This window comes from Lactuca serriola, chromosome 5, assembly GCF_051521515.1.
Source record: "Lactuca serriola cultivar US96UC23 chromosome 5, Lser_US96UC23_V15, whole genome shotgun sequence".
Classification (NCBI taxonomy): Eukaryota; Viridiplantae; Streptophyta; class Magnoliopsida; order Asterales; family Asteraceae; genus Lactuca; species Lactuca serriola.
In genome coordinates this window covers 42,620,126-42,692,214 of record NC_136412.1, presented here as the reverse complement: position 1 = coordinate 42,692,214, position 72,089 = coordinate 42,620,126, and the positions used below count along the sequence as shown (strand labels likewise).

At 37.6% G+C, this 72,089-nt stretch overlaps 3 protein-coding genes across 4 annotated transcripts; 1 reads left to right on the top strand and 2 right to left on the bottom strand.

The window, feature by feature from the left end:
• Positions 1 to 24,934: 24,934 nt before the first annotated feature.
• On the top strand, positions 24,935 to 26,040 carry LOC145049474 (uncharacterized). The gene is made up of 2 exons (XM_078997873.1): positions 24,935 to 25,094; positions 25,604 to 26,040. Exons 1-2 carry the CDS (start codon positions 24,935 to 24,937, stop codon positions 26,038 to 26,040), a joined length of 597 nt encoding a protein of 198 aa, XP_078853999.1.
• A 20,298-nt stretch (positions 26,041 to 46,338) lies between these two features.
• LOC145052375 (hypersensitive-induced response protein-like protein 1) lies at positions 46,339 to 48,372 on the bottom strand. 2 transcript variants are annotated; one of them, XM_079000188.1, is made up of 6 exons: positions 48,238 to 48,372; positions 47,501 to 47,698; positions 47,284 to 47,404; positions 47,108 to 47,199; positions 46,920 to 47,016; positions 46,339 to 46,843 (listed from the first exon to the last, which is right to left on the bottom strand). In XM_079000188.1, exons 2-6 carry the CDS (start codon positions 47,687 to 47,689, stop codon positions 46,485 to 46,487), a joined length of 858 nt encoding a protein of 285 aa, XP_078856314.1. In that variant the 5' UTR covers positions 47,690 to 47,698; positions 48,238 to 48,372; the 3' UTR covers positions 46,339 to 46,484. The 2 variants fall into 2 exon arrangements, with proteins under 2 accessions (XP_078856314.1, XP_078856315.1); XM_079000189.1 differs by lacking the exon at positions 48,238 to 48,372 and adding an exon at positions 48,045 to 48,069.
• An 11,225-nt stretch (positions 48,373 to 59,597) lies between these two features.
• On the bottom strand, positions 59,598 to 61,335 carry LOC145052374 (hypersensitive-induced response protein-like protein 1). Its single transcript, XM_079000186.1, has 6 exons — positions 61,228 to 61,335; positions 60,826 to 61,027; positions 60,600 to 60,720; positions 60,417 to 60,508; positions 60,238 to 60,334; positions 59,598 to 60,160 (listed from the first exon to the last, which is right to left on the bottom strand). The coding sequence occupies exons 2-6, from the start codon at positions 61,012 to 61,014 to the stop codon at positions 59,802 to 59,804; spliced, it is 858 nt and encodes a 285-aa protein (XP_078856312.1). The 5' UTR covers positions 61,015 to 61,027; positions 61,228 to 61,335; the 3' UTR covers positions 59,598 to 59,801.
• Positions 61,336 to 72,089: the final 10,754 nt, after the last annotated feature.

The following is a 72,089-nucleotide window of genomic DNA, read 5'->3' as shown; positions in this document are numbered from 1 at the left end:
CCTCACCATCATTTTCATGAATCGGATAGAAAACTTATGACACTTAGATTTAATGGTGTATGTGTTCTTATCCATGTGAATTGTCAAAACCATACTCACAGGACAAGGATAATGACAAATCCAAACTCATATGGACTGAACTCAATCTAATTTCTTGCCATCTGGCAGCTCAAGGGCCTGCCATTGCTTCCAAGTTGTTATGCGCCCAATTGAGAACTCTAAGAACTCATATGCAAAGCCAACTTTAACTGGAATGGACATAGAATATCTCAACACGATAGGTTATAAACCTCAAGTTGTGTGCTAGTGAAGAACTTTAGGTTTTATTCTTGATTAGTTCTTGAGACTTTCAAGCCTTTTAAGAGTCCCACTGTCCTCTTGACATATAAGACTTTCTTGTCAGTTATTGAAGAGATAGTGTGGATTCTAATCAAGACAAAAACTTCACACAATTGGCCTAAGTTGGTCTTTGTTTTATCCAAAACATCACAACTTACCAATTTCAAATGTACAAGAGTAGAAAACTTTTACTCTTACATTTGACAAGTGTTTTAAAACTTATTTAAGACATGTCACTCAAGTTACAATCTTAGAGTATAATTCTAAGAATTGTTTTTGGAACGAAGTATGAATCATCTTCTTGATTTAACCACTTCAACAATTCAAGTTCCTCTTCTTAGCTATAAGAAAGCTCTTAGAGGATGGATTGTGATAAGGTCTCTAAATCATTAAGATGATCACAAAACTGATACTAAAGTACTCTCCCATCTTTTCAAATTTGAGAAACTTTTATCCTTCTGCCTAAGTTGATTCTTCTTATTCGCTCTACCTTACATTGAAACTTTTCCAATGTTTCAGAATTATACTTTAGCCTATAAGTATAACCATATTTACTAAGCTTTAGTAAATTATGACAAATAATCTTATCGATCTTTTGTGGTGGACTTGACCAGTGCACAAGAATGTGTACTCGATCCCTTAGTCCTTTACATGACTCACACATCCATGTGAACAAGTAGTTAGTCTTAATTTTTCCAATGCTCGAAAGTTCTCATTCATCATGCTATACAACTTGCATGATTCCAAGTTTCGGTCCAATTGAACCTTGGGTGATGAGAATCTTTCCTTATTTGGTAAATTTAGACATTACCACAAATGAAAGAATCAATTTCATATTTCCACTCTTGCTATTAATGGAATCTTATAAGCAACAAAAAATTTTCACAGATGCCATTGTAAGGATATTTTAAAATAAATAAAATCTGAAATTTTTCCTCTTATTTTAAAAACTTTGTGGAAAAACTTGTCCTTACAATCCATATGAAAACTTGTTGTTATCTATTCCTAAGCAATATCTCATAACTCCTAAGAAGTAGCTCAAGAATCCGATCTTCAAACTACGCGATAGAAATCCATCTACGCGATCAGATTCATCATATTCTTTCTTTAAGTTTCTTCACTTTTCATTGATTCTTAAAACATCACCATGTGACCCAGTCACATCATGTATCAAGAATCTCAGAGTAGAAACTTTGCAGAGTTAGATAGTGGACTTTACCTGAAGTAGAGTCAAACTTATTGACTTTAACATCCTTAGGTAAATCTGGCAGCTTCGCAACTAATGACCCTTCCTTTGGCAATATAAACATACGGAACCTTTGATAATGGTACACGGGACTATCACAGACTTAGCTCTTCTCTTTACCATTTGGTCAACCGAGTTGACTATGGTCGATCCATTTCCATTGGGAAGAGAGAGCTTTACTGGTTATCCAATGTCATCATTGTCAATGTCCATAAAGTTTTAGGAAGTTGATCTTAGCAAATGGATAAGATCATTAAGGCTCTTGTCTTAGTCTGTTTCATTGGAGTCCCAAAGGAGCTCACTATGTAACTTAGAAAGTGATTGAACCACCAACTTTCTCAATACTTTGACACCCAACTCTCCCGGCTTGTCAATATGTGACTACATCTCCAAGATGTGACCACACATAGACCTTTGGTTGCCAATGGGGCTTGAGTGACCTTAAAATTTTCAAGGACTTGTGGGTTAGGGAGAATAATTGGAGGAGGTGAAAGAAGTATGATTTCCAAGGGACATCATCTTCATTTAGGAAAGCTTGTTTCAAGAGATTTGGGAAGACAATAAATGTCTAAACCAGACATGTTTTGGGAGATATTCAAGATAGTTGATCTGAAGTCCTTAATATGACACCCAATATGAAATATTAAGGCTAGGACCCAACAAACTATTTTATAACTTAGAAGAGGGATGCCGTAATCCAAGCTATAAAATATTTGAAGGTAGGTGAATGACGATTCATCAATTTCCACCATGAAAAACGAAATAATAATTAGGTTTTTAATTGGATTTCAAACTCCTAGATCTTTGAGATTCATTGAACTGTTCAATGGCATGTTTAAATCTCGAGTGTGCCCTTCAGGTTTTGTGACCGGGATGCCGAGGATCACAAAACAAGGTGTGAAGTAACCATGCAAATTACTTGTTACCCTTAAGTGTTTACCCCTCAATCGATGTGCCGGTTAACCACACACGCTCCATCGATACTATGATAAACATTATGTTACCCTTTGCCTACCTTGTTAAATACGAGTTAGTGTGTCGGTTAACCACACACGCTCCACTAACCGACTTAAACAAAGTGCAAAGTGTAATTTCATGGATTAGCACCTTATTCACATTTTCCTAAGTAACTAAGATTGGGTATTATTAAGAGTTTAGTTACTTACTATTTATCATTAATACTTTTAATGAAGGGAGAATTATAGTCCTGTCAAACCCGTTCAGCTAACGACCCTCCACCGGTCAAGGAAGCGGTGGGTGAGAGTGGACACCCATTAAACTGCCATTTTATAGGCAGTAACCTTATACCCCCCTTATAGACCGGCTTCGTGAATGAGGTCTACTAACGGTAAGACTGACTTCACTCTTATACACACATATATATAAATATATATATATATATATATATATATATATATATATAGAGAGAGAGAGAGAGAGAGAGATATTAACTTATAATATTATAAAGTATAAGGGTTGAATTTTAACTTTTAAAATTCTAAGGGCTAACTTGGAATTAAAGTATTCATAAGTGAAAACTTTTCAAATTCCAAAACTTGAGGGCAAGTTTTGAAACTATTCAAAACTAATTAATTCCATAACTTATGTGCTTAAAGTAGTTTTAATCCAAAAACTCTTCAAGTTCCATAACTTGAGGACAAGTTATGGAAGACTTTAAACTAATAAAGGAATTAACTTTTCTTTATTTTATAACTTATGGAATTAATTAAGGTTATATTTTTTTTATTATTATTTAATGAAGAGACTCTTGGTCCTCCATAACTTGAGGACAAGTTATGGAGTCATAAACCATTTAATTAGAACTAGACTCTTCATTTTGTAACCTTTGCCAACTTTTATGAGTTTTATGAAACTTAAATGTGACTTTTCATATAACTTGAGGACAAGTTACAAAAACACATTTTAGAATCAACTCTTAGATTAATTTGGATTGAAAACAACTATTTCACTCAATTTTTCTATTAATCTAAGCAACTCATAAGAACAAGATATTTCAAATCAAACTTTTCATGTAATTAGTCTAAACCTTAAACTAATACAAAACATGAATCTATTAACAATTATCTTTGAAATTGGATTAGCATGAATGTTACCACATCAAAAACAAGTTTATAAGTTCCAAAACAACTTAGGGTAATGTTCCTAGTCCATTTCTAGCCAAAAACCTCGAAAATATGCTGTCTGGGGCTCCTACTCGTCGAGTGCATGAACCTACTCGACGAGTAGGATGATTTTACTCATGGATTTGGTGATTTCATCAGTGGACTCGGCGAGTTCAGTGCCCAGAAATCCAGAAAATCGAGTTTTTCAGCATTTTTCAGCAATTTGCATCAAGTATAATTGAAAACAAGCCTAGGCTCTGATACCACTATTGGGTTTTGAGCATTCTAACACTCCTAAATGTACATGCAACCCCAAATACCTTGGATCTATGTTTTCTCTATTATACATGCAAATATGAACTTCCAAGGTATTATCCTAATCTAGCATACAAAACAATGAATATAACAAGATAGAATACATACCTCTTTGATGTAGAAAGTCTTCATGAAGCTTGAGTGCCTAGTGCCTCAAGTGTGACACCTCAAATGGTTCACACAACACCAAATACACTTGGAATAACTTGAGAGAATTCTACACTTCATGAAATCGGCTAGCCCTTCTATTACACACACTAGTGGCCGATTTTGATCAAGAATAAGATGCATATATAGTTAGGGTTACACCATGTAAACCCTAATTGACATGGCCTTTCATTTCCATGATCCATGGGTACAAAAACACCATGGAGCATCCATGGAGCATCATATGGGTTTTAGCCCAACTAGATAATCCATGGAGCATTAGCCCACTATATAAGTATGGATGATTTGCACAATCAACCCATATATTTAATTAGTCTTCTTTTGATCACTTAATTAATCCTAGATTAATTCTTGATCAATACTAATTAAATAATCTTATTATTAATATACTAGAACTTATAATATATTAATAACCATAAGTGTCTTATTTCTCTCATTATAGTCTATCCAAGTGCATGATGCCATGCAAACCAAATGGACCATGCCGGGTCGGGTCAAGTCTTACCAATTATAGTTATGGACCTAGACATTAATCCAACAAATATCTCATAAAAGGTTGTATTTTTACGGACAAGGGGTCTTAAATGAGTTAAGATCTAACATCCATGGCTTCTGGAGTAGACCATAATCTCAATTATGGCTTAAAAGACCCAAAAATGCATAAATAACACCCTATGTTGGATCTAGCATAAAGAACCATCAAGATGAGAGCATTTTACCTTAAATAACTTGCTAAGATAAAGATGACTTTGGATCTACAAGCTCAAGCCACTCCCAAGCAACCTCCAAGCGTTTTTCTTCTACTTCACCAAAAACACGGCAAAAACTCACTTTCAAGCTTAAATCTCACTAATGACACTTAGGATTTCGATATTAGGGTATAGAGTGATGGAGGATGATCAATAGAAGTTCCAAGGGTGTTATAAGCTGCTTAAGTAGGGCACAAACCCTAAAAGTTAGGGTTTTCCCCTGCATACGTGGGTGAACCTGCGATCCTGAAATGAGCTAGTACGCTAACCATACTCATAGATTCGGCCTACGTAATAGCTAGAGACTAAATTGAGAGGATTTTTTCATTAAGGGTTAAAAAGGAAACATACCAAATCTTGAATGTTACAAGTCTCCCCCATTTGAATCAAACTTCATCCTTGAATTCCGCTGCCCTAAATAACTCTGGTAGTGCTCCCTCATCTCGTCCTCCGAGTCCCATATTCATTCTGACCCCTTGCGGCGTTGCCATTGAACTTTCAGCAACTCAACAATGTTGTTCCTCAAGGTTTTTTTCTTTCTGTCAAGAATCACCACCGGTCTCTCGATATAATTTAGGCAATAATCCACCTGAGTATCCTCCAATGGAACCACCACAGAATCATCCACTAAACATTTCCGAAACTGAGAGAGGTGGAACGTGCTATGCATCTAACTAAGCTCCTTGGGAAGATCAAAGCGATAAGCAACCCGACCCACCCGGGCATAAACCCTGAAAGGACCGATGTACATAGGGCCCAACCGGCCCCTCTTCCTGAATTGGATGACACCTTTCCAAGTTGACACATTCATGAGAACCACATCCCCAACCTTGAATTCTAGGTCTAATCGACGCTTGTCGGCATAGTTCTTCTGTCAACTCTGAGTTGTCTGGAGTCTACCTGAACTTGCTGGATCAACTCGGTAGTCTTGAGTACCACTTCGGTACTCCCCATAACTCACTGAATGACCTCATACCAACATATCGGGGTCCTACACTTCCACCCGTAATTTATGCTAACAGGAGATACATATCCCAAGTACCACTGAAATCCAATACATACGCCCGAAGAATATCCACCAAGGTCCAGATAGACTGCTCACTCTATCCGTATGTCTATAGGTAGAAGGTCGTGCTGAAATGAAAACAAGTAGCCAACTCCTCATGGAACCTCTTCCAAATCTGGAAGTAAACCGGACGTCCCTGTCTGAAATCATAGAAACTGGCACCCCATGTCATGCCACAACCTCCCTAATGTATATGTTAGCCAATTTCTCCATAGAGATACTCTCCTGAATCGAAATAAAATGTGCCCTCTTTGTCAATCGATCCACAATGACCCAAATCGAATCCACTCTTTGCGCAGTCCAAGGCAACTTCATAATGAAATCCATGGTGATCTCCTCCCATTTCCAAAGGGTAATGTCTAACAGCTACATCTTGCATTGAGGCTGCTGATGCTTGGCCTTGAGTTTCTTGCAAGTCAAGCACCTCTCCACATACAAAGCTACATACCGCTTCATACAGGGTCACCAATAATCAGGACGAAGATCTCTATACATCTTCGTTGCCCCGGGTTGAACAGAGAATCTCGATATATGCACCTCCTCAAAACAGCACCACCCCAATAAGGAACCCATAGCCTCTGATGGAGAGTCAATAATCAGCGGCTATCATAATCGAAGGAAGCCACATGACCCACTATGCGCTCACTCTTTCGGTGCTCTTCCTTCATGGACTTAACCTAAGCCTCTCAAATTTGCTCCAAGAGTAGAGTAATCACTGTTATCCTCATACAAATATCCCTGATCGGAGCCACGACCGCCTTGTGGCTAAGAGTATAGGCCATCACATTGACCTTCCTCGGACAGTAAAGGATCTTACAATCATAATCCTTCACCACATCCAACCACCGGCACTGCCTCATGTTTAGATTTGGATGATCCATCAAATACCTCAGGCTCATGTAATCCGTGTAAATAGTACAGCAGACCCCATAGAGGTAATGTCGCCAAATCTTGAGGGTGAAAATCACTGCCCCCAACTTTAAATCATGCGTCGGATAATTCTCCTCATGAGGCTCCAACTGCCTCAAAGCGTAAGCAATCACGTGACCCCTTTGCATCAGAACCACACCCAAACCTATGATAAACACATCACAATGAACCACGAAATCCTCAACACCCTCCGACAGGGTCAAAATTAGTGCCTCGCACAATCTCTGCCTTAGGGTTTCAAAAGTTTGCTCAGTCCCCGGCGAAAAGTGACAGTCTTTTTCATCAACCGAGTAAGAGGAACCGCTATCTTGGAGAAATCTTGAATGAAAGTCCGGTAATAGCCTACCAACCAAAGGAAACTTTGAATCTCAAATGGAGACCTCGGAACCTCTCACCTCATCACGGCCTCGACCTTGGCCGAATTGACCAGAATCCCGTTCTAGTTGACAAAGTGCCCCAGAAACTACACCTCACGCAACTAGAACTCACACTTGGAGAACTTCACATACAATCTCTCCCTCCTCATAGTCTCCAATACCTCCCTCAAGTGCTCCTCATGCAGCTCCTGGGTCATGGAGTAGACCAGGATCTCATCAATGAATACAATCACAGACCAATCCAGCATCGACCTGCATATGCGGTTCATGAGGTCCATGAACACGGATGGAGCATTGGTGAGCCCAAATGGCATCACCACGAAATCGTATTGACCATAACGAGTCTGGAAGGATGTCTTCTGCACATCCTCCTCTCTTACCCTCAACTGATGATAACCCAAACGCATATCAATCTTGGGAAACCAAGATGCACCCTGAAGCTGGTCAAATAAATCATCAATCCTAGGGAGTGGATAATGCTTCTTCATCGTTAGCTTGTTTGGCTCCCGGTAGTCAATACACATCTGATATGACCTATCCTTCTTCTTCACAAATAGAATCGGTGCTCCCCATGGTGAACTGCTTGGTCAAATGAACCCCTTGTTTAACAGCTCTTACAGTTGTGTAGACAACTCCTGCATCTCTGGAGGAGCTAACTAATATGGTGCTTTGGCTATCAGAGCCACACCCGGAACCAAGTCAATCCTAAACTCCACTTGCCTCTATGGAGGCACCCCAGGCAAGTCCTCCTGAAACTCATCCAGGTACTCCCGTACAATCAAAACATCATCTATAGTTGCCTTACCCTTATCTCGGGTATCCATAACATAGGCAACATATCCGAAACAACCCTACTGAAGATATCACATGGCCCTAGCTATTGAACATAGAATCAGCCCACACTGAGCACTCTCCCCATGAACCACTAACTCTCCCTCACTTGGGTTCTGAATGTGTACCAATTGATGCTCGCAATCAATCACCGACCCATTGTGTAACGACCCAATTTTCAAGGCCAAAAATTTCGTTTTTGAATTAACGCGTTTAGAAAATGTTTTACCAAAACATTGTCAATAAACATTCATTACAAAATCATAATGTTGTATTTCAAACCATAACATCAAAAGTATAGAAAATCATAGTACAATCCCAAAAACTTCTTGCGGAAACATGTGTGTGTGTGATGAGCTGCTACGCTGCCGGCTCTTTCCCCTTCAACGAAGAGGTACCTGAAACCAAAACCAAAACTGTAAGCACAAAGCTTAGTGAGTTCCCCCATCATACCACATACCACAAAATATCGTCGGTATCTTTCAACCGGTAACCTTCATCGGTATCTTTCAACCGGTAACCAGCATCGATATCTTTCAACCGGTAATCATCATCGGTATCTTTCAACTGGTAACTGGGGACTATTTCACCCCCTGCTACTAACATACAATCAACAGATATAAGCATACAGTCAGGCATATCCGGGTACCGACCTAACCTTGGGTCCTAAGGACCACTGTCAGGGAAACTAATCCCTACCATACACATAGCATACTACCAACACATAACCAGACCAAGATAATTATCACAAAGACCATTATCTTCTGAATAACCCATTTTGGTAGGTCGGCATTGTGGCCTTAGACCCACCCCTACTGGAAGGTAACTCACCTCAATGTCGTGCAGTGTCTGAACTATCCCGGCGCACAAGTCGACTCCCTATGACTCCTCGATCCCTACACGACAACCTTCAAGTCAACACATATCACATACAACCCTAAACAGGGTCGGTCCAAATTCAGTCAAAGTCAACATAGGTCAATGTCAACATTCAGTTGACCTGACTCACCGAGTTGGCCTACCAACTCGTCGAGTCCATGCTCCTCTAATCCTACACAAACTCCGTCTCTACTCGTTGAGTCTAGCAAAACTCGACGGGTTCTCCTTCAATCATAACATCGGGACCATCTTCATCTGACTCGTCGAGTTCCTCCTTGAACTCGTCGAGTTCATCTCCAACTTAAAAACTTGTCCAGTCTATGACTCGTCGAGTTGTATGAACAACTCGTTGAGTCCATCTTCAAAGATTGGGAGATTGCTACGGACTCGCCAAGTTGCTCATACCACTCGCCGAGTCCCATGACTTCCAGGTCCCTTTTCGTGTCTAAACCCACAAGGGACTTCCCTCCTAACATTTACCCATTCACGGGAAGGGTTTGGTGCACAATGGTCACCGACTCGTCGAGTGCCAAGAACAACTCGCCGAGTCCACCATTGACCAATTCCATACAGTCGATTTAAATGAGGTCCAACACACCAAAACCATATATCTGGCCTCCTAATGTCCATTTTATATGTAAAGTTCCAAACTTGATGTACATGCATGGGGTTTTTAGCTCAAAAACCCATATAAATGGTCATACAATGTGCATAGGGCTCTCATGGCCCTAAAGTTGGCACCTTTATGCCATGAGACCCCTCTTAAGGCCCAGATCTAAAGCTAGAGTCCATATAACACTCCTTAAATCCAAAAATGGCTTGAAAAGCCCTAAATGCACCCAAGATCTACAATCTAAAGATGAACCACTAAAAGAAAGACCAAAGCAGGGGAATTTTACCTTGATTAAGCTGAAGATGGAATGAGATTTCTGGATCTACAAGCCCCAAGTCGAATACTCAAGCTCTTCTTCTTCCTTCCAAGCTTCACAAGTCCACAAAACACCAAAATGACCTTAACACACACAAACGGCTAGGGTTTCGATATGCAGCTCTAGGAGAGTGTTTAGGGATGACGGAGGCCGAGTTAAGGTGTTTATATAGGGTGTAAACCCTCATTTTAGGGTTTTTGTCCAGATAGCACAGACTCATCGATTCCGGTCACTGACTCGCCGAGTCAATCACTTAACTCTCGGGTCCAAATCGCTTCTACTCGACGAGTTGGGCCACCAACTCGCCGAGTCTCAGGTCAAAATGCCAAGATGCTTAATTTAAAAATACGTACCTGGAACCAGGTGTTACGAATCTCCCCTACTTATTTTAGACTTCGTCCTCGAAGTCTGCTGCTTGTTCCTGGAAAAGCTCTGGGTAAAGCTCCATCATCCCCTCCATTGGCTCCCAAGTCCACTCCGAGCCCTTTCGGTGCTGCCACTGAACATTTACTTGCTCAACTCTCTTGTTCCTCAGATCCTTTGACTTCCGGTCAAGGATCGCCACTGGCCGCTCGATGTAGTTCAGGCTGTCATCAACCTAAATGTCTTCTAAAGGCACTACCGCCGAATCGTCCACCAAACATTTCCGCAACTAGGAAACGTGAAAGGTGCTATGAATCTGACTGGGTTCGGCTGGCAGATCCAACCTATATGCCACCTTGCTCACCCGGGCTACAACCCTAAAAGGTCCAATATACCTAGGGCCCAACTTGCCCCGCTTCCTGAATCGAATGACACCCTTCCAAGGTGACACCTTCAGGAGGACCATATCCCCGACCTGGAATTCCAAGTCGGATCGACGCCTGTCGGCATAACTTGTCTGCCGACTCTGAGCAGTCTGAAGCCTGCTCCGGACCTGTTGGATCCTCTCCGTAGTCTGGAGTACTACTTCGGTACTCCCCATAACCCTCTGACCAACCTCACCCCAACATATCGGGGTCCTGCACTTCCTCCCATACAACACCTCGAAGGGAGGATGGTCAATACTCGGTTGATAGTTGTTATTGTATGAGAACTTAGCCAAAGGAAGGTAAGTATCCCAACAACCTCCGAAGTCTAATACACACGCCCACAACATATCCTCCAAAGTTTGGATGGTCCGCTCACTCTGTCCATCTGTCTACAGGTGAAAGCAGGTGCTAAAATGAAGACGAGTACCCAAATCGTCATGAAACTTCCTCCAAAACCTGGAAGTGAACCGCACATCCCTGTCTGAAATCACAGAAACCGGCACACCGTGTCGCGCCACCACCTCCCGGATATAGATGTCGTCCAACTTCTCGGCCGATATGCTCTCTTAAATCGGGATGAAATGGGAGCTCTTGGTCAATTGATAGACGATGACCCAGATTGAATCCACTCCCCGCATTGTCCTGGGAAGCTTAGTGATAAAATCCATCGTGATGTCTTCCCATTTCCACAGCGGAATATCCAACGGCTGCATCTTGTCGTGAGGTCTCTGATGCTTGGCCTTGACCTTCTTGCAGGTCAAGCACCGCTCTACGTACCATGCCACATCCCGCTTCATGCAGGGCCACCAATAGTCTAGAAGAAGATCCCTATACATCTTCGTCGCCCCAGGGTGAATGGAGAATCGATATTTGTGCGCCTCTTCCATCAATACCTGGCACACACCCCCATGATATGGGACCCACACCCTACGATGCAGAGTCAACAACCCCCGATTGTCATAGTCAAAGGAGGAAACCTGACCCACAATCCTCTCGCTCTTCCGATGTTCCTCCTTCATGGACTCCTGTTGAGCCTCCCGAATCCGCTCCAACAGCGGAGTCACCACCGTCATCCTCAGGCAGATATCCCTGATCGGCGCTGCCTTGCGGCTAAGCACGTCGGCCACCACATTGTCCTTACCCGGGTGATAAAGGATCTCGTAATCATAATTCTTTACCACGTCCATCCACCGACGCTGCCTCATGTTTAGATTCGGCCGATCCATGAGGTATCTCAAACTCTTATGATCCGTGTAGATAATACAGCGAACCCCATAGACGTAATGACGCCAAATCTTGAGGGTGAAAACAACAGCCCCCAACTCCAAATCATGCGTCGGGTAATTCGCCTCGTGAGGCTTCAGCTGCCTCAACGCGTAGGCAATGACATGCCCTCTCTGCATCAGAACTGCGCCCAAACCTGAGACGGATGCATCGTAATACACAACAAAATCCTCAATGCCCTCTGGCAGGGCTAAGATTGGCGCCTCGCACAATCTCTATCTCAGAGTCTCGAATGCGGCCAGCTGCTCAGGCCCCCAATGAAAGACCACGACTTTCCTTGTTAGCCTGGTCAGGGGTACAGGTATCTTGGAGAAATCTTGGGTGAACCTCCGATAGTAGCCGGCTAATCCTAGGAAACTCCGAATCTCGAATGGAGACTTCGGAACCTCCCATCTCATCACGGCCTCCACTTTGGCCGGATCCACTGAGATCCCGTTCTGGTTGACGAGATGCCCAAGGAACTACACCTCGCACAACCAGAACTCACACTTGGAGAACTTAGCATACAAGTTCTCTTTCCTCAAAGTCTCCAAAACCTCTCACAGGTGCTCCTCCTGCGTCTTAGAGTAAACCAAGATATCATCAATAAACACTATCACAGACCGGTCTAACATCGGTCTACACATGCGGTTCATGTGGTCCATGAATGTGGCAGGAGCATTGGTAAGCCCGAAGGGCATCACCACAAACTCGAAGTGGCCATACCGCGTCCGAAACACAGTCTTCTGCACATACTCCTCTCTGACCCTCATCTGATGGTATCCGAAACGCAGATCAATCTTGGAGAACCAAGATGCTCCCTGTAGCTGGTCAAAGAGGTCATCAATCCTCGGGAGTGGGTAATGGTTCTTCACCGTTACCTTGTTCAGCTCCCGATAATCTATACACATCCGATACGACCCGTCCTTCTTCTTCACAAATAGAATCGGGGCTCCCCAGGGAGAACTACTCGGTCTAATGAATCCCTTGTCTAACAGCTCCTGCATCTCAGGAGGAGCCAACTGATACGGTACCTTGGCTATCAGAGTCGCACCAGGGACTAGGTTGATCCTGAATTCCACCTGCCTCTCCAGAGGTATCCTAGGAAACTCCTCGGGGAATACGTCCGTAAACTCACACACCACGGGCACATCGCCCACCGTCACCTTACCCGCCTCCCGGGTGTCCATAACATATGCGACATATCCTGTGCAACCCTGCTGAAGGTAACGCCTAGCTCTCATTGTTGAACATACCGTTGTTCCTCGTTGCAGCCTCTCGCCCTGAACTACCAACTCTCCCCCACTTGGGGTTCTGATCCGAACCAGCTGATGCGCGCAATCTATCACTGCCCCATTGGGGCTCAACCAATCCATGCCTATGATCACTTTGTTTGTAACGACCATGGAAATTCAACCAATTTCAACTTTTCAAAAACAACCCATTTTCTTAATGTTATTACAAAAAGGTTTTCAATACAATTATTATCAGAGGCTCCCCAGAATCACATCATAAAACATAATCATGAGGAGCGGTACGATCACGCCTTTGCCTTGCCACGGTCTCCTGAAGAACCTGAAAAACATTAAACCACAACTGTAAGCCCGAAAGCTTAGTGAGATACCCCCAAAATACCAACCACATATACCATACTCGCGTAACATGCCATATCATATCAGAACACAGAACAACCATGCACTTCGGGTCTACTATGTGACTGGTCCGCTGTACCTGCCAACAGTCCACCTAGTCCACCCTCCGAGTCTAGTCATATACCTCGAGTCTGCAGTGTGATTGGTCCGCCCGCTCCGGGCCTTCAATCCACCTGGTCCACTCTCTGAGTCTACAATATGACTGGTCCGCCCGCACCGGGCCTTCAGTCGGCGTGGTCCACTCTCCGAGCCTCGGCACGTCTGGTCCGCCCTCTTGGGGGCCTGCAGCCTATCCGGACCGCTCGATGGGCCTTCGGGACAACCGTTCTGCCCTGGGTATCTTGGCCTACAGCACAAAGCAGGACCCGCCTCAACCCAACCCCATTCCAAACAACCATGTGCTCATAAACATACAATCACATAACAAATCACAGTCAACAAGCCGATCTAGCAGATCACATAACATATCATCATCCTAACCAGGATACCGACCTAACCGGTCACTAGCATAGCATCATCCTACATAACAGGATACCGACCTTAACCAGGTCTCTAACATATACCATCCTAGCTACTAGGATGCAAACATATCAAAGCAATAACATAACAACAAATACCCGGATCTCAATCCGATAAAGGGCCGGCCTTCGTGCCTTAGACCCTATTGATATAGTGAGGATAACTCACCTTGCCACTGCCGAAACTCTGAACTGAAGAAGTAGATTCTCGAATCACCGACTCACCGAAAATCCCGAACTAACCAACATAGCAAAATAATCATTAGGCTAAGCACAATACCCTTCCAAGGGTAAATTGACCAATTTAACCTTAACTCAATCCGGCCCAACACTGGATAAGCTCTCAAGCCCACTGATGGCCCAAAGACCAAAAGTCCGAAGCAAAGCCCACTATTGGCCCAATTTACTAAATTGGGCCCACCTCACCAAATGGGCCTAGACCCATGGTCCATAATAATTAATGGGTCCACAATACTCCATCCCTAATGTCTAGTCACGGCCCAAAGTCCAGCAGCCCAATAACAGCCCAATCCCTAAGGCCCAAAATGAAAACCCAATAGAGGGAGTATGTTGGGCGTACCCTCCTTGGTACGCTGGGCGTACACGCTGATTCGCAATTGGGGATCGGGCACTGACCCGCTACGCGAGGCGTACTCCTCTGTTATGCGGGGCGTAACTTCGCTGCTCCTTAAGTCCACATAACTTCTTAATGGCTTAAGCTCTTAAGCCCAAACTTCAGATCCTTAGGCCAAATATGCCTAAGATTCATAAAGTCTCAAACGTTATCACTTGGGACGTCCATAAAGCTCTTAATCCAAGGTCTTAATCCATTAAGACCTACTTATCTCACCCATGGAACAACCACAACCCTTGGGACCTCATTTTTCTCACTCAAGACCTCTCCTAAGGTCTGAAAGGACAGATAATCTCGACCAACTCAAAACATGCATCAAGATGAGGACTTTTGGGACAAGAATGATGTCAAAACTTCACAACACTTAGATCTATGCAATATAAATGTCAAGCAAGAAGCTTTATACCTCAGATAGGCTCCAAAGGATGATATCTTTCCAGATCTATAAGCTCCAGCCACTAAACTCCTTCTTTGACAACTTCCTCTTTCTTTTTCTAGCCTCTCCTTGCCAAAATAAGCTTTCCAAGGCCAAACACACCCAACAATGGAGGTGGAACGGCTATCAAGGGTTTCTGAGGTTAAGAGAGAGCTTATGGAGGCTAGGGTATGAACCAACATGTTCCTGATATAGTGGCTGACCCTAATTTTAGGGTTTTAGAACTCTGAGAGTACGTTGGGCGTACTCAACCTTGCACCCGCGTCCACTTACTCACTTACGCTGGGCGTAACCCAGCCTACGCTGGGCGTACTCGGCATGTCCCAAATTTTCATATTTGGCCTTCTTTTCCCACTTTCCCATAAAAGGACCAAAATACTCTTCCTATTAAATCTCGGGGACTCATAAATAAGTACTTTTAGGAATGGGGCGTTACATTGTTCCGCCTCAGCAGAATAGGAACCAAGTCTACCAGGTAACGCTCCTTGAACAGCCTTAAAACACAATCCCAATAGACCTCCGACGCTCGCACCGACCGGTCGTCTGCAATCTCGACCTCTAGAGGGCAATCCAACGTGCCCGAAGACTCCGGAAACTTCTTGCTAAGCGCAAGAGACACAAATGATCGGGTGGCACCCGAATCAAACAACACCTGAACTGGGATTCCGTTCACATGGAACGATCCTAAACAAGGCACATGATATATATCAAAATCACAGCGACATAATATAAAAGCATAAGGATAAGAAATCATACCCGTCACCACATCGGGTGCAACACGTGCCTCCTCGGCTGTCAGCTGAAATGCTCAGCTCCGAACCACTGGAGCCTCCATCTTGACCTTTCGGCCATCCACAACCCGACCTGTCGCTGGAGACGGCGCCACTACCGGCGCCGCTGCTGCTGCCAATCTAGGGCAATTGGCCTTTTTATGGCCCTTCTGATTGCAATGAAAGCAAATCAGGTCAGATATATGAATCGCAGGGGTAGGGGCAGTACAATCCCTGCCAAAATGCCCAACCTTGCCGCACTTATTGTAGCCTGAACCCGGCCCAGTGCGACAAGCTCCCTTATGTGACTGACCGCATTTTCCACAGCGGTCCCGCCCTGACTGGCCCTTCGGCCTACCATAGGATCCCTTGGGCTTCTTCCCCGAAGCCCCCTCGTCTTCCCCTCCTCTTCCTTCCTCTTCCGGATGTGCTCCAGATCAATCTCCCTCTCCCTAGCCCTGGAAATCATGGAATCCAGGGTAGGGCAAGCTGAAAAACTAACATGCTCTCGGATGTCAACTCGTAGCATGTCATGGTAGCGGGTCCTCTTCGTGTCCTCATCACCCGCATCTTGGGGCACCAACAAAGCCCTCTCCCAGAACTTGGCGGTGATCTCCGCCACAGTATTCGTAGTCTGTCTCATATCCAAGAACTCCCTGGCTAGCAGCTGAATCTCTACAGCTGGCACAAACTCTACTTTGAACCGGGTCACAAAATCCGACCGCGTCATAGCCTCAATATCCGAGGCTCCCAAAGAGTCACCAACCGACTCCCACCAGTCCCTAGCCCGGTCCCTCAAACACCCTGCTGCAAATCGTACCTTCAACCCCTCAGGGCAGAACTTGGTCAGCTGTGCAGACTCAATGTCTGCAATCCATCGTCTGGCAGCAATAGGGTCCTTCGCCCCGTGGAAATCTGGCGCACCACTCCCTCTGAAGTCCTTAAAGGACAGTGTGCGCGGCCCGGACTGGCTAGCCGCCATGTCACTCCGGAATGCCTTGAGGCGATCCTCCATCAGCTCAATGATCCCCTCCTTGATCGACCCGAAGATAACCGGCATCGCATCAAGGATACCCCTCGTGATCTCAGACGCAATGAACTCGCGTAACCCATCATCCACATGCTCAGATCCTGCCCCCGAGCCCGATCCTGAACCTCCTGCTCCATGTCGTGTGACCACCATTCTGAAAATAAACATATGAATTTCAGGGCCACATATACTTTCCATGTTTCCTGGTTCCATCTAGGCCCTCCTTGGTTCGAGTACGGATCCTCTGCTTCCAGTAGTAAGGGCCCATACTACCTTCCACATCTATCCGTACTTTCCTCAAGAATTGCTTCGACTTCACCAGGTCCCTTTTACCGATACCCTTTTCACTGACCTCATCCTAGGTTTCCCTAAGGCACTCTCCGACCTACTCTCAGCCATCATCTGCACTAGGATTCCCCATCCCCTCCCCCTAACTAGCTTGCAGATACTGTTACATATCCACTCCTTGATTAGTTGGAGCTAGTCAGAACCCCCATAGCACAAAGCAAGCGGCATTCGTGCTTTGAGTAACCAAACAAGGCATAACCTACACAGGTCATCCTACTACTAACTAAACAGTCCTAGCATACAGCTCATACAATAGGCACATAAGGCATCCTTCCTAGATCCTTAGCCCTATCTAGCATGCAATTCTCAGAATCATATATCAGGCACACAAGGCATCCTCCTAGATCCTTAGTCTTATTCTAGCATGCAATTCCCTGAATCAAAACCATATAACATAACATAACTGGTATGGGTATCTTGGGGAAAACTTACTTCAGCCCGGCCGGTCGCACGCATCACACACTTCGTCTTGCTTAAAAATTTCTCAGTTTAAACTTTAGAAAATCATTTTTCCTTGAAGGACCTTTTAGTCCCTCAGTTTGAGTCCAGGCACCGTCGAGGGTGTGTCCGAATCCCTCAAACCAGGGCTCTGATACCAACTTGTAACGACCCAATTTTCAAGGCCAAAAATTTCGTTTTTGAATTAACGCGTTTAGCAAACGTTTTACCAAAACATTGTCAATAAACATTCATTACAAAATCATAATGTTGTATTTCAAACCATAACATCAAAAGTATAGAAAATCAGAGAACAGTCCCAAAAACTTCTTGCGGAAACATGTGTGTGTGATGCGCTGCTACGCCGACGGCTCTTTCCCCTTCGACGAAGAGGTACCTGTAACCAAAACCAAAATTGTAAGCACAAAGCTTAGTGAGTTCCCCCATCATACCACATACCACACAATATTGTCGGTATCTTTCAACTGGTAACCTTCATCGGTATCTTTCAACCAGTAACCTTCATCGGTATCTTTCAACCGGTAACAAGCATCGGAATCTTTCAACTGGTAAGCATCAGCGGTATCTTTCAACTGGTAACTGGGGACTATTTCACCCCCTGCTACTAACATACAATCAACAGATATAAGCATACAGTCAGGCATATACGGGTACTGACCTACCCTTGGGTCCTAAGGACCACTGTCAGGGAAACTAATCCCTACCATACACATAGCATACTACCAACACATAACCAGACCAAGATAATTATCACAAAGACCATTATCTTCTGAATACCCCTTTTTTGTGGGCTGGCATTGTGGCCTTAGACCCACCCCTACTGGAAGGTAACTCACCTCAATGTCGTGTAGTGTCTGAACTATCCTGGCGCACAAGTCGACTCCCTACGACTCCTCGATCCCTACACGACAACCTTCAAGTCAACACATATCACATACAACCCTAAACAGGGTGAGTCCCGATTCAGTCAAAGTCAACATTCAGTTGACCTGACTCGCCGAGTTGGCCTACCAACTCGTCGAGTCCATGCTCCTCTAATCCCACACAAACCCCGTCTCCACTCGTCGAGTCTAGCAAAACTCGACGGGTTCTCCTTTAATCATAACATCAGGACCATCTTCATCCAACTCGCCGAGTTCCTCCTTGAACTCGTCGAGTTCATATCCAACTTAAAAACTTGTTCAGTCTATGACTCACCGAGGTGTATGAAAAACTCGTCAAGTCCATCTTCAAAGATTTGGAGATTGTTATGGACTCACTGAGTTGCTCATACCACTCGCCGAGTCCCATGACTTCCAGGTCCCTTTTCGCGTCTAAACCTACAAGGGACTTCCCTCCTAACATTTACCCATTCACAGGAAGGGTTTGGTGCATAATGGTCACCGACTCGTCGAGTGCCAAGAACAACTCACCGAGTCCACCCTTGAACAATTCCATACAGTCGATTTAAATGAGGTCCAACACACCAAAACCATAGATCTGGCCTCATAATGTCCATTTTATACGTAAAGTTCCAAATTGGTTTTTAGCTCAAAAACCCCATATAAATGGTCCTACAACGTGCATGGGGCTCTCATGGCCCTAAAGTTGGCACCTTTATGCCATGAGACCCCTCTTAAGGCCCAGATCTGAAGCTAGCGTCCATATAACACTCCTTAAATCCGAAAATGGCTTGAAATGCCCTAAATGCACCCAAGATCTACAATCTAAAGATGAACTGCCAAAAGAAAGACCAAAGCAGGGGCATTTTACCTTGATTAAGCTGAAGATTGAATGAGATTTCTAGATCTACAAGCCCCAAGTCAAATACTCAAGCTCTTCTTCTTCCTTCCAAGCTTAATAAGTCCACAAAACACCAAAATGACCTTAACACACACACAAACGGCTAGGGTTTCGATATGCAGCTCTAGGAGAGTGTTTACGGACGAGGGAGGCCGAGTTAAGGTGTTTATATAGGTTGCAAACCCTCATTTTCGGGTTTTTGTCCAGACAGCATGGACTCGTCGAGTCCGGTCACAGACTCACCGTGTGAGTCACTTAACTCCCAGGTCCAAATCGCTTCTACTCGACGAGTTGGGCCACCAACTTACCGAGTCTCAGGTCAAAATGCCAAGATGCTTAATTTAAAAATACGTACCAGGAACCAGGTGTTACACATTAGGGCTCAACCAGTCCATTCCTACAATAACCTTGTTCCCGCGCAAAGGGATGGGAACCATATCAATCAGATACTGCTTACTGGCCATCTCAACAATACAACCCCGATGAACCCTCGATATCTAGACAAATCAATCATCCGCAATCTCAACATGTAAGGGACAATCCAGTCCCTGGAGCTCCAACAAACCTCTTTCTAAGCGCAAGCGAGGAATGATCCAAAAATAAAGCACACAAATATAAGCAGACAAATCAATATAAATAAAGAGATAAGGAGAAGATACATACATTTCACCACATTAGGTGTTATGCGAGCCTCCTTGGCCATCAGTTGAAAAGGCCTGCTCCTAGAAACAGGTGCATCCCCATGCTCTAGCGGGCATCAGTAATCCGTAGAGTCGTTGGAAAGGGTGCTACCACTGGTCCTGCTACTACCAAACTCGGACAATTGGCCTTCTTATGGCCCCTCTGATTTCAATGGAAGTAAATCATATCAGATACCAGGGTGGTGTTGGTACTAGTTGTATAGTCCCTGCTAATATGACCCGTCCAGCCTCATTTGAAGAAGCTAGAACCACCCACCCGGCACGTCCTGTCATCCGTCCTGCCGCACTTGCCACAGCGGCTCCGAACCTGCTGGCCTCTTGATCTCGAATCAAAAACCTTGGGCCTCTTGCCCGAACCCTCTGAGTTCTGAACTTGATCCAGATTCCTCTTCTTTTCCATCTCGAAATCTCTCTCTCTCTCTCTCTCTCTCTCTCTTTCTCTCTCTGGCCCTCGTTGTCATATCATCCAGTGTCTTGCAACTGGATCGGCATATAAAGTGTCGAATATTACTCCACAACATCTCATTGCATCTCGCCTTCTTCATCTCCTCATCTGCCACATACTATGAAACCAGCAACACCCTCTCGTGAAACATAGCGGTGATCTCAGCCACCGTCTCAATAGTCTGGTGGAGATCCTAAAACTCTCGTGTCAACTGTTGGACCTCAATCACAGGATCAAACTAGGCCCGAAATCTCGTCACAATAGACTCCCAATTCATGGACTCAATCGCCTCACATCTCAAGGCATGTCCTACCTCCTCCCACCAGTCTCGGGCTCTATCTTTCAGAAGACAGGAAGCAAGTCTGACATTTTCCTCATCGAGACATCTGCTAGGGCGTAAGGCATTAGCGACATCCGCTAACCAACATATGCTCGTGATTCGTTCCTTCTTCCCGAAGAACTATGGGGCTCCACATTCCCGAAACTCAGGAAAAGTCAAATTGCGAGCTCCCACCAATTCCACCATCTCAAACTGAAAAACGCACAAGTTGTAACACCCCTGTTTTTGGCTAACATTATTATGATGATTTAATAGTTAGGGTCAACAATTGTAACCTATGTTGATGTAATGAAGAAGAATTATTTGAGTATTATGTGATTTACATGTAAATTATGTGCAATAGATGTGCTTATAACGATATAATAAAATAGGGATAAAATACGCGTCTAAAATAAAATAACAAATACACCCAATATCTTTGAAGAAAGTTTAAGTAGTTGTAACAATTATTCTGGAGATATACGGAACGCAGAAATCCTACTTATAACGAAGAAGTTATGACTCGACCAAGTTTCACGATTAAACCGGCACAACTCTGCAAATCGTAAAATGTACATTTTTGACCAAATACTTTTTAGCCTGAGCGATCAAAATGAAAGTCGTAGTAGATGTTAAACCGAGAGTTTGCATGTAGTGAACATCCAAATCTGAATTCATTATAGAAAGTTACGATTTTTCTAAGATTCAGCATAGCAGTATACAACTCGAAAATAGAAGTTTAGATCGGTCGATTTTTAGCCGAGATGATCTAAGCGAGAATTGAAGATATCATTAATAGGAGCTCAACAATATAAAGACAGTCGAAAACGGACGACGGATGACAAAGTTATAAATTTTTAACGGACTTTAACTGTCTAAACTTGTTAAAATATAACTTTAAAAATAAATTCAAAATTAGCCAACGGAGTCTAAACAAAAGTTGTTGATCGTGTCGATAGCTATGCCTGGATATAAAGAACTTCAAAAATGGAGCTTGTATGCGAACGTTATGAATTTTACAAGATAATTAATTTTCAGATTACTCATAAGGAGACATGTGGCGCGATCTAGCAACACACCTTCTTCCCCATGGCTTGCCATCATATGGTGACACATGGCCCCATTATTCCCAGCGTAATGTTGGAGTACGCCCAGCATACGACCCATTTCCAGCCTCTAAATAGATGGCGAAAATCTCTCCATTCTTCACACCTCTTCATTCCAATATCTCTCAAACCACCTCACCCCCCCCCCCCTCCAAGGCCTCAATTCCTTTCTCTAGCACTTCCTAGGTGTTAGTAGTAAATATCCATAATGTCAAAAATCCCTGAGAAGTAGAGCTTTCAGCTTAGAAGTTATGCCCGCGTAGAGTCCGGTTTCTCACTAAACCACCTATAAGTTGAGTTATGTTTACCGTACTTTAAGTATAACTTATGTTTAAGTTCGTTATCTTACTGCGTACCTGTAAACAAGATTTATCAGTGATTCCAAGTCATTATACTGATTGATCTACTTATGGGGATGATGTCTAGGCTGGATTTACTGAGGTTTTTAAAGTGGGATTTCCAAACAATATACTTTGTATACCAAACGGACCCTACCTCCGATACGATCCTACCTGGTTGTTCCTGACTTCATAGATCTTGAAGTAGACTTTGAATTAATGATGAATCTAGACTAAAGAATTAGTTGCAATAAATATTATACTAAGACTTAGTGATAATGACACTAGGTTATGTCAAAGGAAAAGATAGTTGCTAAAAGCGAAGCGCTGCCCGAATTTTGAGTCGTCGCTTTAACAAGTGTGTGCATAGTTACTTTCAACTTACACATAGATATGAAGTATTTAATAAAAATTACATGCTATATGTGCCAATTATATGTGTTCCTGATATATATGTTGGATGAACGATTTATACATGTTTTACTTAATTTAAAATGTATATGTGTTTTATACCTATAAATATGTTGGGTAAAGATGGGTAAATGAAAGATGATATAGATGCAGAAAGATGAAAGATGTGATAAATTATGAGAGGCCTTGATTTTAAAGATGATCTAGTTGTCTAGTGAAGTATAGATGACGACCACATACTATTCTAGATAGTCCAGTGGAACACTGGCAGGCTCGCAACCTATAAGAGTTTTTGAACTACGTGTTCACCAGGTTTAGTCTATCACCTCATGGTTGCCTTACTGACATAGATTGTTAAGGAATCCCCTACGCATTACTGTTAACCCCGAAGATAATCTTTACGATATGTGCCTTTAGTTAGATAATTTAGGGACATAAAGTGAGCATAACGGGAATGGGTAATCGGGTTGAATGATTTGATGAGAATAAAGAATTTAACTATTGTGGATTGAAAACCCTATGTGCTCACCAGACTCCCAAGCCTGACCCACACAGATTCTTGGATTACAGGTAGTGGCACAAGAGCATAGGTGTGATGAGCAGATGAGAGAATTCTGGATTATAGGCCAGTAAAATAATAGATGTTTGTAAGGCCTCTTTCCGTTTATGCTTATGTGTTGTATTGATGATGACATGCCAATGTTTTTTATATAATTAAAATACATTTCTTTAGAAATGCTTTGCTAATATATTTATCATATTTTTGGGAACAAATTTCGCAATATTGTTCTTCAAAAGGATACTCAGATTTTTAAATAAAACATAAACAAATCGGTCTTTTCTATCCATGAAATTGGGGATGTTATAGTTCGTATTAGAGCATTAGCTTAAGCGAACTACGAATTTGTAGGATTTCTAGACTTAAACTTAGAATGCTAAGCGATGATTGTGAGAAGAGTGTCTGCTATATTTAGGAAATATACCTAAATAGACACGAGCACTAGCTTATTTATGGAAGATGTCTAAATTGTTTTTATGTGCTAATTGGTTTATGAATAGATATAAAATGCCTTATATGCATTATGATGCTATTATTTGATCGGATCTATGGTCTATTGCCGACTGGATCTGGAAACTTTATGTGTTCAGATTTCTAAACATTTAACTATGATATTAGAACTGACATCTAACCTTTCGTACTAATTAGGAGATTTATACGCCTATCGTAAATAAAGTTTTCCCTATTCTTGTCACTTTACACTAAACATCTGCTACGGTGTATAGATCGACATGGTGACAACTCTCAGTGGATTAGGAAAAGCTAATGGAAACCAACAGCATGAGCCACAAGTGATTGAGCGTGCACCAGAGGTAGCAACTAAACCCGATCCTATTACAATGACAGGAGTCCAAGCAATGATTCAGGCTATGATTACCGAACAAAGGGAGGAGATGAGACAAATGTTGCTTAATAGGGATGAACATATTGTACCCATTGTACAAACTAAACTAGACATTGAACAATCAGAGGAAGGAAACTATAGCCAGACTGTCAGTCAAGCTGAGCCATGTGTGTTTAGAAGAAACCAACCCAATTGAGGAAATGATGGACGTGGGTGAAAGTACAAGGATTTAATGACATACAAGCCACCAAGTCTTTCTGGAAGCCCAACACCAGTCGAAGTTATGGATTAGATCTCCGAGATGGAGATGATGTTTGAAAGTTGTGACTGCAGCAACAAGTAGAAGACCAGTTTCACGGTTACACCGTTGAAGACTGGGGTATTATGCTGGTGGAAACTACTAGCTGATACCATTCCCAAAAGAGAAGCTAGTAAGATGTCTTGGGAAGAGTTTTTGGTGCAACTAAAAATGCAGTACTGCTCTGAGAGGATCTTCTAGAGATCAATAATGAGTTTTAAAATCTAAAGAAGGGAAAGATGAGTGTCAGCGAGTACGCTACAAGTTTTACGGAAAAAATGAAGCTTATTCCTTATTTAGTTCCAAATGAACTATCCAAGGTCAACAAGTTTGCTAATGGATTGCCAGCAGACTTTGGTCTAATGGTCAAACAAGCAATCTCCTTGAAAGCCACCATCTGGGAAGCTAAGAATGTGGAGACGCATTTAAGGGAGAAGGGTCTGGAGAGAACTGAGATAGGAAAAAAAAGGAAATTTGAGGGACATTCAAGGTCCAACAAGAAAAGAAAGTTCTCAAAGTCCAATTCTAAGAAGTTTTGGAGGAGGAGGAGGTGAAGCAAAATGGTGTGAGAAGAGCAAAAAAACACTATGGAAAATGTGGCGAGGAGGTTACTTGTTTTAAGCGTGGGAAGACTGGGCATTACGCTAATGAGTGTACATCCAAAAAGAGGGTGTGTTACGGATGTAATGAAGAAGGGCATATTTCTAGGGACTGCCCGAAAAAGAAAGAGGCGGTAAGGCCTAATGGGCCGGCAAGAACAAAGGCAAGACCATTCTAGATGACCCTTGAAGCAACAAGGGATGAAGAAGATGTCACTTCGGGTACCTTTCTTGTAAATGGATTGTTTTCCAATATATTGTTTGATTCTGGAGCTAACTACTCGTTTATATCACATAAATTTGGTGGAAGACTAGCACTGCCTGTAAATAAACTTGATAATGCTCTAGCTATAGAAGTTGCAAGTGGCAAATTCATACATGTTAGCGATTGCATTAAAAACATCGCCATCAACTTCAACGGAAATAAATTCCACGAGGAGTTGTTACCCATTGATTTGAACGGTTTCGACATAGTAATACGAATTGATTGGCTTAGTGTGAATGATGTAGAGATACTATGTAAGAAGAAGATAGTGAGAGTAAACCCACCTGGAAAAGAGTCATTGATGGTGTACGGGGACAAACGTAGAGTAAATGCTGCAATCATTTCCCTCATGAAAGCCAGAAAGTGTTTGTCTAAAGGATGTACATCATACATAGGATTTGTGATCGACGCAAAGGAGGAGAAGAGAGAAATGAAAAGAATACCAGTGGTGTGTGACTATCCGGAAGTCTTTCCCGAAGATGTTCCTGGATGGCCCCCTGATAGAAAAGTAGAGTTTTGAATAGACTTATTGCCAGGACTGACGCCAATAGCGAAAGCACCGTACCGATTAGCACCGATGGAGATGAAAGATCTTATGATACAACTTCAGGAGTTTTTGGACAACGGTTTCATTACACCTAGTTCTTAACCCTGGGAAGCTCTGATGTTATTCGTGAAAAAGAAGAATGGGAGCATGAGGATGTGCATAGACTATAGAGAACTGAACAAGGCAGTGAAGAACAAGTATCCATTGCCAAGGATTGACAACCTGTTCGATCTACTGCAAGGTTCGAGCTATTTCTCAAAGATCGATCTTAGGTCAGGATATAATAAGTTGAAGGTAAGAGAGCAAGATATCGAGAAGACCGCATTCAGAACGAGATACGGACACTATGAGTTCTTGGTTATGTCATTTGGACTAACCAATGCTCCAACAACATTTATGGATTTGATGAACATGGATTGTAAACCATTCCTCGATAAATCTGTCATAGTGTTCATAAATGACATTATGACTTACTCAAAGAGCCAGCACGAGCATGGCAAGAACTTGCTAGAAGTATTAGAAGTTTTGACGAAAGAGAAGTTATACGCAAAGTTCTCTAAATGTGATTTTTGGATTCGAGAAATCCGATTCTTGGTTCATGTGGTTAACCATGAAGGAATAATGGTTGATCCAACAAAGATTGAAGTTGTGATGAAATGGGAACGACCAAAACGTCCCACTCAGATACATAGTTTTCTAGGATTAGTTGGATATTACCGAAGATTTATCCAAGGCTTTTCTTCGATGGCTGCTCCACTGACAGCTTTTACCCATAAAGGAACAAAATATACATGGAGTGAGAAACATGAAAAAGCAATTGAGAAATTAAAGAAGAAGTTGTGTGAAGAAGAGAATCTTTCTTTAGCTGACGGAGTTGAAGACTTCGTAGTCAATATAAATACATCTGGAGTTGGGTTAGGTTGTGTTCTGACCCAGAGAGATAAAGTGATTGCATATGCATCTCGAAAATTGAAAGAGCACGAGAATAAATACCCCACTCATGATCTGGAGTTGACAGCAGTAGTATTCACATTAAAGATATGGAGGCATTATCTTTATGGCACAAAGTGCAAAGTCTTCACTGATCATAAAAGTATCTAATATCTCTTTGAACAAAAGGAATTGAATATCAAAAAACGACGCTAGCTAGAGTTATGAAAAGATTGCGACTGTGAGATACTTTATCACCCTGGTAAAGCAAAGGTCGGAGTTGATGCTCTAAGTCGAAAAGTAAACCTGGAAAGAAAAAGGCCAATATCGTTAAGAATAGAACTTTTCTTAACGATTGTGGAAAGCATTAAGAAAGCTTAGGAAGAAGCTTTGGAAAAAAAAATGTCTGAAAGGAAGAACTTTTAGGCAAAATGTTGGTATTCGGTACAAATAGTCAAGGATTGAAGGCATTCCAAAATAGGATTTAGGTGCCTAAGATGGGAGGAATAAGAGATCTTCTGATGGAAGAAGCTCACAAGACCATGTACTTGATTCATCCCGGTAGAACTAAGATGTATAGGGATCTAAAACCTTACTATTGGTGGCCGACGAAGAAGCTCAACGTTGCAAAGTATGTAGCAGAGTCTGTAACATGTACAAGAGTTAAAGTGAAACATCAGAAACCATATGGGAGTTTAGAACCTTTTCATGTAACCATGGGTAAGTGGGTCATGGTAAGTGGGAAGACATCACCATGGATTTATTGACTAAACTACCCAGGACGAAGAACGGTGACGACATGATTTGGGTAGTCGTGGATCGGTTCACAAGAGTGCACACTTCATAGCGGTCAAAAAGAAATGGTCCATGGATAAGCATGTAAATACCTACGTGAAGGAGATAATAAGACTTCATGGTGTTCCCTTAACTATTGTATCAGATCTTGACAGTCATTTCACATCAAGATTTTGGAAGAGTCTACAAGAGGAAATGGGTACGAAGTTGTGTTTAAGTACAGCCTACCATCCGCAGACTGATGGTCAGAAAAAAAAGGACAATTCAAACACTGGAAGATATGTTAAGAGCATCTAACCTAGAATTTCAAGGTAACTGGGATGAACATTTACCCCTGGTAGAGTTTTCCTAGAACAACAGTTACCATTCGAGCATTAAGATGGCACCTTATAAAGCCTTGTACGGACAGAAGTGTCATATGCCATCTGGTTGGCTTGAGGTTGGAGAAAAGTAGTTTATGGGTCCCGAAATAGTCCATCAGACTGCTAAAAAGCTAAAGGTGATTAGAGAAAGGATGTTTGAAGCTTAGGATCGCCAAAAGAGCTATGTTGACAAGAAGCGACGATCAATGAAATTCGAAATTGTAGATTCGGTGTTGCTCAAAGTCTAACCGTGGAAGGGACTTATAAGATTTGGAAAGAGAGGAAAGTTGAGTTCAAGATTTATTGAGCCATTCAAGGTTCATCATAGGATTAGGAACCAAGCTTACAAGCTGGAATTGCTAGAAGAACTGGATGGTAACACTTTCCATGTGTTATTTGAGGAAGTTCACGGGGGAAGTTCCCGATATAATTCCACTTTTGGAGTTAAGGATTGACGAAGATAAGAGGTTAATCGAAGAGCCTGAAGAGATTGTGGACCGTAAGAAGAAGAAATTACGACGCAAGATGGTCCAATTAGTGTTAGTACGATGGAAACATTCGAATGGGCCGAACCTCACCTGGGAGACAGAGAGTGACATACTATGTCGCTATCCACATCTATTTGCTGATGCATGATTCTGTGACAAAATCATCCTAAAGGGGAGTGAATTGTAACGCCCGCATTTCTGGCTAACCATTATTATGATGATGTAATAGTTAGGGTCAACAATTGTAACCTATGTTGATGTAATCAAGAAGAATTATTTGAGTAATATGTGATTTACGTGTAAATTATGTGTAATATACGTGCTTATAACGATATAATAAAATAGGAATAAAATACATGTCTAAAATAACATAATAAATAGACCCAATATCTTTCAAGAAAGTTAAAATATTCTTAACAAGGATTCCCAAGATATAAGGAAGTTTGAAATCCAACTTATAATGAAGAAGTTATAACTAGTCGAACTTTCGTGATTAAACCAGCACGACTCTGCATATCGTAAAAAGTAAATTTTTGACAAAACACTTTTTAGCCTTAGCGGTTTAAACGAAAGTCGTAGTAGACACTAAACCGAGAGCGTTCATGTAGACAACTTCAAAATATGACTTCATTAAAGAAGTTATGATTTTTCTAAGATTCAGCATAGCAGTATATGGCTCGTAAATCGAATTTTAGATCGTTCTATTTTTAGCCGAGATGATCTAAACGATAATTGAATATCTCATTAATAGGAGCTCAACGATATAAAATCAGTCGAAAATGGACGTCAGATGACAAAGTTATAAAATTTTAACGTACTTTATATGTCTAAGCCAGTTAAAATATAACTTTAAAAATAAATTTAAAACTAACCGACGGAGTCTAAACGAAAGTTGTAGATCACGTCGATAGGTACGCGTGGATATAAAGAACGTCAATAACAAAGCTCGTATGCGAAAGTTATGAATTTTACAAGATAATTAATTTTTGTATTAACCAGAAGGCGACACGTGGCGCGCTCTAGCACAACACCTTCTTCCCCATGGCTTGCCACCAAATGGTGACACATGGCCCCATTATGCCCATCGTAATGTTGTAATACGCGTAGCGTACGACCCATTTCCAGCCTATAAATAGATGGCGAAAATCACTCCATTCTTCACACCTCTTCCTTCCAATCTCTCTCAAACCCCCCTAAGGCCTCAGTGCCTTTTTCTAACACTTCCTAGGTGTTAGTAGCGAAGCTATGGGGTGTCAGAAAGCCCCAAGAAGTAGATCTTTCGACTTAGAAGTTCTACCCGCCCAGAGTCCGGTTTCTCGCTAAACCACCTGTAAGTTGAGTTATGACTACTGTACTTTAAGTATAAATTATGTTTAAGTTCATTATCGTTATTATGAACCTATAAACAAGATTTATCAGTGATTCCAAGTCGTTATACTCATTGATTTACTTATGGGGATGATGTCTAGGCTATATTTACGGAGGTGTTTAACGTGAGATTTCCAAACAGTATACTTTGTATACCAAACGGACCCTACCTCCAAAATGATCCTACCTGGTTATTCTTACTTGATAGATCTTGAATTAATGATGAATCTAGACTAAATAAATAGTCGCAATAAATATTAGACTAAGACTTAGTGATAATAACACTAGGTTACGTTAAAGGAAAAGACAATTGCTAAAAGCGAAGCGCTGCCCGAATTCCGAGTCGTCGCTTTAACAAGTGAGTACATAGTTAATTTCATCTTACACATAGATATAAATTATTTAATATAAATTATGTGTTATATGTGCCTATTATCTGTGTTCCTGATATCTATGTTTGATGAACGATTTACATATGTTTTAGTTAATTTAAACCGTATATGTATTTTATACCTATAAATACGTGTTCACCAGGTGTACTCCATCCCCCTCATGGTTTCCTAACTGACATATATTGTTGAGGAATCCCCTACGCATTATTTTCGATCCCGAAGATAATCCTTAGGATATGTCCCTTATTTAAATGCTTAAGGGACAGAAAGAGAGGATAACAGGAACGGGTAATCGATTTGAATAATTTGATGAGAATAAAGAATTTAATTATTGTGGGTTCAAAACCCTATGTGCTCATCAGGCTCCCAAGCCTGACCCACTCAATTTCTTGTATTACAGGTAGTGGCACAAGAGCACAGGTGTGATGAACAGATGAGAGAATCATGGATTATAGGGCAGTAGAATAATAGATGTTTGTAAGGCATGCATTTTTTTCCGTTTATGCTTATGTATTGTATTGAAGATGATATCCCAGTTTTTTTAATATAATTAAAGTACATTTCTTTAGAAATTCTTTGATAATATTTATATCATATTTTTGGGAACAAATTACACAATATTATTCTTCAAAAGGATATCCTGATTTTTAAATAAAGCATAAATAAATCGGTCTTTTCTAGCCGTGAAATTAAGGATGTCACACAATTGCTCATCCAAAATCTCCAGAATGCCCTCCTTGACCGTACCAAAGATCATAGGAGTCGAGTCAAGTATGATGTGGGTAATCTCAGACAAAATGAACTCCCGCGTCTGATTATTCAGTTGTCGGCTCCAGAACCCGAACATAAACCCTCACCAACCCCAGAACCACTAACCGGTCTTCCTCGAAGGGTCACCATACTCAAAATAAACCATACAAGCCATCAGAACACGCATGCATATATATATATATATATATATATATATATATATATATATATATATATATATATATATATATCGAGGAGTCTCATACTCTACAAACTTACTGGTATCATCGCAACTTTCCTTGACTAAAGTACGGATCCTCTACTTCTAGTAGTACAGGCCCATACTACCTTCCACATCTATTCGTACTTTCCTCAAGAATCGCTTTGAATCCTCCAAGTCACTCCTTATCCATACATACAATCCTCAACAAGAAAAGGCTCCCAACACTAAATCTCTTCCTAGGTTTCCTAGGGCAACCACCACACTACTCCCCGCCATCAGTTATAGAAGGAATTCCCCCTAACAATCTCTAACTAGCTCATGAATAAAATTAAATATCACCGACACCAGATAATTCTTCGAATGAAAGGTCTCACACTACAACGGTTGGACTCAAACAAGAGCTATGTAATAGAGTTAAAACCTAACCTTCTAAAATTGTTTAGTCTCAACATTATGTAACTTAGTATATTCAATTACTAGTTAGCTGAAGTTAATGGAAACTCCTAAACGCACAAATCAAGCAAAATTCGAGCATCGACTAATCAGAACAAGCATAACCTAAAAAGGCCATCCTCTCACTAATTGATCAGTACTAGCATCCAAGTCTACCAACTCATACAATAGGCATATAAAGGCATCTCTCCTAGCATTCTATCATGAAAATCCCGAGCAGATCCTTAGCCCTAACTAGCATGTGATTCACAGATTCATAAATCAAAGCATATCATAAAACATGTATGAGTATTTTGGGAAAAGTTACTTGAGCTCGGTCGACTGAATGCACCACACCCTTTTTAATTTATTAGAAAACCCTTTTGTAAAACATTTATTTTTGAAAAATCTACCAAACCCTGAGTTTGAATTCAGACACACCCAAGAGTACGCCTAAATCCCTCAAACTAAGGCTCTTATACCAACTTGCAACGTCCCAAAAATTAAGGCTAAAAATTTTGACTTTTAAATTAATAAAACCATTATCCAAAACAATATCATAAAAACCATAGTGCTTCAGAGTGTATCAACAAACATCCAAGTACATCAAAGTCATATAAAATGTGGAACAATGTTGTGTGTGCAATGCAGTCATCCCGAGCTCTTACCCTTCGAGCAAGAAGTACCTGAAACATAAACTGAAAACTATAAGCACAAGGCTTAGTGAGTTTCCCAAAATACCACATACCATACATACCAAACATATGATGGGCCCCGTCCGTCATCCGGCCCCGCACAACATCGGGCCCCATCCGACATCGAGACCCGCTAGGAACAGATTTGTCAATCATCAGGCCCCGCTCGGTATACATACAAACACATAAACACATGCAAAAATCACAAAGATAAATAGCATATAATATAATCATCAGGCCCTGTCATTGGGTGTGACATCCCCAATTTCACGGCCAGACAAGACCGATTTGTTTATGCTTTATCTTAAAATCATAAAATCAGAGTATCCTTTTTGAAAAATAGTATTGCAGAATTTGCTCCCAGAAAACATGATCATGATATTATCAAAGGATTTCCGAAGAAATGTATTTTAGTTATATTAAAAAATTAGGATGTCATTGTCAATACATAAACATAAGTATAAACAGACCTTACATTAATTTACACTAATGATCTACATCTCCTTGAATCCCTCAGCAGAATGTATCTTTAATATAGCCACCTATGATGATTTCAATCCCACAATGTTATACCATATATATATATATATATATATATATATATATATATATATATATATATATATATATATATATATATATATATATATATATGTTAGAACTCGTAATATACAATCTCACCTCATATAAGCAATTCTACCCCACCCTGTCAATCCTCACAACGACATGATCCATACTCTCATATCTAAATTAAACAAATTTACCTTATCCATACTCCCGGATCAGGTATAAACAACTATGTTGAATCCATGCTCTCGGATAAATGACAAATGACTATGCCCACTCCATACTCTCGGACTAGGGACGAATGACTATGTCTAATCCATGCTCTAGGGTCAATGAAAAATTACTATGCCCAATCCATACTCAACGACTAGAGACGAATGAGTATGTCTAATCCATGCTCTCGGGCCAATGACAAATTTTAAAGTTCTACCCTCCGTGTACATCTCACTCATACTCAAAAGAAGGTACTCTTAACACGTATTTCAGGCAATATCAAATATTTCAAATATAAACATATATTTAATACATTAATTAATACTTGTACTAAAATCATGTTCATGAAAGGGACTATGCACTCACTTGTTAAAGTGATGACTCCAAATTTGGGCAGCGCTTCGCTTCTAACAATCGTCTTTTCCTTCGACGAAACCTAGCATTATTATTGCTAAGTTTTTAGTCTAATATTTATTGCACTATATATTAGTCTAGATTTATCATTAGCTTAAAGTCTACTTTCATGATCTATCAAGTAAGGAACAACCAGATAGGATCATATCGGAGGTAGGGTCCGTTTGGTATACGAAGTATACTGTTTGGAAATCCCACTTTAAACACCTCAATAAATCACAACCTAGACATCATCCTCGTAAGTAGATCAATTAGTATAATGACTTCTAATCACTGATAAATCTTGTTTATAGGTTCATAATAACGATAATGAACTTAAACATAAGTTATACTTAAAGTATGGTAAGGATAACTCACTAACAAGGGAGTTTAGCGGGAAACTAGGCTCTGCATGGACAGAACTTCTGAGCCAAAAGCTCTTCTTCTCAAAGCCTTCTATGCTCTGAGACTCGCTTCTAACACCTAGGAGGTGCTAGGGAAAGCCTTAGAGGTTTTGGGAGTGTTTGGGAGAGAATGGGTTAGAAGGTGTGAAGAAATGAAATGATTTGTGCCTTTATTTATAGCTTTTCTGAAGGCCATATGATGGGCGTACTGGATGGGTATGCTGGTCATACTCATGCCATGTTTCACCATCTAGTGGCAAGGCGCGGGGAGGAAGCAGTGGCTCAGAGTGCGCCACGTGTCACTCCCTGGTTACCCCAAAACTAAATATCTTCTAAAATCTGTAACTTTCGCATACCAGCTCCATTCTTGATGTTCTTTATATTCACACGTAGGTATCGACGGGATCTACAACTTTCGTTTAGACTCTGTCGGCTAATTTTGATTTTATTTTAAAGTTATATTTTAACAGGGTTAGACAACTAAAGTCCGTTAAAAATTCATAACTTTGTCATCCGACGTCCGTTTTCGATTGTATTTATATCATTGAGCTCCTATTAATGAGATCTTCAATTCTCATTTAGGTTGTGTCGACTAAAAATCGACCGATCTAAAATTTGATTTTCGGGCTGTGTACTGTTATTCTAAATCTTAGAAAAATCATAACTTCCTCAAACGAAATCAAATTTGGACGTTCTTTTTATTTACGTTCGCGGTTTAATGTATACTGCGATTTTTTAGATCTGTAAGGCTAAAAATTAGTTTATAAAAAATTCACTTTCTATGATACGCGGTGTCGTGTCGGTTTAGTCGCGAAACTTCGACGGGTCATAACTTCTTCGTTATAAATCGGATTTCAGTGTTCTTTATATATACAGAATCCTTGTGGCATATACTATACTCTAGTTAAGATTATTTATTAAATAATCTTCTATCAAAAAGTCATTTTTAATGCTTATTATCTCTAAATTTACTAGCCCGAATCTACGGGTGTTACATCGGGCCCCGATCTATATACATATAAACACATATCATATATGAAAGAGTCACATAGACAACTAGCATCCTAATCATAATAAACCATGGGTCGGCATTGGTGCCTTCGAACCACTAAACACTGTGAGGAAACTCACCTCAAGCTGTTGAATCTCTCAGATAAAATCTCCATCTGCTAATCCGGAAAATCCCCGCGCTAACATCATCAAATGATATCCAATTAATAATTGGATCTCGACCCATAATCAAGAATCTAAATTACTTGTCCAACATCCAGGGAAAAAAACAAATTTTACCCTTTTCTTACTTGGCCCAAAACCTAGGCCCAACCCATTTGCTCAAAAGGCCCAAATTCCTAAATGGCATCCTAAGGACTAATATGGCCCAAATTCCTAATTGGGCCCAAAATCATCATGGACCTAATCCCAAGAAAGCTCATAGTCCATCCATGGACCCAAAGTCAGAAGCCTAATGGCTCAACAAGGCCCAAACCCTAAAAGCCAAAAATATGTCCCAAACTCATGAAAATCAACCCTAAAGTCAAATAGTTGAGTACACTGTGCATACTCAAACTTACGCTTAGCGTACTCCTTCTGAAGCCAGTACGTATAGCGTACGAACTGGCTACGCCTTGCGTACTCCGCAGACCACCGATCCAACTCATTAAGCACTTAATCGGTTAAGCCTTCCAACCAAAGTCTCATATATGATCCTAAATAGTGGCTTAACATGTAAAGTTGGCAACTTTACTCCCATGCATGTCTTAATAAGACCCAAAACTCAAACAGAAGCATAACAAAGAACCTAACACATGCATGGACCAAAATATCTCATAAAGGTTGCATTTTTATGGACAATGGACCTCAAATGAACTAAGATCTAAAATCCATGGCTTCTAGAGTAGACCATAATCTCAAATATGGCTTAAAGGACCCAAAAATTCATAAATAACACCCTAAGTTGGATCTAGCATAAATAACCATCAAGATCAGATATTTTTACCTCAAATAACTTGCTAGGATGAAAATGACTCTGGATCTACAAGCTCAAGCCACTCCCAAGCAACCTCCAAGTGTTCTTCTTCTACTTCTTCACCAAAACTCACTTTCAAGCTCAAATCTCACAAATGACACTTAGGGTTTTTATATTATGTAACACTCGGTTTCAGATTTGCCTTGTTGCTTGGGATCCGGCCTAATCATTAGTTTTCATGGAGTCTAGGGCTTCAGGAAAGGAAGGATTTAGCCTATTTCAGATCTAGTTGCCATGGTTTAAGTGATCCATGTATTCGATTGTGTCTTTGGAAGCCAAGGGTATGATTGTAAATTGATATTTCAGTCTTTTATGGGTTTTGGGTTTTATTCGAAAGGTTTTAAGGCTTGGGTGTGTTTTTAGGAGTGTAGCCTCGTAGGGCTTCTCGCCACTTTTTCATGGATATAAGGTTCGTTGGAAATAGACTTAGGATGAGAGAGTTATGGTACTTTGAAGTTATTGGCAGAATTGGTTCCTAGATGGAAAAGCTTACAAATCAGTCTCATGCATGCAAGGATGCATGCACGTGCTTGGCTAAATATGCCCAACGTATAAACGTGATTGGTCGCGGGTGGTTCATAAGTACTTCGGGCATACAACCCTATATAAGCAACATTATACCACTCCTTAGGTCATTTTAAGTCAGTCACCACCCCCCCCCCCCCTTCTTACGTCCATAAAACCCTAGATTGCCTTGGATGAAGCTTGGAGCTTGGAAAAAAGACTTTGAGTGGTTTGCGTAAGAAGAGAAGGAGGTAAAAGACTCAACCTCTGGAGAAGAGCTTGGAGATCCAGTGCTAACATCTCCATTTCAATACTTTCAAGGTATAAACTTTCTATCTTGCCCATTCATTTCATAGATCTACTTTAGGTTGTTTTTGGCCATTTTAGTCCCTTTTGCTTGGTCTTGGTGGGCTAGGGTCATTTTAGGGACTCAAACTAGTAGATCTGGACATTCTAAGGTTCCCTCTTTCATAAAGGTGCAAGCTTTGTGGATATTTTGAGCCCAATCATGAATTAAGACCATCCATTAAGTTCTTTTGAGCTCTAGGGTCCTATTAAGCCATGCATATTAGTAAAGTTGACAACTTTACTTGAAAAGTCACCTTTATGAGTCTGACTGGAGAGTTGGAGCATGGGATGAAGTGATTAACTGCTTATTGGAAAAAGTTTGGAGTCCATGGGAGTACACTGGGCGTACCCACCTGGTACGCGGTGCGTACTAGCCCCAGCAAGTGTACGCTTAGCGTACCAAATGAGTACGTAGGGCATACTCGACCAGGTTGGTCTTTCTTAGATTTTTTTACTTTTTAGGCTTTGGACCTTGGATCAGGAGTTGAATAGGGTTGACCATTCAGTATTTCAGGCCTTTTTGGATATTGGGCCTTATTGGGTTAGGTTCATGATGGATTTGGGCCTTATTGGGCCTTGTGGGCCATTTCGGGTTTAGGCTTTCTTATGGGCATGTAAGTGCATGGACTTTGTTGGACCAGCTAAGTATGTATGTTTGGATTGGGAATAGTTATTGAGCTTTAGGGTAAGGCCGATGTAAGGGTTTGGGCCCAATTTGGAAAATTAGGCCATTAATGCGACTTTATGGATTTTTGGAGTTTTGGGCTTGGGCCTTAGTTATGAATCTTGTTGGTCTAGGGGTAAAATGGTCATTTTACCCCAAGTATGGATTATGGATCATGGGTTGACACCCAATTGCTAACTAGGTGCTATTTTGGTATTAATAGCTCGAGGAGTTGCTAGGGCAGCAACTAAGGATTTCTTGCGATGAACTTCAGCAGTATGAGGTGAGTTACCTTCTTGTATGAGTGGGTCGAAGGTACCAATACCGGCCTACTAGTAGTTGTTTGTAGTAGACATGAGTGTCTTTGTCATAATTGTCTGGTATGCCACTATTTGTTATGTTTTATGTGCTTATTTTCTATGATATTATGTGGTAGTGGTAGGGGTGAAATAGACCCAGTACCGATTGAAACAGACCGAATGGGAGGTCAACACCCAGATATGCTCGGCAGTATCCGGTTGAAACAAACCAAAGGAGAGGCCAGCACCCAGATATGCTCGACAGTATCCGGTTGAAACAAACCGAAGGGGAGACCAGCACCCATATATGCTCGACAGTATCCGGTTGAAACGAATGGAAAGGGAGGCCAGCACCCAGATATGCTCGACAGTATCCAGTTGAAATAGACCGAAGGGGAGGCCCGCACCAAGATATGTTCGGTAGTATCCGATTGAAATAAACCGAAAGGGAGACCGACACCCAGATATGCTTGGAAATGTATTTGTTGTATGGTATGTGGTATGATGGGGGAACTCACTAAGATTCGTGCTTACGGTTTTCAGTTTTGGTTTGAGGTACTTCTTTTTCAAAAGGAAAGGAGCCGGCATGATCGCAACACATCACACTATGAATTTCTGCATATGAGATCTTTGGGAGATGTACTCTGATAATATTTTCTATGACATGCTTTGGTTAATTGACATACTGGTTTTGATATAGATTGACAGTATTAATGTTTCAGACTACTGGTTTTTATAATTAATTATTTTAAAATGAAATTTTTGGCTATGAATTTTGGGATGTTACATATTAGGCTATAGAGTGATGGAGGCTGATCGATAGAAGCTCCAAGGGTGTTATAAGTTGCTTAAATATGGCACAAACCCTAAAAATTAGGGTTTTCCCCTGTATTACGTATGCCATGCGTACTCCCACATACACCCTGCGTACGTGGGTGACCTCGCAATCCTGAAATGAGCTACTAAGCTAAGCGTACTCATAGAGTACGCCCCGCGTACTAGCTAGGGACTAAATTGAGAGGAATTTTGCATTAAGGGTTAAAAAGGAAACATACAAAATCTCGAATGTTACAACAGGCCTAACAGTTTGGCGTTTACAAAATATGGTGCAATAATCAAAAGTTCCATAGGTCTTCAGCATGGGTGTTCTTCCATATGCTTATGATCTTGAGAATACATTTGTTTTAAAGATACGTCAGCAATAATGTTGGTGAATTTCACATGTTTTGACTTTATGAGCTTTTATGACCAAGAAGTATCTATTTGAGGTGCATAAGTGCCTACTTGACTTAAAAACAAAAAAGGATACTTACAACCCTACAAGTATGTGTACATTGTGTGTAACTATTTACCTAGCTTATTGATACTTCCCAACTCTATAAGTGGGTGTGTGTGTGCATGTTTACTTGATTTTTTTGTATATTGTATAAAAATATACTTGTAAACCTTTATAAGTATTTACCTATCTTATAAAACATAAACTTGTAAATCCATACAAGTGCTCAAGATTTCAACTTAAGTCCTACTTCTACATAAATTTTATAACAAAAAAAAAAAGTTCACATGGTATGTATATTTACAAGTATTTGTTTTACTTATAAAACACTAATACTTATTTATTTTTCTAAGTGTGATTGCTTGCATCATCCTTTGATTGACACTTGGCTCCACCAAGAATGTAACAAGTTTCACCACTTAAGTGGTGACACGTGTCATCACCTCGAACCAGGTGTCGAAAACCAATGAAAAACGAATTTGTTCCAACTTTTTGAATATGCTTGTTAGATGTCATGAACATGGTGATTTCCAATATGTGATCAAAATTTCCGAACAAAAGATGCAACTATGTTAAAAGCGTGTTCGAAGTTTCAATTCAGTTATATTTATAGTTTCCTCATTTCGACTGATTTCGTAAAACGATCATAACTTCATGCTAAAAATATTCCGATAATGGAATCAAAAAATAGGATATAGTCTGAGTCCAAAAAAGTGTTCATAGACACTTAACGAGATGTGTAGCTAACCCAACGAATTGATTCAACGTTCATTTACGAAAAAATCAGTTATATAACTGATTTATTTTCTTTAAAATGATGTAACTTTTGCGTACATCTATGTTTTCGACGTTCTTTATATCTAGGGAGTCGTGTTAACATGTTCTATCTTTTTAGAGTATTATTTGTTCATGAAACACTTAATACATAAATCTTATTTTTAACGTACTAAGTCGTTAGTTATATATTGCAATTAGTGTTTTGTTCATTTGCGACCAACATTCATTGAAGACAAAAATGTATTCTATATGCAATTCTAAGTATGAAAGCTTTATTTGCATGAAGATGATCGAATACAATACATTAGATCTATTACAAAGGATGTTCACGGTAACCGAGACCGATAAACGATGACATAATTTTCTTGTTTGTTACATGCCCCTCGTGAGGAACAGTTTATAAATGTATTTATAATCAATTTGTGCCAACTTGCTTATATCGGCTTTCGATTTACCATTTGAATTCGCTTGATGGATATTACGATCACTATCTCCAAAAAGAATTAAATCGTTGTTGATTCTTGGATTCCACGTCTTTTGAAACATCAATCCAAGCCTTGGCTAACACAACTTCTTTGGTGATGCTCCAACGTTTTGACTTCTTCCGAGAAAAACTTGTTGGGGGCGGGGAGGGTTTTTTTCGTTGACTCGTTAGATTCTTCTTGGAATTGTATGTGGGGATGGGTTTCATAAGTCTTCATCGGAATGTTGGTGTTAATGGTAGATTAGGTTCCAATTTTTTGTTCTTGGCTCAAATTTTGATGAATTTTGCGAAAATCAAAAATCATTGTAAGATTGATGTGTCGGCATTTGCGAAAGTCAGAAATCAATGTAGGCTTGATGTTTCTGCATTTGCAGGAACATTGTGTGATATTGTGTTTCTCATTGATATCGAATTTATGGTGATGGAAACATAGGGTTATATTGTATTTGGAAAGGTTCAAAGTGTGGTGGATCTTGTGAAGTGGTAGTTGTAGCCATGTCATGGCTTTAACTCATTTTTTAGCATTGTCATGCCTTGGATCTTTTCGTGTTGGAGACATTAAAAACTTGACAATATAGGTTTAAAGGGTGTATTGTTAAAAAATTGTGTAAAAAGATGATGTGAAATATGAAAGGGAAATGGATTTAATAAGGTAATTAATTTTTTGGTTTGTTCATATCTAGGTAACTATCTTTTTTTTTTGTACAAATCTAGGTAACGAACTTTTTGGAAGTGTTCACATATGACCATTATGACCGGCTATAGCAGGTTACATCTAGTCATAATGGTCATCTGTGAACACTTCCAAAAAGTCCGTTACCTAGATGTATACAAAAAAAGATTGTTACCCAGATGTGAACACATCAAAAAGGTAAAAGTAAATTACACGAATGGTCCTTGTAGTTTAGGTAATTTGTGTGTTTGGTCCCTAACTTATTTTTTAACTTGGATGATCTATGTTGTTTATCTTTGTTGTGCGTTTGGTCCTATCTTACCTCAAAAAACTATTGTGCCCTTTTTTAATTTATTTTTTAATTAATTTTCTTATTTTTTATATATTTAAAAAAATTAATTGACCCCACATCAACGTCTTCACTATCCCTTCTTTTTTAGATCCTTCAACTCCGACGAACCAACCCCACAACACACTGTCTCTTCATTGAATTTTCCACCACCACAACCCAATAGAAGGGTTGTGGGGTTGGTTCACCGGAGTTGAAGGACCGAAAAAAGAAGGGATAGTGAAGATGTTGATGTCATTAAAGATGGAAATGAAAGAGAAGTTGAGGAGGATGAGAGATGAGATGATGACTGGTGGGACCGAGCTTAAATTTCTCGAATGTGGTTTCAGGTTTAGGATGAGGAGATACAAATATATGGGGCCTATTAATTTTTTAAAATATATAAAAAAAATAAATACATAAATAAGAAAATGTATTAAAAAAATAAATTAAAAAAGGGCACAATGGTCTTTTGAGGTAAGATAAGGACCAAACGCACAACAAAAACAAACAGTATGGATCATCCAAGTTAAAAAATAAGTTAAGGACCAAACGCACAAATTACTCAAACTACGGACCATTCGTGTAATTTACTCTTACCTCTTCGATTTGTTTACATTTTGGTAACTATCTTTTTTGTATGCATCTAGGTAACAAACGTTTTGGAAGTGTTCACATATGACCATTATGATCGGTTATGACCGGATGTAACATGTTACTGCCGGTCATAATTGTTATATGTGAACACTTCCAAAAAATTCGTTACCTAGATGTGTACAAAAAAGAAATTGTTACCCAAACGTGAACAAACCGAAAAGTTAATTACCTTATCTATTTCCCAATATGAAAAGGTTTAAATTGTACTTATAGGTTTAACAAATTGCAAAACTAACCCGTTGGAGGGAACGGTCTAGAATAACATGGGAACAACCATGCTACAATGGCTTCTTTTCGGACGGTACCAAGTAAGTGGGGCGTTGTTTACATACGCCGGCCACCTCACTGCCATGCATGCCGAGATTACTCTGTGGGCTCTAATAATACAAGTTGAATAGAGAACAAGAGTCAATAAAAACTCACTAGCAAACACAAATTAATAAAAGAAATTAAGCTAGGCCCACGTGGCCACATCTATTCACATGTCGATACAAGATACAAAGTATTTCCAAATAGTATCTCAATATCTCATAACCTAGGTTTGTCTTGTACTATTAAATGTCTAGTTTAAGCGAATGAACTCGTTATAGGAGACTAGGAGTGTTTGTTTTGACAACGATCATGTGATAATGTTTAAAGTTGTTTTTGTCAAACAATGTGTAATAACTAAATAATTAATTTTCAAATAATATTTAAATAATTAACTAACAAAATAATAAAAACACAGTATTATATGTTTTCGAAGTATTATTTTAATTCTTGATGTGAGAAGTCTCTAAGGTTAGGTTTAGAAGATGGGATAAAAAAAGTCATTTTAGTTTTATCATTGTATATTAATGTAATAAGGTTTGTTAGAGTTAATTTGAAACTGATTATTCTCACCCTTAATGAATAAGATAATGAAATTCACAATCAATGAAAAAAAATGATTATTATGTTTTAAAATCATAAAAATAATAATGATAAAATAATTTGTTTCAAATAAATTAAATATATTTTTATATACTAAGGTATTGCAAAATTGACAGATGACAACTTGGAAAGTAGATGCTACATAGGAAGTGGTAGTGTGTGTGCATATACATATTTATCTTAATTTAGGAAAGTCTTGGGATGCATCATCCTTAATGTCTAAAAGTCTAACATATGATCTAAGGCCAAGTTTTCAATGCCTATAATAAATATCCTCTTGTTTAGTTGTCAAATTAAATATTTCAAATATAAATATAAACTAATAAACAAAGTAAAACATGAATTAAGTATATGCTGAAACTTACGAGTGTATTCGTTTGACTTTTATTTTTACCAATGATCTTTAATGTCAATCAAAGTGTTTCCTTCGATTATGATATCAGATTTTTGACCAATTAAATTTGTAAAATCAGTTCTTATTCATAGCCATATATTGAGAAGTTGAATTTCTCCTTTATAAATTATTAGTATCATATACAGATTTTAAAACGAAAGATAATATGTCGTTAAGTCATCCTTTTAGATGGTTAAATATCAAGCAAAATTATGTTAAATCAAATGCTAAACAAATATATATAATCTATATCATTACTATTTTGTAACGACAAGAAATGGTAATAATATCACTAAAAATATACAAAATCTGAAACAAGAGCATTAAAAATATATATATATATATATATATATATATATATATATATATATATATATATATATATATATATATATATATCTTTAACATTAACAATCTTGATTCGAACGATGTAGAGGGGATGTTGTAAATAGTCAACATCAAAGTCAAAGACAGGTGGTGGATAGTTGATCATAATTAATATAGGAACCGACCAGAGAACGTCGATTTGGACCGGACCTGGACTGCTGAGTCCCCGGTGTAAGCCGGATAGAGTGTTTCTGCTTATAAGATTGTCATATTGGGCTTTAGTAAATGAAATAAAAACCCATTTATTGACATGTTGAAGAGGACCAAATTTGGTGTCTACGTGGATGTGGGTCCATTTCAAAGCGGCGCTTTGTAGACCATAAGCTACAACCCACAAAGGCCCACCACATGCGAAAGTCAGTGTTTAACAATGTTGGCACGTAAGCAGATATCTTGGAAATTTTATTATAAAGTTTATATTAATATTATTTTTATTATAAACTATTATTCATTCATTAAAATAAAAAACAAATACAGTGCTAAGAACATTCATAGAGAGTTTGAATGAGATGACAAACTTAGTTGTTATTCAATGGATGAAATTCTATCATTATAAGTTTAATGGATTTGAAATTCAATTGTCATTCCAAAGAAAATTTTTAACCCTTAAATAAATATTTAAAGACAAAATTGCAAAAATAATCCCTATTGTATGTATTTTTTGGAGGTTTAGTTCAACTTCATCGTCACCACCTATGTTCTTCTTTCTTCTTCCTTCTTCGTATCGCAACCCTAGCCGCCACCATTAACCAGAACCACCACTACTCAAACCACAGGGACCAAAAGAACGGGAGTGGTGAGTTTCCTTGGATTCATCATCCAGTACCCTCACACTTACACCCTGTTCCCGAGTTCAATTTAACGAGAGAAAGGAAAGGAAAGGAAATGAGTGGAAATGAGAAGAAAATAAAAGAGATTGATGTTCCCGAGTTTCATTAAAAGATGGAAGTGAAAGGAAGTGGAGGGAAATGGAAGGATCACTTTCTCTCCTAACTTTCCTTCCGATTTGGGAGGATTTGGAAAGAAAGAACAAAATGATTCATTTTCCTTCCACTTCTCTCCAACTCGGGAACACGAAAGAAAATTTTGTTTTCCTTTCATTTCTCTTCTTTTCTCCTGTGACTTTCTTTTCTTTTCTTTTCTTAAACTCGGGAACGAGGCGTTAAAGAATATCGTTCCATAAGAGTAAAGTATCGTTGTGACATCAGATTGAGAAACGAAGCGACATGGTTAAGCAATTTCATTACTAAATCTGAGACGTTTCCCATATCAATTTATCAACTGATTAAAACTAGTGACCTCGAAGAACAGTTCGTCAACCGTGATAATCAACTTAGGTTTTGAATCCCTGATTTGGTGGGCAAGTTCCTTAATGTTGCATAGAGGATTAGCGATGGTGGCGATGATGCCAATAGATGTAACAACGAGAAAGGCTACATGGAAGAGGATGGAGTTCAGAGATAAGATTAGAACGACATCTCCTTTGGAGGTATTGTAAGTGTAGTGTAATGTGTGTGCAAAATTGGAGATTTTTTGTTTGAGTTGGGAGAAAGTGAAGATTTACTGGGAGTTAGGGTCGATTAAGGAAGGGAGATCAGAGTAAGCAGAGAGGTTACAGAAGAGAAAATTGACAATGGAAGGGGTGGGTGATTACAAAAGGGGGATCGGTGGTCGGCGGGAGGTGTAGATTTTAGTGTTAGGATTGTAGAGAGAGTGAGGGTTTGATAGTCCAACATTGTTTACAGCGGAGTGGAAGATGAACACGAGAGAGAGCCTTCTTATTTTATTAATTATTAAAATACATAAATTAATATTAGATTTAAAAAGAAATGAAAGAAAAATGAAAAATAAATACCACAAGGATATTGTAGTCATTTTAATTTTTGGAGAGACTATTCTCACATACAAATTATTACAGAAGGACCACGAAGCTAAAAAAATTGTGGTTTTAAATAAAACCCCAAAAAAATGCATACACAAGAGATATTTTTACAAATTTGTCATATTTAAAAAAACACTTTTTAACCCTTGGAAAAATGATAAGAGTTGTATGAAATATAAAATATTGAGATTAAATTCTATATAGAATATTCTATAATTCTATGAAGTCATTGTGGATACCATAACTAGTATTCTGGTAAAGGAGGGCATTTCATGCTTTTTCAATCCAATGGGCTTTCGAATACTGAAACGAACGGACTGGGCCAGAACTGTCGGTCCCAATGGGCCAAGTTTTCACCCTTGGACAAGTCAAACGGGCTTTCTTGGAACTGATGTGGCTAGCACTGGCAGTTCCAAAAAAAAAAAAATTAACCTTTGGGTCATTCCTAAATAAAATTTGTGATATTGAACAAATCCAATATCAAAAATCAAACCTTTTACAAACCAAACCAAAAAAAGCTTTGGTAGATTGACTGGATTCTTCCTTTAGAGCTTTTCCTTTATTTCTTTCACATTATTCTTTAAAAGCTTCAAATCATATATAAAAAATTCCAAACACAGAAACTCAAATTCTTTTAGAAAGAAACCGGAAACCAAATTCAAAACCTACTATACCATATCAACAATATAAAGCATACACAAACTCACAAAGTTAAACAATATAAACACATTCATTAAAAAACTGTATGACCCAAAGTCAACCACCATAAAAAACTGTATGAAAACAGTCAACAATCAGTGAGTGGCGTTACCCTGAAGAAGACCATCGCGAATCTGAGCAGCCACATCACGAACAGCACCAGGTCCATGTGGGATAAACACAGCAGATGATTTAGATGAAGCCCCAATTTCCTTCATTGTATCAAAATACTGAGTAACCAAAACCATATCCATAACATCCTTAGCTGTTGTCCCAGGAACATTAACTGAAAACCCCAACACACTGTCCCTTAAACCATCAACAATTGCTTGTCTTTGTCGTGCAATACCCAATCCAGACAGATACTTCGACTCAGCCTCTCCTTCAGCCCTCTTTATCTGAAGTATCTTCTCAGCTTCAGCCTTCTCAGTAGCTGCCATCCTAAACCTTGCAGCTGAGGGACCAAACGTGTCAATTCCAAAATAGATCAAGGGGCTTATCGAAAATCAATGTTTGAAAAAATACTTTACCTGCATTGATCTCGTTCATTGCTCTCTTAACATGCTCATCCGGCTCTATGTCCACAATTAAAGTTTGAACTATCTCAAACCCATATGCAGACATTGCCTAGAATAAAAAAGAAGAAGCAAGATTCAGGGGTAAAGTAGTAAATACATATCTAATGACTAGAGAATAGAGATTGATTCTATCATGTTACCTTTTCAAGTTCGTCTTCAACAGCTTTGGCGATTTCATTCTTTTGTTCAAAAGCATCATCTAGGTTGAGCTTTGGGACGCTAGCTCTTATGACTATAAAAAAAAATGGAGAATGTTTGTTTCTTGTTAAGACGTTAAGTTAATGAATAAAGATTAATATAAATATAAGGTTTTTACCATCAAAAACATAAGCTTGGATTTGGGACCTTGTGTTGCTGAGTTTGTAAAAGGCGTCACTTGCTTTATCAGCTAGGGCACGATACTGTATTGAAGCTACAACATTGACAAAAACATTGTCCTGAAAGAGAAACAAGAAAATTATATCAGTTTCAAAGTTATCACAAATATGTTAATGGGAAAGATTTTAATTTGAAAAGGAGGAAAAAAAAAAAACCTTTGTTTTGGTCTCACACTTGACATCTAACTGTTGAAGTCTTAGTGTGAGTTGTCCAGCAACCTGACTTCCGAAAATCCAAGGGACACAATGTAAACCTGGCTCAAGAACATCATCAAATTTTCCGAAAGTTTCCTTGATGGCTACTGTGGACTGATCTACTTGAACTAAACAGAATAGGTTTCCCATGATCTTATACTGAAAAGCATACGAGAAAACTTGTTAGCCGTGTTTTGGTTCATACAAACATTTTCACAAACAGGTGGACTACATAAGATTCGCAAGAACAATTCATGATTCTACACAAAATTACAGCACGATTTGAAATCATTTAAGGGTGATAAGATAAGATACAAAACAAAATTGATTATGTGATTACAAGATGAAATTAACGACCATATACGTGTTCTCGCAAAATCCCGATAACGAACAAAGCAATAGGTAACAGAACGAAATTATCCCCAACTTTGTGTGAGTACCACGACTATGATTACTAAATTCAGTTAGCGATACCAAATATTTCATGATAAGGTCAAGAAATTACGTTTTAAAAGCACAAAATCATACGTCTTCCATGAAAACTTGTTGACAACCCAAATTTTGAAACACCCAGTTAAAAGGAGGTCAGAGCATTATAAGCACTCAGTTAATAGGAGATCATGACAACCCTAGTCACAAGAAAACCATAGTCGCAAGATCCAAGTTCAATTTGCAAAGAGGAGGGTAAGAGGGTTTACCTGAGGTGGTTGCAAGGCCAAGATCGAACAGCGCGGTGGAGAAGATATTTCGCGGATGTATCTTTAATAAGGAAAGGATCGAAAAAGTATTTGTATTTATCGATGCGTTCACACTTCACCTTCATCCTAATTTTCTTCGTTTTGCTTAGTTTTTGCGACGAAATTGACTATGTTTGATAGAGACGTCGAATTATTGGTAAATCCGAATATAACCTTCTCGCATTTTTTAAAAATAATTATGGAGTAGTAAATTATATTATAATTCTCTAGGTTATAAGAATAAGTTCGTTAATCTATATGTATTCGATAAACTTTGATTATATACAAATAAACGGATAAATAATCAAAAAATAATATATTTCTATATTGTCTTAAATATTTGAATTTATAACTCGTAGTATTCTAATAGACAAAACTGCAAATTTGGTCCTTGTGGTTTGCAAAAACCTTTGGATGGGGTCCAAAAAGTTTCAAACTTGCACTGAAGGTCCAAAATCAAGGTTTTCATGGGTTTTTAGTCCATTCTGTCATAGTCTGTTTGTTGGGAGTCATTAATGCCATCACATGCCCTCCATGTGAGGGCATTTTGGTCATTTTAGGTCCTAGCCTCCGTTGCCACCACTTCAATTAATAAGATTGCAGACAGTACTTCACTCATTCGTCTTCTCCCATACCTCATTTAGCAAGACGCAAAAACCCTAACCATTGTCTGAGAATCGATTTTCGTTCATGCTTTTAAAAATGTGGGGACTTAGAAATGTTGGAGAGAATGTTAACGTTCAAGAAGTTTATGATATGATTCAAACTTTGAAAAACTCTGTATTTGATGATCAAGCTTCAAACTATTCTCTAACAATCGTCTCTTTATGTTTTGAAGATGGTTACCCCAACATATTCTCTATTGAACTCCATCACGGAGGGAGTTTCACAAAGTTTCCAAATATCAGGTATATTAATGGGCAAGTAAGGTACTTTGATGTTGTCGACATTGATGAATTTTATGTTCATGAAGTAGACTTGATGATGAGAGAATTAGGGTATGATGGTACTGAAATCATGTATTACCATTTCCATTTGCCTAATGAAGGATTTGAGTTTGGACTCCGAGCATTAGGTAATGATGATGATGTGCGTAATCTCTCATAGTATGTTACCCATAACGAAATGATTAAAGTGTACATAGAGCATGGTCAAACGAACTTGCTTACATATTTTATGTCCCAAACTGGTCCAAAAAGGGTTATAATAGAAGACATGGACGATCAGGATCCTCCTAGACCCTCATCACCTGTAGTTGCTCATAAAGTGGTAACTCCAATCCAAATTGATGTTGGTGGGGGTGCTTTAGGGTTAGCATTAACCTTATACAAATCAGCAACAACTGAATTTACTAGGTCTAAAGATTGAAACATAGTAAAGGGGCATCGTGTTGTAGTAGAAAACTTAACTTGGGTTGGGAAGGTGGTGAAAAAACAATGGCAAGTGGTGAAGTTGATAAAGGTAAGGGTGTTGATCCTATGCATCCTGAATTTGTTTATAGTTGATGCAGAAAAATAGTTAACAAAGAGATTGATGTGAATGAAGAACTTGACATGAACAAATCCAATGGTGAGGATGTAGAAGGATTTACAGATGATGGGTATAGAGTTGTCATGGATAATGATCATCAAGGAGTCAATGAATTTTCAATTAACATCAACATAGATGATGAGTTAATGACAAACTTTCAACCTTTTGAAGGGTTTGAAGACCAAGATAGCATCCCATTTAATGGGTTTGAAGGCCAAGATAATATTCCTTTCAATGATGAGTGGAGACAAGAGGAGCCTGATGACATTGAGTTTGAGAATCAAAACAATGAAGATGAAGATAGTGACTTTATGATTAATGAGGACAACATAATTGAAGATGTTGAAGTTGACATGGAGGATTTCAATCTAAATATTGATACAGAAGCAGAGTTCACTGGATGTCAAAGTTTGGGTGGTCAAAGAAATGAAGAGAGTGATGAAGAAGAGGATGTGGAGGTAATTGATAATGACGAGGGGGATTCACTTAGTAATGACTCAGGGGACAACAGGAAAAGAAGAGAAATGATCAAAGAGTTGGGGAAACAAACATTATGTTTTGCTGGTAAGGTGCACAAGGTAGCTTTTCATATTGGGCAGAAATATAAAGCCAATAAAGAATTGAAAGATAAAGTCGACTTGCATGCTTTAGAGGCAAGGAGGAATATCTCATTCACAAAAAATGAAAAGAGTAGATTAACAGCTATTTGTGATGGAACTGTAGTTGTAAATGCAAGTGGGGTAGGTGGACCTACTGTTGGATTAGTGTCTAAGTCCACAACTATAATTGGTATGTACTTGACCCGATTGGCATGGTTTATTTGGGTTGCATGACATCATGCATTTGGATAGACTAAAATGAGAGAAATAACGCTTCAGGTTTGTTAATATATTATAAGTTCTAACATATTAATAAGATTATTTAATTAGTATTGGTCGAGAATTAATTTGGAATTAATTAAGTGATCAAAAGGAGACTAATTAAATATATGAGTTGATTGTGTAAATCATCCATACTTGTATAGTGGGGTAATGCTCCGTGGATTATCAAGTTAGGCTAAAACCCATAGGATGCTCCATGGATGCTCCATGGTGTTTTTGTACCCATGGATCATGGAAATGAAAGGCCATGACAATTAGGCTTTACATGGTGTAACCCTAATTGTGACACACTATATAAGCATCTTATTCTTCCCAAAATCGGCCACCATGAGAGACTATGATGGAATGGTGAGGGCTAGTCGATTTCATGAAGTGGTTCATTTCTCTTTAAGTTATTCCAAGTGCATTTGATGTTGTGTGAACCATTTGAGGTGTCACACTTGGGGCACTAGGCTCTTAAGATCCATGGAGTCAAGCTACATCAAAAGGTATGTCTTCTAACTTATATTATTCCACATGAATCAATGTTTTGTATGCTAGTTAGGATAATACCTTGGAATATTCATATTTGCATGTGTAATAGAGAAAACATAGATCCAAGGTATTTAGGGTTTCATGTACACTTAGGAGTGTTAGAATGCTCAAAACCCAACACCTACCTCTGGGAAAAAGGTAAAGGGTAAAGATGTAAACTCTGATAAAGTTAAATGCACTTGGAAACTTTATCCATCTAGGTCAAGTGAACAGGACTATTGGTTTATTAAGACCTATAATCAAAAACACATCTGCCTCCAAACACGAAAAATCAGATCTTGCACAGAAACATTTCTTGCCAAACAAATTATGGATCAGATTGAAGCTAATATTGGCCTGCCTGTTCGTACCCTATAAGAGCAACTCCAATCAACATATGAGGTTAGTATTTCAGAAGAGAAAGCATTTAGGGCAAAAGCATTAGCCACCAAAAATGTTGCAGGAGATTACGTAAAGCAATATGCACCTTTGAGAGAGTATGTACTAGAGCTACAAAAGACAAACGAAGGTACAACTGTAAAGATTGATGCAGTTTCTGAACCTGTGGTTTCATCCCCAACCAGGCAATTCAAAAGGATATATGTCTGTTTAGGTCCTTTACAGAAAGGATTTAAGGCAGGGTTGAGAGTATTTTTAGGCTTAGATGGAGCCTTCATGAAGGGACCTTTCCCAGGTCAAATACTAAGTGCAGTTGGTGTTGATTCCAACAATGGAACCTACCCATTGGCATATGTTGTTGTTGAAAGTGAAAACACTTCAAGATGGAAATGGTTTCTTCAGTGTCTTGGATAAGATCTTGACTTGTATTCAAATTCCAACTTCACCTTTATCAGTGATAGACAGAAGGTAATTTAGTTACATATAATATTGTATACTAGGTTTCATTACTGACTAATGCTAATTACTTATTTTGTTATGGTGAAAACAAGGTCTTCTACCATCCATAGAACAATTGTTTCCTAATGCAAAACACAGGTTCTGTATTAGACACATATACCAGAACATGAGGAAGTTATTTAAGACTACAGAGTACAAGGAGTATTTTTGGAGGTGTGCTACAGCCACCATCATACCAGAGTTTGAAGTTGTAATGGTAGAGCTAAGGAATTATGACATAGAAGCATATCAGTGGCTCTTGAAAATCCCTCCACATCATTAGGCTAGAAGTCATTTTTCAGGTATTTTCTCAATTTGTTGTCTTATTTTTCATTATAGTATAGATATACACTAACTGTTATTTTGTTAATTAACTACTAGGAAGGGTAATTTCAGACATGCTATTGAATAACCTTTGTGAAGTGTTCAATAGCAAACTTGTGAAAGGGAGAGACAAACCCATTATCAGCTGTTTGGAGTTTATTAGAGAGTACCTTATGAAGAGAGTATGCAATGTGATGAAAGTGTTAAACAAGTGTCAAGGTCCAGTAACTCCAACTAGTACTAGGATTTTGGAAGCAAACATAACACTTGCTAGTAAGTATCATGCACGATGGAATGGGGGACAAAAGTATCAGGTTAATGGTCCATGGAATGATCAACATGTGGTGGACATGGATAAAAGGGAGTGTGGTTGTAGAAAGTGGGAGCTTACTAGAATTCCTTGCAAGCCTAAATGAAATGGCAGACAATGTTGAAAAGGTGGGAGAACTATACACCTATGTGCATAAGGTGTATTGGCTTGATACATGGAAAGAGATGTACTCCTTCAAGGTGGAGCCTATCAAAGGTAGAGCCATGTGGCCTAAGAGTGACTGCCCAACAACTCTTGTCCCTCCACCACACAATAAAGCTACAAGTAGGCCAAAAAAGAAAAGGAGGATTACAACAGAGGAAAGGATTGAAATTTAGCAACGAAAGAGGCAAGAAAACAGCCAAAGTGAAAATGATAATGAAAATCAAAAGTTGAGCAGGAAGTTTTTGACTGTAACATGTAGTAAGTGTAAGCAAAAGGGTCATAATTTCAGGACCTTCAAGGTCCAAGATGGGAATTGATGTTTAAGTACTTAAGTTGTTTATGTTTGTGAAGACTTGCTAATGCACTTTAGTTGGTACTTTGATGCCCTTCTTTGGTTCCCTTTTGATTATGTACTTTGATGACCTTTTATGGAACAATGTAATCCAATGTTTTAGTAATGTACTTTATTGCCCTTTGTTGGTAATGATTGTGTTTTGGCATCCATCTGTTATGGTACGTAACTCAATATTTGTATGTAACCTTTTTTGGTACCCTTTTGGTAATGTACTTTGTTATTGGTTTATTTTGTATTGTCAAAGCATGAAGATGTTATGGAAATGCACTTAATATATGCATGTAAAACCATTACAATTGCATATTCAAGTGTATACAAAAACCATTACAATTGCATATCATGTTAAGATAAAACCTTTACAGTTTCATATTCATATAAACATAAAACCATTACACTTCCATTTATCATAAAAGCATTACATATCCAAAAGACAACACTTACAACATATATAAACCACCATTAAACCTTCTAGCACTAAAAGACAACATTTTCAGGTGGTTATTACCAACAAAAAAATCCCTAACCTCTAATTCCTAATTCTAAAATAGCACAAACAACAGAAACAAGACCCACGAGGCAAACAAGTACATCTTCAGCTGACCCACTTCAACCTCATACATATTCATTATTCTTAACAGTCTTGGTATGATAACAGTTGATCTTTGACACATAGGGGGATCAACCCACCCCAAAAATCCACATCTTGATCCCTACAAGAATACATTAAAGTAGAAGATTTATTGCATAACTATCGAAATATCATAACCTAATATGAGTTAGCTTACTATTTTAGGGCATGCATAGAAAACGACAACCAGGTTTTTGTGAGGTCCATGAGGTTCGCACAACAACAACATTCCCACAGAAACAGAGCACCATTTTTGAAGCTCATAACAGTAGAAGTAGATGAGCGACGAAGAAGAAGAAGAAGACCTTTGTTGCTGCTTCTCTGTAAATCAAAATGAAGAAGAAGAAGGGGATTGCATATGAGTATTTATATAAAGGAAAAATATGATATTATTTCAAATAAGGACCTATAATGACCAAAATGCCTTCACATGGAGGGCACGTGATGGCACTAGCGGCTCCCAACAAATGGACTATGACGGAATGGACTAAAAACCCATGAAAACCTTGATTTTGGACCTTCGGTGCAAGTTGAAAACTTTTTGGATCCCATCCAAAGGTTTTTGCAAAACACAATGACCAAATTTGCAGTTTTGTCATTCTAATACTACGTACTTATAAAGCTAGCATTTTTCCTTGAACCTCATGCATTTGAAACCCCCATAAAAATTTGCAAACACCTCATGCATTTGAAACCTCCTATTTTAATGAATACCACTCAAAAGTCTCTTAATAATGATTAACAATTCAAAGGTTTTATAACTAATATAATATATTTAATAAACAATTAATGGATACTCTACTATAAAAAGGTCAATCTGTTTGAGTAGATACACAAATACAAATCACATACAAAATTCACAAAGAAAACAAGTTTAAAGTTTTTTGTGTTGGTTTGAGGGCTTTGAACAATTTTTCGATCCATGTTATTATGTTGAAGTTTTTAATTTGTAAGTTTGTTATATACTAATTCTTTTTTGTATTTTCTTGATTTAAGTATTCTTTTAAGAATATCATTGTATGTTGTGGTTGAAATTTTAATGTAAATTAGATTAGATTCATGTTATCAATCATATGTTATGGAAGGTGATATATAATATATAATTAACTATTGTATACATGTTTGTATGTTCATGTTGCTTCAAAACAATAATTAATTAAAAATCATGGATATGTCATATTATCCATATTATCCATGTAAGCTTTTTTAAAAATGCAAATTGTCTATCTTATCACTTTATATTTTAGTATATGTTTAACATTTTAATTATAATAATAAGTGTTTTTTAAAAGTTTATTTCACTTATTAATAATAACAAGTGGTTTTAAAATTAATAAGAAATAATTATAAATAATAAAATCAAATTACATGGATATGTCATATTATCCATGCAAGTCTCTTTTGAAATGCAATTTGTCTATCTTATCATTTTATTATTTAGTTTATGTTTCACTTTTTAATAATAGTATTAAGTGTTTCTTAAAAGTCTTCTTTAACATATGATTAATAATAAGTGGTTTAAAATTAATGAATAACAATTTTAAATGATAATAACATCAAATTATAAATTACATTTAGCTATAAATAAATTGTATTTTAAATGAACATCATTATTGAAATTAAAAAATAATCGCATAAGTAAAAATATAATTAATCAATAATAATAATTGTTAAAAATAATACTAAATAGATAATTATATTTAATTCTATTAATGAGGAATGTAAGTTGATGTCAATGAATATTATTGTTCAAAATAATAGAGATTATATATATATATATATATATATATATATATATATATATATATATATTAATAATATATTTTTAATCTTCGTTGCGCAACGCGCGAGAATTCGTCTAGTATAAGTATATAAGTATACATTGGAGAAAAACCTAATTGAAGAAGGCAAAACATATTGGTCAAAAACTCAAATATTCTAAATAATAAGAAAGTTATTTCAAACTTCACGAGAATTGAGATTGATTGAACAATCACATAAAAAGTCAAGTATTGCAATTCTTTTCTATATAATGGATTTGTGATTAAATGATAATTATATTTACGCAAATCATACAAAACCCATCAATATGACAAACTTGGACATATGTTTTGTATAATGACTGAAACGTCCTTTCGTTTTTTTGTTGCTACTAGGTAAGTTGATACTTGGTGGAATGATTTTATTTAAAAGTACAACATAGTTGTGAAAGGTGAAACATAGATAGATTTGATGTTTTAATAAGCTTATAATTATAAATTATCGTATACGTTTTTTTTTGGGCCTAAAATTGTAATATAAAAAAGTCAGTTTCTAGTAGCAAGAAAATCATTTTTTTTACGGTTTCATGTTCTACCATATTGATTAATGTCTTTTTCAGTTTTTGATTTTTTGTATGTTTCGTTAGCAACTTTGTTGAGATGTAATGTACATACCAAGTTCAAGCCATTATATTTCAATAAAAAAGTTATTGTTTGTCTTCCATTAGATTTTTCTTCTTCTTCTTCTTCTTTTTTATTTTATTTTTATTTTATTTTTTTATCGACAAGGGAGAGTTTCCCAAGGATGTCTTTTTTGATGTTCCATTCGGGTTTTTTCTCATTTTTTGTTAGATTTTGGATTTTTAAAGATCCATACATTTTTTTCCTTTATTTTAGAACGGCGGATATTATTAAATAAAAAGCGTGCAACTAACAATGTGCCAGAGCAAATTACAAAATATTAGTACAAGCATTGAAAACATTAAGAGGAGAACAACACCATACATTCCAATTCAAACTACTAAGATTGGCACGATGCCTGAACCACTTAAAGGATATAAGTTGAATTTCATCCGTCATCCTCATAGGAGAGTATCTTTTCTTCTTGAAGATGAGGACATTCTGTGTCTTCCAAATTATCTAGATGGTAGAATATATCAACCCGGGTTTCATCTTTTTATGATTCTTGCTAAGCTCATTGCATGATAGCTTCAATAACATATCATCTGTATTCATAGATGGAGATGGTAAAAAACTCGACGAACTGTAGAACCATCTCCAGATTTCTCGGGAGAAAAAAACAATTGAAAAAAAAATATGATCTTTGTCTTCATTTATAATCAAACTGAAAGGGCAAGCAAAGGATGAAAAATTTACCCCTTTCATATGAGGTTTAGCTAAACAAATATTTTGATTTTTTATAGAAACCCATAAAAAAAACTTGGTCCTAAAGTTCTATCTTTGCCTTTAAACCCACAAAAACGATTAATTAATTAATGTCCCAATTCTCAAACAACCACTCTTATATCCAATGTTTTAAAAACCGGTTTTTTAGTTGAACCGGTATGGTAACCGGTTCGACTGTCGGGTGAACCGGTTTCTATATTTTTCATGTTTTTTTCTATTTTACTACACATATATCCATATAAAAATTATGAATTTGATGTTTACAAGTTCAAACATTAAAAATACACATAAAAATAAGTTGTAGATGAATCCAAATACATTAAAATAACACAAAACCATAAGTTTTAGTGTTTTACATCAATCCATATACGTCAAAAAGAAAATAAAGTATAATACCGAAACAAAATATAGTTTTTGATGAATACAAACACATCAAAAGAATCTATAACATTTACCATATGTTTTTATTTAGAGAAAACTAAATAGATTTGAAAAAAATTATCAAAGTTTATTCTGTAAATGTTTTTTTTTTTTCATGTGTTTTTATTCAGTTTAACCGGTTCAACTGGTTTATTTTGACCTTCAACCGGTTTTTTCTAAAAACCGGTTGGTTTAATCAGGTTTATAAATCAATATAAAACCGGTGATAATTGAATCGCTCCCTCTCCCGGTTCCCGATTCAACCGGCCGGTTCAAACCGGTTTTAAAACATTGCTTATATCCCACTTTGATGTGGGCTGTTTTCAAGATCGATCTCTTTAAAAATGTGAGATTTTTCTTTTTAAATATGATGTATTGTCTTTAAATCATTTTAGTATTACCGATCTTTGTTAATGTAAAACACAAATGAATTTCATGTTTATACTTAAATAAATTAAATGAATTTCATTCTAGAACCCACATGAGATTTAGGCATGAGATAAAAAGTATATAAACTTTTCATTGCATATGCTTTTGAGTGGTTTCATGTGATAAACATATACAAGGACTATTATTGTCATGTGTGTATAAACAAAAGGGTGTTAGAGAGATTGTCTCTTAACAAAGGAGTTTACTTTCCAAAATTGTGTTTTAGAAATTCTAAATTACATTTAAGTTTCAACCTTTTCCGGATAAGATTTAGGTTTCATCTCTTGATGTATCTTTCAATGAATAATTAAAATAAGAGATATAAACCGAAAAGAATAAGAGGTAACACAATAAAATAATAATGGCATGAATATTGTTGTTCATTTCCGGGCACTTTCCTTTTGACGTCCCTCTCATTGCACGGTTGCCATTTGGAGAAACAAGGTACCAAACCAAACTACCAATTGTCTTTCTTGTTTCCATCTCTTATTGGATATTACAAAGAGTTAAAAGAGATATCTTGGTTTGTTATGATTTTGATTTGGATTTTGAGATGTTCTTTAATTATACTTCCAGAAGATGACTAATAATAACTATATGAAGATGTGTTTTTTTTTTTTATAAACTAGTCTAATTTTTGTCCTCAAAATAAATAAAAAGAAATTAAATATCTTCCTACAAATCCTCCTACCCAATTAAATAGTCACATGTGTATCATTTAATGATATTTTAATACATTAATATGACACATGTTATCATTTAATTGGGATAAGAGGATTTGTAGGAAAGGATATTTAATTTCTCATAAATAAATAATCACGTATTTTGAAATGTAAAACTGACAAAAATGGTCCTTGCATTAAGATTTTCGTATTAACTTCTTAATTTCTTAAACAAAATGCATTTCAAAATCTCTCGCGACCGTACTTCACGTTTAGCCACAACTGGGTTAGCCTCCTAATACTTCTTGGGCTTAAAGCAACTTATGAAATGCAAAATTTATAATTTGGTATTGTCTTTACATTTTAGATTAAAAATTTTCTAGGTTTTTCACCGATTATTCTAAATTTTCAACTTATTGCACATTGTTCAAATTTAGGTTAAATTTGTCTGATGAAAATTTTTGTAAACATGGATGGCACTCTCAACTCTTATTTCGAGTTTCAGAGTTTGGATTTTGCATTAGGACATCCATAATGATTAAACTAATTAAAGGTTAATGAGATTGTCAGAACATTATTCCACCATTCATACAACACTATCACATTTTTTACTACAATATATTGAACTTTGTAAAGTTGAATGAAATAGATTTATAAAATATAATTTATGGCATTAAATAGTTAAAAGTTTTCTTTTTTACCCATTGAAATTTCAATGATCATCGAATTTCATATCCATTAAATCTCAACATAATATTTAATAATGATAAAGTTCAACTCATTGAATGTCAATTAGATATGTTATCTCATTCAACTCTTTCATTGAACTATGCATTATAGATACTCTTATAACATTACACAAATTAACCATTGAGATAAATCATGCTTATTAATATTAATCGTTAACTCGACACATTAAATGTCCAAAGATATGTTACAACCGGACAAGGGTATTTTCAAAATAGGTATTTGGTAACCATTTGATATTACAAACTACCATTTTTCCATTTAAACACATAGATTTGAATAAACAAAAGACAAAACTAAATGAGACATTGAATTAAAACCGATATCTACAAACCACCTAATGCGACAAATATACATAAACACACAAATATACAAAAATCCATGGATACAAAGTTACAAACACATTCATAAGAAACATAAAAATATATTGTTATTATACATATATGTCACTCCAAAAGTATATGTTACATTAACATAGTTGAGGATCAGGATTAGGATCAAGTGGTGGCACTCCCCATAAGAAGTCCATCGCGTATCTGAGCAGCCACATCACGAACAGCACCGGGTCCATGAGGGATGAACACTGCAGATGATTTGGATGCAGCACCGATTTCCTTCATGGTGTCAAAATACTGAGTCACTAAAACCATATCCATCACATCTTTAGCTGTTGTCCCTGGAACATTAACCGAAAACCCCAACACACTGTCTCTTAAACCATCCACAATCGCCTGTCTCTGTCGTGCAATACCCAATCCAGACAAATACTTTGACTCAGCCTCTCCTTCAGCCCTCTTTATCTGAAGTATCTTCTCTGCCTCACCTTTCTCAATAGCTGCCAACCTCATCCGTGCAGCTATATATAGGCATGTAGATCAAACAATTAATTAATTGATCTCAAAGATTACGCATAATTAATGATGAAAACTTCACCTGCATTGATCTCATTCATTGCTTTCTTCACACGTTCATCCGGTTCTATATCGACAATCAATGTTTGAACAATCTCAAACCCGTATGCGGACATTGCCTATAACCAAAATCCAAGACATCAAAAGTGTCACAATCAATGGGGTACATGAACATCTTGTGTAATCATTCAATCATGTTACCTTTTCAAGTTCACGATCAACAGCCTTGGCAATTTCATTCTTTTGCTCAAAAACATCATCAAGGTTAAGCTTTGGAACACTAGCTCTTATAACTACAAATAGAGAACGCATGTCCATGTTACTCATCAAGAAAAGCGAAAACCAAAACTGCTTTATATATAATAATTTATAGTTTTGTTTTACCATCAAAAACATAGGCCTGGATTTGGGTACTTGTGTTGGTGAGTTTGTAGAATGCTTCACTTGCCTTATCAGCCAGAGCACGATACTGTATGGAAGCTACAACATTAACAAAGACATTGTCCTGAAGAGAATAAAACTATATTAGTTTAAAAACGATTTAAACATACAGCTATGATGTAACAATAATAAAACATATATATGATTTAAAAGGGAGAGAAAAACGTACCTTTGTTTTGGTCTCGCACTTGACATCCAACTGGCGAAGCCTTAGGGTGAGATGTCCAGCAAGCCGCCTTCCAAAAATCCAAGGCACACAATGACAACCTGGCTGGAGAACATCATCAAACTTCCCAAAAGTTTCCTTGATGGCAACAGTCGATTGATCTACTTGAACCAAACATAATAGGTTTCCCATGATCGATCTTATACTGAAACCAATGATCACAAGACTCATTAATTAGCAGTGTCTTAATTCACATAAACGTTTCAACAAATTAAGAGGGATATTAATTCACAGCACGTAATTGATAGCTTCCAATAAGCCAAATTCTATATCACCCAAGTAAAAAATATATACATAAATATAAAAAGCAGCATTGATTGTTCTATTTAAAGAAGATCATGTAACCTTGTTATGAAGATCCACGTTCAAAGTAAAAAGATGGAGGAGAAGGATTGGCTGGCACAAGGCGGTAGGATGGTAGAGGAGAAGGAGATAGTTTGCAGTCTTTCTTATAGAAGGAATATCGGATCTATTCTCAACGGCCTACGCCCACTTGACATTTAAAAAAATCGAAAACGATGCTAACAAATTAATTACAAAAGTCGTAACTAATATTTAATGATTAATCCACCACTATCGAAAAAAGAAAAATCCATGAAATTTGTCCATGGTTATCGCTAAACTCACAATAAAAATCAAAAGAGTAAAATACACGAACGGTCCCTGTTTTTCAGGATGGTTTGCATAATTAATCCATAACCAGTTTTTTATAACTTGGCCATCCTTAGTCTTAAATAGGTTATAAACTTGGTCTTGTCTTAACATTTCGTCTTGTTTCACCGTTTAACCACCTCATGCATGTTTGCCTTACATGCATGGGTATTTTTGTCATTTCCAGTTACAGCCTATTACTGTCATTTGAGAAACCGGAGCGTTTATGATTTATACACAATTATTCCTATATTAGCCACGATCAGCCATAAAATACACGCATTAACATTCAAACGAGATAACCCTAGCATCTACACTTAAATCACGGTGAACTACAATGGTCACTTGGAGGATATGTGCTATAATATACAAAATTGATGTTGGTTGTGGATATTGTACGCTTACACTGTCTTTCTTAAGTTCTTCATCTCTCCAATATTTTCCCTCAATCAACACCAACAATGGGGAACTAGTGTCATACCCGTCCGGTGGACAGGTAGACAAAATATGATTGAAAGTTAAGTGCTTAATCTATTAAGCATTTTAACGAATTCAAAATATGATTAAAAGTGTGGATCGGACAAGATACAACAACACGAAAACATTTCAATACAAATGGGGGGAGGTAAAATGGTCCAAAACAAAAAAATGATGCAAAGAGGGATAAAATGGTCCAAAATCATTAGAATCAATTAGGAATTTATTATAATTGTAAAAAAGTAATACATATATTTTTCTTTTTAAAGAACATTGTTGATTATGGTAATAAAAGGATGGGTTATTAAAGATAAATCAAGAACTAATAAAATAAAATGTACTTTTTTGTTTGTCTGATTAATTTGGCAGGGGGTGTAAATCCTCTGTTTTTATTTTCTTATTGTGTTTGGATGAGAAGGGTAAGAATGAATCAACTATATAAGTACTTTTATAAACCAATGTACCACATCTGTATTTTAAATAAAGGTAAAACAATTAACTATTTAAGCATTGTACTTTCGAATATAGCATCATATTTTAAAAAAATTATGTTTTTTTTCTTATATTTTCTTTGGCAACAGATAAGTATTTCAATACAAATGGGGAGGAGGGGTAAAATGGTCCAAAATCATAGATGATGCAGGAGACGTAAAATGGTCCTAAATCATTAAAACGTATTAGGAATATGTTATAATTGTATAAAATTAATACATGTATTTTGCTTTCACCTGAAATTTTATAAATTTTATTAAAAATCGAGTCATGATGAAATGTAGAACAATAGATGCATAAAATAATTGTTCATCTCCAATAAATGTTCAATAATGTTGAAGACAACCCGGTTGCCCGTGAACCAGACAAATTAACATCCAAACTGGTCTCTGTATAAACCTTAAAATTTACAAACAATTAAAAAATTAAATTAAAATAGAATCCAATCAATGGAAGCAAAAGTAAGTGGGTAGATATGAGTATATACCTTTATGGATAGTTTTTTACCAATGTGAAAGGGATGTAATTGCTGTCATATAGAGTGATACATCACTCTGGTCTATATCAAAGTCGCAATAAATTAGACGGGGTAAAATAGTACTTTTCTAACAAAACTTTAATTTAAAGAACCAAAAAATGGAAGTACGTCTTCTCACCTGTCATATAATATAAATTCCCACAACATAACTTCAAATTAATCATGATTTATAAAATATTATATAAATTCTCACAATTTCCCATGATCTTGGATGAAACCCCACTATGAATCCTTCAAACACTCGTAAACCTGGTTTCTCACACGGAATTGCAAGTTCAACAATAATTCTACACTCAAATATTATAAATAATTAAAAAAACAAATGATTAGCATGTAGGAGTGAACAAATTAGTGCCAATGAAAACACGAGTTTTGCAAACAATACCTGCAAAGCTACTTTTATTAGATATGAAAGTACTTTTATAAATCACTGTATCACATCTGTATTTTAAATAAAGATAAAACAATTAACTATTTAAGCATTGTACTTTCAAATATAGCATCATATTTTCAAAAATAATTATGTTTTTTTTCTTATTCATATTTTCTTTGGCAACAGATAAGCATTTCAATAAAAATGGGGAGAGAAGGGGTAAAATGGTCCAAAATCATAAATGAAGTATGAGGGGTAAAATGGTCCAAAATCATTAAAACAAATTAGGAATCTGTTATAACTTTAAATGGTGATTTGTAAAATCTACTTTTTTTTGTTTGTCTAATAATATATTTAACATTCATTTCTAAATCTTCATTTTTTTTTAATTTGTTGTTTTATTTTCTTATTTAACCATTGTACTTTGAAAGTACAATGGTTTAATAAGAAAAACACATATATTTTTTTAAATATGAATTAAAAATTAAAGTATGATGCTATATTTGAAAGTACAATGCTTAAATAAGAAAAAGTAACATAATTCTTATTGAAAATAAGTACAATGCTATTATTTCCAATAAACAACTTTCATGACTAAGTGTGTAACATCCTAAAAATACAGGCCAAAAATTTCATTTTTAAATACGTCATTATAAAACCAACAGTGTAATAAAACATTTGTAATATCACGTCATGTCAAAACCAAAGTAGAAATAATCAAACATGTTAACATAAAACAATATCAGAGTGTAATCCCAAAGATCTCATGTGCAGAAAACCATAGTGTGATGCGCTGCGATCAAGTCGGCTCCTTTCCTTTAAACACGAAGTACCTGAAACAAAAACTAAAAATCGTAAGCACGAAGCTTAGTGAGTTCCCCCATCATACCACATACCATATAATCACATAACATACATATATTGTCAGGCATATCTGGGTGCTCGACCTACCCCTTCGGTCCTCTCGACCGGATACTGGCTAGCATATATGGGTGCTGTCCTCCCCTTCGGTCTTCTCGACCGGATACTGGCTAGCATATCTGGGTGCTGGCCTCTCCTTCGGTCCTCTCGACCGGATACTGGGGACTATTTCACCCCTACTACTACCACATAACACATATCATATAATCTATTTAGCATGGCTGGGCATGACTACCCCTTCGGCCCTATCGACCGGTAATCCAGGGACTATCTCCCTTACTGTCACTAGCACATAACATCATATCATACTAGCACATAAACATATCAGGTAGTAGTAAACCTAGATGAATATCACAGAGACAATCATCTAATCATACAATTCCTACTGATGGGTTGGCATTGTGGCCGTAGACCCACCGTTATTGGAAGGTAACTCACCTCACACTGCTGAAGTCCCGTTGACACAATCCCACACTGCTGAAGTCCCGCAGGCTGAACCCCAGCTATTGGTTGATAGATTCCCGAACTGTCAACACCAAAATAACACCCAATTAATAATTGGGTCCCAACACATAACCATAATACATACTTGGATGATTACTACATTACCCCAGGCTTGGCTTATTTAAGCCCAACAAGGCCCAATCCATAGTCCCAAAGCCAATTAGGAAACAAAGCCCAACATATGGCCCAATTTTATAAATTGGTCCCAAACCCTTACAAGGTCTTACCATAAGGCCCCAACCATTTAGTCCAGTCCAATATTCAACATTTTAATGGCCCAATATCACATAATCATAAAGGCCCAAACTATGGCCCATATATAGCCTAATTTTCCAAATTGGGCCCAACTCCTCATATGGGCCTTGATGGGTTTTAGGCATAAGAACAATCTTATGTGCTCATACAAACCCTAATGCTTGGATCTAGGTTTCTCTATTGCACATGCTTTGAATCCAAGACTAACAAACTTAGATCTAACAAATTACAAACTGAATTAGGGTTTATAGAATTACCTTTGATTGTTATATAGCAATAACAATCAATTCCTTGCTTGGATTGGCCTTAGAAAGCTTAGTGCCTCAAGTGCTGCACCTCTAATGGAGTCACAAACACCTTATGCAACTTGGATGAAGAGGAGAAGAAAGGGGAGGCACCAAAAACGGCTGGAAACCCTAATGGAAGACTTGTCCACGTTTTTGGGGCATAGGGGCCCTTTATATACATGTAGGTTATTAGGGTTTACAACTAGGAAACCCTAATTTGACTGCTTAGGCCCTAAGCAGCCATGGACTCCTTAAACATATCCCTTGGACGATTTCTAATGGGCTTCCCATAGAATTCGTCCAACCTATATATTATTAGGTGATCCATAGCCCAATTATAATTATCTTATAATTACAACTTCAGTCCCCTAAGTTTAATTAATCTCTTTTAGCCACAAAATTAATTAACAATTAATTCTTGACTAATATTAATTAAACAATATGATTTCTCCTTTAATATATTATTCTCATAATATATTAATAAATCATATTTAAACCTTTCTCTCCTTAAATCATCCTACATATTGCTATGGTGAAGGCAACCCAAAAGGACCATGCTCATAATCGGGTCAAGTACATACCAAAATAGTTATGGACTTAGACACTAATCCAACAGTCTCCCACTTGGATAAGTCTAATAACTATTTTCCATATGACTTCAGAACCTGATCAACAATCATAGCTTTCAAAAGCCGCTGTCAACTCTGATCTTATTAGATAGCGTGTCCTCTAGATAAGGGATTATATATTCCTCCATTCTCAAGATATCGTATAAACATAAGACATGAATTTTAATCATTCTCTCTATACTTTTTCCCGACTTCTGATTTATGACGACTGATAACAGACTACAGTTGAACACATCAACTTAGTCCCGGCTTGGCCAAGCACATAGGTGTCATCACTAAATCATCGAGAGGCCCATAGATATCGCTTTTATCCTACTTTGGGTAAAAGGAATGGATAAACTTCGACTCAAATGCTCGCTTGCATTTATTAATCGAATCACACACAACAATAAGTTTTATAACACCAAGTTACTGGTGCGTTTACTTATTATCAATGTGTAACCGACTAACAAATAACAACTCACACGTCTCGGTTTCAAGAATATACAATATTATCGTCTCACTAATCACTCGTGATAAAACCATGAAGTGATCCAAGTGAGCATGGGTTTAATCCAATACTTTAATCTTATCAAAGCACTCATGAACTCTGCAGCAAACTTGTGCTATGTCTAAACACTTCGGACAATCTACAGACAGATTCATGACAGTCTTCCTTCATACTTACTTCCAACGTATGACCAACTGTGGATGTTTGAATAACCTAGTTATTCTGGAAGTCAAAACATGCAAATTGAAACATAACAATAATACTTAATTCTATATGGCCTCAAACTTGTGAGAGTAAATAAAACACTTCTATTTAACCACCATATTGATTACTCATTATTATCGTTTACTGTTTCAGAAAATCAACTTATTACTCGAATTACAACAATAGTTGTCCCATGCATAAAGCATGCACACTATGTTTCCTATGGTCCTTACTTTGTGAAATAGATTCATTGAAAAACCTTTTCAATGATGCTCATTTCACAATTCCCAATCCTTATCATTAGTGTAAGAACACAAGGTTCTTGCCACTACTAGAATACGCTAGATTCTAACATCTTATGCAACGATCCTTTCGTAAAGTCACAGCACAAAAGTCACCAAGACTTGGCTAATGAAATTACAAGGTACTCTATCGGAAATTGTTACAAGACAATTCCATAGACGTGAAGTCTCACATTCAAAGTACATTCATTTGAACATCCTTCTCGCATAAAAGTTTCTATCTAGGCATAGACTCTCAATATCCAATTCCCAATATGGAAACATTTCCACATTTGCCATATGACAGCTCATTCTTAATAGAATCTTATCTATTTATAATAATGTCGATATGGTCCATCCAATACCATACTTCCAACTACTCACAAGCGACCAATCCTCAGCGAACTTTGGATCGTCCTTTGATAGTTGTTTAATAATTTTAGTCAAAATCCATTCTAGTCCTTTTTCCCTCTTAATGTGCTAGACATTTGAAAAATTTTAGAATGGTAAATATTATAGCATTTGCAATCGATCCTATACCCGAAGCGTATGGGACACGATGCATAATGTCTCACATAAAGATATGATACTTTACTAATCTTTTGCCATAATATTTTATGTGTCATGTTCTCATAATTCGAACTATGAAGAGGGATGCCGTAATCATAATCGAATTTTAAGAACACACAATGTACCCTTTGATTGAAAATATTAAAATTTCTTAATCTAAGATTTAGATTTTGAAACGAAGTATAATATTCTCTCCCTTAATTATAGCAAAACAACTTTTCAACCCATGCAACTCTGCAAATGGAACCTTTGTTTTTCTATAATTAATATTGCTAACTTGCAATACTCTCCATAATAATCATACAAGCATAACACTTATGCTCCCACTATCAGGATGATTATTATCATATAAGCATAACACTTATGCTCCCACTAGCTTTGACATGTATTCAGAAAACAAATGAAGTTTCAGAAAATAATGCCTATTGAATATCTGAAATTCATATTTCTAATACCAAATGCTTCGATAAGCCTACACCTTTGCCTTAGATAGCTCATATGTGTGTTTAAACAATTTAGAATTTATGTTACTAAGTTCCAAATGTTCAAACTAATTGCCAAATCTCACAATTCGAACTATGGAAAGGGATGCCGTAACCATAATCGAATGTGAGAATACAATTTTCACAATCGCTATCTTCTTAAAACATCTCTTAGTGAAAGTATTTCCTCACAGTCATTTTCATGAAGGAGGGAATCTTATGACACTTAGATTTTATGGTGTATGAGTTCCTATCCATGTGAATTTGCCAAAACCAAGGTTTGCGACAAATCCAAACTCATATGGACTGAACTTTCTTAATCTTGATTTCTTGCCCTATGGTAACACGAGTGCCCACCATGTCTTCCAAGTAGTTAAGTAACTTGTCCTTACATATCAATGTACTTTCCATCGACTAAGGCTCTAGTATGCATTCAAATGAGAACTCATAGAACTTACATACACAATTAATTCAATTGGAATGGCACAGAAACAAAATAATGTCAGCACGATAGGTTGTAAACCTCAAGTCGTGTGCTAGTGATGATCGATAAGGTTTATTCTTGATTTGTTCTTGAAACTTTTCAAGACCATTAAGACTCCCACTAATTCCTTGACATATAAGATTCTCTTGTCAAGAAACATTTCTTGACAAAGCAAATATTCAAGAGTTAGTGTAGTACTTATCAAGACAAAACACTTCACACAATTGGTCCTAGTTGGTCTTTGTCTTATCCAAGACATCACAACTTACTAATTTTAAATGTGCAAGAATAAGAAAACCTTTTTCTAAATTCCACATTTGATGAGTGTTATAAACCTACTTAAGACTTTTCACTCAATGTCACAATCTTGACTTTAAGACTTGATATTGGAACGAAGTATGATTGACTTATTGATTTAACCATTTCTACAATTCTTGATTCCTCTTCTTAGACATGCAATTGCACTAAGACTCACTTAGAGGATCAATTGAGACATGGTTCTTAATCATTAAGACTTATCATAAAACACAATAAAAGGTACTCTCCCTTCTTCTTAGAATGGAGAAACTTTTATCTTTCTGCCTTCTTGATTCTTCTTATTCATTCTGCTATTGATTGAAACTATTTCAGTTAACTCAGAATTATACTCAATCTTATAAGTATAACCATATTTACTAAACTTTAGTAAATCATGACGAATATCTTTGTCACTCTTGTGGTAGACTTGATCAACGTACGACCTAGTGTACTCGATCTCCTAGTCCTTCAATTGACACTTTGCCAAAGAATTAGTCTAAGTTTCCCAAATGTGAAAGTTTTTCATTCATCATGCAATACACATTGCATGATTCCAAGTTTATGTCCACTTGAAACTTGGGCGATGAGAAACTCTCCCTATTTGGTAAACTTTTGACATTTCCACAAATAACATAATTAAGAATCAAATCCATTTTGCTAATAATAGAAGTACACAAACATCAATTTCTCATATATTTCATTGCAAGGATAAACAAATAAGATAAAAACCAAAATTTATTTTATTCATAAAACAGTGGAAAACATGTCCTTACAATGCAAAATTCAAATGAAAAACTATGTAATCATATACTCCTAACAAATCTATCATAACTTCCTAAGCTCAAAATCTGATCTTCGAATTCATGCGATCGAAATCCATTTCTTCGTGATCAGACTCATCTTGCTCTTCCATCAAACTTCCTCTCTTTTCTCTAATCCTGCAAAACATGCAAATGTAATCTTATCACATTATGAATAAAGAATAGGAATTTAAATGGAGTTATATAGTGGATTTTATACCTGAAGTAGAGCCATACTTGTCGACTCTCCCATCTCTTAGATTCTTCAGGTCCTTCGGGCAGCTTTGTATCCATTTCCCCTTTCCTTGGCAGCAGGAACAGGTGGATTCTCCTAGATTGTCCACGGAGGCATGGTTGGTTGACTTATTGGACAAATATGCTCCATTACTTTGCCAAATCATTTCTGATTCAACAGCAACAAGCATATAAGTCAAGTCAATGAGGGTTGCGTCAAGTTTCATCATATGATACTCTCTAATGAACTTATCATATGATTCAGGGAGTGACTGAAGAACCCAGTCCACAGCCAACTTATCTGAGATAGACGCACCCAACATGATCAACCTATCAATGTGTGATTTCATCCCTAGGATGTGTTGCACACACGGGTTTGCCATCTTGATGTTCCATTTCCAATAGGGATTCGGTGATCTTGAACCTTTCAAGTCTTCGATCATTAGGGCTAGGGAGAACAACGGGAGGAAGAGGAGGAAGTGAAATTAAGCTAGTCCACATAGATCTCTCACTTTGAATCAAGCTTTCACTTTCATTAGGAACACTTTTTCCTTGGGATTCGGGAATACACCAGTTAGACATCTACAAAACGGGAGAAAATTCAAGTTAAGTTGATTAGAGTCCTTAATAAAACACCCAAATGAGTCATTAAGGCTAGGATCCAACACAATATTCTACAACCTAGAAAAGGGATGCCGTAATCTAGTTGCAAAATATTTGAAGGTAGGTAAATGATGATTTACCAATTTCCACCATGAAAAACGAAAAAGAAGTTTAAGTTTTAAATGAATTGAAACTCCTAGATCTTTTGAGATTCATTGAACTTTTCAATGGCATGTTTAATCTCGATTATGCCCTACTATTTGTGACTGGGATGCCGAGGATCACAAACAAGGTGTGAATAACCATACGAATCATGTGGTGCACCCAATGCTACAATCACCTAATCAATGTGCCGGTTAGCCACACACGCTCCATTGATCTATGACAAGCATCGAGCCACCCTTCGCCACCAATGTCATCCCCAAATTAGTGTGTCGGTTAACCACACACGCTCCACTAACGTTTGACAAGGGTACGAAGTGTAATTCCATGGGTTAGCATACAATTTCACATTTTGCCTAAAGTAACTATGATTTGGGAATTTGAAAAAACATTTAGTTACTTTGTACTTCATTATACTTATAATGGAAGGTTTATGTCCTATCCTACCCGTTCGGCTAACGACCCTCCACTAGTCAAGAGTGCGGTGGGTAAGAGTGGATACCCATTCAATCGCCATTTTATAGGCAATTTCCTTAAACACCCCTTATAGACCAGCTTCGTGAATGAGGCCTACTAACGGTAAGACTGACTGTTTACTCATATATATATATATATATATATATATATATATATATATATATATATATAATATTAGACTTTTAATGTTATATATAGTATAGGGTGTATTTTACACTTTTAAAATACAAGGTGGTTTAATTTAGTAAAATTATACTTTTAATTTAATTAAATGTAAACCAAAACTTTATGGGTTTATTAAATCACTTTTAATTATACACTTTAATTAATTAATAAAACCATAAGGGTGTGATTTGAACTTTTTTTCAAATTACTAGGGTTTTAGAATTTAACATTTCAAAATTAAACTTTTAATCAAATTTTAAATTCCAAAACTTGAGGGCAAGTTTTGAAACATTTCAAAACATTAGGGATCAAACAACAAATAATTCAAATTAAACAATTAATTTTACAATTATCTATATTTGACCTAATCTTATTTTAGTCATTAGATAATTACCAAATAATTTGAAATAATCCATATTTATCATATAAACAACCAATATTTAAAAGATTTGAAATTATCTATTGTTTTGGCAAGGATAATCACTAATTTAAGATAAAAATCGGATTTTAACTTCAAAAAACGAATTAGGTGTCAAATCCAAGTCAAAACAGCAGCAAAAACCCGGAATTCCCTCTGTCTGACCCCTGGACTCGTCGAGTCAGGGATTGGACTCGCCGAGTCAGGGACAGACTCGCCGAGTTCTCCACTGACTCGCCGAGTCAGGTCGGAGAGAGGCCAAAAATCGATTTTCCAGCAAATAAAGCAGTTAAGCATCACATACAACTGAAACCAATCAAGGCTCTGATACCACTGATGGGTTTTAGGCATAAGAACAATCCTATGTGCTCATACAAACCCTAATGCTTGGATCTAGGTTTCTCTATTGCACA

Excerpts from the sequence above, each read along its gene's own strand:
- LOC145052375 (XM_079000188.1), bottom strand. The coding sequence starts at position 47,689 with ATGGGAAACCTATTCTGTTTAGTTCAAGTAGATCAGTCCACAGTAGCC. Across the intron at positions 47,405-47,500 it reads AGTGTGAGACCAAAACAAAG|GACAATGTTTTTGTCAATGT; the intron begins GTTTTTTTTTTT and ends TTTCTCTTTCAG. Across the intron at positions 46,844-46,919 it reads AATGAACGAGATCAATGCAG|CTGCAAGGTTTAGGATGGCA; the intron begins GTAAAGTATTTT and ends TTGGTCCCTCAG.
- LOC145049474 (XM_078997873.1), top strand. The coding sequence starts at position 24,935 with ATGAAGCTTATTCCTTATTTAGTTCCAAATGAACTATCCAAGGTCAAC. Across the intron at positions 25,095-25,603 it reads GACGCATTTAAGGGAGAAGG|CTATAGAAGTTGCAAGTGGC; the intron begins GTCTGGAGAGAA and ends ATAATGCTCTAG.
- LOC145052374 (XM_079000186.1), bottom strand. The coding sequence starts at position 61,014 with ATGGGAAACCTATTATGTTTGGTTCAAGTAGATCAATCGACTGTTGCC. Across the intron at positions 60,335-60,416 it reads TTGATCGTGAACTTGAAAAG|GCAATGTCCGCATACGGGTT; the intron begins GTAACATGATTG and ends TTTTGGTTATAG. Across the intron at positions 60,161-60,237 it reads AATGAATGAGATCAATGCAG|CTGCACGGATGAGGTTGGCA; the intron begins GTGAAGTTTTCA and ends GCCTATATATAG.